Consider the following 72,089-nt stretch of genomic DNA (forward strand, 5'->3'; position numbering starts at 1 on the left):
GGGAAGCTCAGGCCAAAATCGAAAATGGGCTCTAATCAAATGGGATAGAGCTTGTCTTCCTAAGAAAGCCGGAGGTATAGGACTACAAGATCCCGAGAATAGTAATAAAGCAATGGGTGCAAAAATTTGGTGGAGATGGCTGACCCAGCCTAATACTCCATGGGCCTCCCTGTGGACAACCAAATATGCAAGCAACTGCCCCATGGAAGAAAGAATACGGATGACAAAGATCAGCATAGGCTCGACAATCTGGAACTCGGCAATACAACATAGAAGTCTCATACAAGAACATAGCTTTTGGGAAATTAAAAGTGGAGCAACGGCCAGATTTTGGGAGGACTCATGGCAGCAGCTACCAAAAATAAAAGACATTCTCCAAAACCACCAAATTGCTGAGCAGGAGATAAATCATTCTGCCAAAGTTAATCAATTTTGGAACTCAGCTACAGCTCAAGTTCACAGACAATGGAAAAATGAAAATCAGATTATACCAAATAGCTCTGAACAAACTCAGCAACTTCTCAACACAGAATTACAAAAGAGGCAAATCATAGTCTCAGAAGCTATGGATAGTTTACGATGGGGATATGAAGAGAAAGGAATCTTCACCACAAAAGAAGCATACAATCTAATAATCCAAGAGCAGCTAAACAAAGACATTATATGGGAAAGAATTTGGTACACTTCTAATTGGCCGAAGGTCTCTACATTTCTATGGCTTCTAGGTCATAATAGAATCCTAACATGGGATAATCGAAGGAAGAGAAGTTTCTCAGGCCCATCTATATGCTACATGTGCAGGCAAGAAGAGGAAACAACCGTTCATCTTATGCAAAATTGTCAAACTGGGAGGAAACTTTGGGAGAAAGTTGATTTTCGTTGTCAAAAAGAAGGCAGAGTACAAGGAGATCTCAGAGCCACCATACGCAATTGGAGTCAAAATCCATTCCAAAGTAATCTCCTGAACACCTTATGGCATCTTATACCTGGATTATTGATGTGGAACATATGGAAAGAGCGAAACAGAAGGATATTCAAAAATCAAACTATGTCTCTAGAACAAATTTGGAATAAATTGCATCAGAATATCCTGGAGACGTTATCAATCAGAGAATGGTATTCCGAGGATCTTCCCACTTTACCTCAGGAGAAAACAGTTTGGGACAATTGGGGGCTTCAGCTAAACCAAAAATCACTCAACAAAAGGAACCCCAAAATACAGAGCCAGGCATCAAGCAACTGGACTCCGCCGCCCAAAGACATGCTCCAGCTCAACTTTGATGGGGCATCTAAAGGAAATCCAGGGAAAGCAGGATATGGGGGAGCATTCAGAGATCATAATGGCACTCCTAAATGCGTCTTCATGGGCTCGATAGGGTGGGATACCAACAACTCAGCCGAACTGGAGGGATTATGGAGAGGTCTCAAATTAGCTCATGAAAGGGATTTGTTTCCTCTCATCATAGAAGGTGATTCACAAATCATAATCATAATGATCATAAAGCTTCAGAATGGTTCACCCATTCACAAAGTAAGCACTAGCTGGAGGATGGCACAGAGGCTTGAGCTAATCAATCACTGGCTCTCTCAGCACCATGCAATCACTTTTAAACACACCAGAAGGGAAGGAAATAAGCTCGCCGATCTTCTAGCCAACATTGGAGTGGAAACTAATGATGGTTACTTAGAAGGAGATATCACCAATTTAGTCCCCGGGGACCAAATAGCCAAAGTCCAGGAAATTGTTGCTCAGGACAGATCTCATAGGAAGGATATGCACCCGGATGCGGGTGATCACAACCGCATATAATGTTAAGCCTCACCAAGCAGACACCTGGCCTGTCGGAGGGCAGGTGGATAATCTACCAGGTACGAGGTGCAGGTGGGTATTTCAGGCTCACGGCAAACGAATTAAGGTATGTTCAGTCTCGAGACGCGGAGGAATTCAATGCGAGTATGGCTATTAGGTTCACAGTCCGGATCATTAATGGGGACGGGTTCAACTCCGATGCAACAGTTAATGCCTCAGATCTTTATGAAGCGATGCCGCCTCAAGGCTCTTGTTCATTCTATCTCGTCTGCTCAATTGCTCGGCTCTGGAATAGGCAGAATTCCATTAACGCTCCCACCAGCTCAGGTTCACTCTGTTTCCCTTGTGCTCTCAGGTCTCTTGCTGCCGTTTCAATGCCTCGCAGTCGTGGCATTCCGCGTCGCGGAGGTAGGTCGGGAATTAGAGGCCGCTCCCCACCTGCTCCTCAGCAGGTTGCACCTATTGCTTCTGCCCCTCCCTCTTCTCCGCCTTCAGTGCAAGAAAGGATTCTCCCTGATAACGCCTACCAGACCTCCAGGTTCATTTTCCGGAGTCAGCTCAATAGGCCGGTGTTAACAGTGAATTTCACAGTCTATGTTACAGAGGAGGAAAACTACCAGTTCAGTTCAACCCCTCCTGCTTCATCACCTTCTCAGGATGATAGCATTCTTCTTGGAGATATGACTGGACTGGTTTTTCATGCTGACTGCATGCAGGAGGACGCCGCCGCCGCAGCCGCGCCTCAGCAACCGGTCCCTGCTCCGGAAAATGCCAATGTTGGAGAGCCATCACAAAAAATTCCTGGTCTGTTACATCTAGTCACCGATTCTGACGGAATGCCAGTTCTGGACGCTGAAGGATTCGTAACCTGGGCTGCTTCACCAAGTCCGGAAAAGAAGACTCCATCTGCTTCTTCAAGCCATGAGGATTAATCTCTACTTCGGTCTGTCGGTTCGCCTTCTGGCTCACAAGATTTACAATTTTGGTTCTGTGCTTTTGTTTTTGAAGTTAAAGGCTATTGTCTGTTACTATCTCATGCTTCATTCAGCAACTTCAGACAATCCAGTTCTCAATTTTTGTATTAAAAACAGCCATGCTAGTTGTTACAGTATTTTTGAGGTCACTGAATGTCATGTTAATGGTAGTCCTACTAGTCTTTATCAATCTGTCGAGGACCGAAATCAAATCTCTGAGCTCTGTAATGTTCTTCTAATGGACAGTCTGAAATGTAAGGTCCCTGAATTTTTGATTGAGGATTGGCCTCGGCCTCCTCTGAGGTTTTAACCTCGTTGTACATATTTTTCCCCTTTTCTTAATAGAATTAGTATTTACCGAGAAAAAAAAACAATTGAATTTAATACTGATTCACCCCAAGTATTTCAACAATTGGAAATAATATAAAACATGTTTAATATCTTGCGATTACATGGGCACATGACACAAAGACATGACTTGTTAACGCTACACAAACTGTCCACATTGCCACATAAAATAATGGTTAGCGACTATTTGCAAAATTACTTTACTATACTGGATTTAATTATGATGATGGGGCTAAAGTGAAACTAAAATAATGGATATATCTTGGGATCATGAAGAACATAGCTTAAATGTTAGATTTGGATTTTCCTTGGTCATGTATTTATGAGGATCTATATTTTTATAATGAACACATATTAATGATGTAATCTCTTACTAACAAGAGTAACACTAATGCACATTTATATCTTTCACAAAGTTTAAGAGACATCAAATTTATCTAAAATAAAGAAAACTAGTGCATGCGACACATGGTTCAACACTTTGATGCAGTGTTGGAAGATGGATGTGCATGTCACACTCTTTGATGCAGTGTTGGAAGATGGATGTGCATGTCACACTCATTGTAAATATCGTAATGAATTGGCATAATGGTTGATACAACCAGAAAAATCACGTCGATATTTGATGATCAAACACTGCCATGTATAAATAAATAAAATGTGTTGGTAGAAGTGTTTAAAAAACTTAGAGGAGCAAATTTTAATACTCAAATGGATTATTTTTCCGCTGTGTCTCTTTCTCCTTTTCTCGCTAACAATCCACATGTTGATGATGAAAATGTATAAGGAGCAAATATATTTCAATGACATTACTTTCTCAAAATGTAGAGATAGGATTCTTTTAAGAGGTTGTTTGTGTTGCCTTGAGGCGTTGAGGTTAGAAAGTGATTAGTCAAAAGCTCTTTTTTCGCTCTTTTGTGGTTATTATATACAAAAATAACACGAAATATTTAAAAATATTAAAATAATAATAATAAATATATATCTACTACGGTTATATATGGAATTCATTTTTATTTTTTCCTTAAATTTATTATTTTTGTGAGTTGAAAAAGTTTTTTTTTTTCTTTCTAAAATTAAACATGAATTTAATAAATTATATGCAAAATTCCAAAAACATGAATTTAATAAATTATATGCAAAATTCCATTAAAATTTTTATTTCAAATTTTATTGAATTTGTAATTTTCTAAATATATTATTTTAATTGAAAACGTCTTTTTCAAAATAAAAATCTTAATAGATGTATGATTTTATGTAAAATTGTATCAACCTAAATTTTATAGTATAATTTTAATAGATATTTGGGGATTGTGATCTATTTAAAATCTTATTCTTCCCAAGTTTAGTAAAGAATTATTGTGAAATTCAAGTCCAAGCTACAATACTGGGGAGCGATTTGGTTGAATTTAGTTGGGCATCAAGTTTTTATTAAAGCAATATTATTAGTTTTTCCTCTTTACCAGTTCACAACTTTCCTAGTGCCAACTAGGACTCTTTGCAAACTAGCTAAAATTATGAGGAAATTTTGACAGGAGGGTGGTAAGCAGGGCCATAAAAATTTTCATCTCATCAAATGGGTTATGGTAAAATCTCAAAAGTCTCATGGTTTCCCGGGGAATCGAGATACCTCCCTTATGAATATTTCATTAAGTGCCAAGTTTGTTTGGAGATACATTTCAAATCATTGTGCTCATTGGAAAGAAGTTTTGTGGTGTAGATACTTTCAACAAAGTTAAGGTTTTAACCTCAAGGCTCCCTTAGCTCCAAAAGGAGGCTTGTCCATCTGGAAGCTCTTTTATTAATCTACGAATTTGATTAAAGAGCATCTTTCTATATATCAAGGGGATGCAAACTCAATAAATCCATGGTTGTACTGAATCCTTAATAAGTAGACTTTGGAAAGTCATGTGGATCTAATCCCCTCAAGAGATTGGTTGTCTCTGAAAGAAAATTCACAATATTAGATAGTTCAAAATGGGATAGCTATGGTTTGTGGATTTGCTAGGACCTGGGTAGTGGGATGTCTTCTACACCAACTCTCAACTCGTGTTAGACTCTTGATGTCGTTGTTGGTTGGATGCACCCCTAGGAATCAGTCCTCTGCTGATCATTGGGTATGGCTACTCTTTTTTATTGTTTCAAGCAAGACTTCCTCTAAAGTCGTACATTTGATCACGAGTTTAGATTCCCAACTGTCCACCGAAACTCTACTCCTTTTGCTAGTTATTAACACATGGTAAAATATTGACATTGAAGAATATTAAGAAAAGAGTAATGGTTGGCCTCTCATGTTGTCCTTTATGCCTAAGATAAGAACAAATGGTTTGTTATCTATTTCTAAGTCATTCCTTTGTTTCTGAAGTATGGGAGTTCATTATTGCTCTTCTCTTCTCTATAATTCAACCGCCTGACTAACTTGCCTCCCTCTTCTCTTCCTAGGAAGGTTTATACCATGGAAAATTCAAAGGGAAGAGGTATTTGAAGAAAATATGGTTGGTCTTTCAAAAATATGTATGTCCAAAGTTTTGGATAGCTCAAAATGACAACATTTTTTATGAGAATAGTTAGAAAATCATAAAAGGCAAGAATATTTTCTTATATTGATAATTATTTGTGATATTCTTGAACTCTTATTAACTTTTATTTATGTTCTTCTTTTATATTATTTTAATCAAATAATCTTAAAATAAAACATGAATATCATTGACACTAGGTATAGGCACTCAACTAGGGCTAAAATCCCTCTCTAGGGGAAAACCTAGTCAAACTTTTCCACTAATCAAATTGAGACAAACCAAGACCTTAGACTTGACCAAAAGACCTCCCTCCACCTAATCAACCTTCCAAGAAGATTTTGCAAACTTTAGTAGTCTTCTCTTGCCTCCCAGCTTCAATATAGAAACAACATAGAATGTCGGCCCTCAACGTCCATAATTTCGTCCCTACTGCAGATCTAAAATCTTGGACTCCCTAGTAGCTTCAAAATTTCACACGTGTGAGTCAAAGAGAGAGAAAAACAACTTCTTCTTGCTTTAAAAATGTCTCATTCTCCTTCTTCTTGGGATTTTTTCTCTTCTTTTCTGCCTCCAGCTATTGTAGATCGAACTTCTTGATTGATGCTCCTAACGAGGTTGAATAACTACCAATATATAGTGCATATGTGAGGTCAAATTCCCTTGATGAGGCCAACTTGGTGGAGGAGGCCTAAATGACCTAATTTACATCAAAATAAATTTCTTTCTAGATAGATAAAGCCCGCGAAGGGTCTTTTACATAATGACAAAGACAAGGAATCTTGACATAAACCCTAGAAGCTTACAATGGAGGCTTTGACCTAAAAATCATTGTCCCAAGCATGAAACCCATGCTTTAATAAGTTAATTTATTTTACAATAAAATATATTTTTCTTTCTTTTGTCAAATACATTACATTATGACTCAAATACAATTATGAAGACCGACACTAGTTGCATTCTTCAACAAGAATTGATATCACCCTCACTCTGTAACGTTAAGAGCTCGATTGCTATGTGTTGAATATTGGAAGAATTATTTCCTCCCTGCTGATATGGGCAATGTGGATTCCCAAGAAAAGGAATGGCTCCTGAAAGTCCTTCTTGGTTTTCCAAGGAGAAATGAAACTCACTCAAGACCTACATAATGGTGGAAGTTGAAGCTAAGTCAAGATGAAATGAAGAAATGGAGGAAATCTCAAACATCCTTTATTTTTTTTTAGTTTTGATGGTGCTTCAAAGCATATTTCAAGGGTGATAGGATTGGGAGGGGTTATTCTCAACCCTAATGGAAAAATTGAAATTTAGTATAGTTGGGTGTTAGGTAGTTGTGCAAATAATGCGACAAAGGCATATGGATTACTGCAATGGCTGCTTCTATCCAAAGAAGAAAAAATCAAATATTTGATGGTGTTGGGAGATTCACACCTACTTATCCATAACCTTGTTCATGGATAGTTTCCTAAGGATTGCAAGTTGCGAAGTAGTATTGATCGTATCATAAATTTGAAAGTAGCCTTCTCTACTATTATCTTCTTTCATATGTTGAGAATGAATAATTCTACTGTAGATGATCTTGCCAATAAAGGTGTAAACTTTGACCCAAGAGCCCTAAAGAGAAATGGTATTCCTTCCATTGCAACTATTCTTAAATAATGGGTCTGATATGTGGTGTAAATTTTGTCTACATCTATAGGTCTTTTGGAGAATCACCACCTCTAAAGACCATGTGTCTTTTAGGATATTAAAACAATTAATAGATATTAAGAATAAAGATTGTCATATGGTTATAGGTATAGCTAGCCTCAAAGGATTTTAATTGTACTCACCTATTGTACAATCTACAATTTAGGAACAAATTTTGATTTAATACATTATTCTCATCACGGTTAAATAAATAAATAAATAAAATTGGTGTGTTTTACTAGTTATTCTCTGCAAATTTGTACAAAATAGTGGACAAGTTTACCTTAATTATTTGCAAATAAATAACTCTAGAACTTTCCTCTAAGTTGAATAGTGGTGTAATAAATTTTATGTTTAAGTTGCAATTAATTAATTTAAATATAAATAGATTTGATATTTGATATCTCCAATGTGTTTTTGTTAAATTAAAATATTATATTTTTACAAACTTAGTTATTATGGTATTATTCTTTGGCAATTATATATTATAAAAGGTGATCAAAATCCAAGGAAAAAAACCCATAAACACATATACCCTTAGCCGTGGACTATTCTAATCTATGTATGTGGTTGTGCTTTGTAGTCCATTTGTTGCAATCATACCTTTCAAGATCATGGGCAATTGTTTTGTATGTTTGCACTTTATAGGTAGATAGATGGAAAAGCTGTCATCTAATATAAACACCCATTAGATGGTTGGGGAGGCCATGCAATACTTGAGGATTATTATTATTAAAATATTAAAAAAAGTCCATTCTCAAATGTCAAATTGCCTCTAGAAGGTCAATGTTGTATCATGACTAGATGGTCTTTCAACCTTATAACCAATGATTTTGTTATCATTACTTCCTTCTCTTTTTACATTCATATGAGCTAGACATGATGTTTGTCATCCATTACTAAGTTACAGGTAACCAAATTTTGGGAAGGAAAAACCCTAGTGTTGTGTTCCTAGGTTGGCTTTCATTGTCCCACATGAGTGAGGTGGTTTGAATTTAATGGAGTTTCATAAGCAATTGCATCAATCATACTCTAGTCAACCTGCCCTTGATTGTTGTCCATATTATCTATCAATTTTTTCATTTGGAAATCTATTATTATCAAGATGGGTCATGGAGACAAACTTATAGAAGCTTTGACATTGACAACTAGTTACATGCCAAATGTTGAAAATAAGAGATTTAATGCCATTAAAAGAATTAACATAGATATAAGGAAACATATCAAAACACTTATATCAAGTATATCACATTTTCAAGTTTTGGAATAGGGATGATTTTGACACTTGAAAAATAAAAAATTATGTACTACACTTCATTGACCATATAATTGAAATAAAAATAATAACACATAAAGGTGAATTATGATAAGAGAAAAAAATAAAATAAAAAACAAATTATTTATATATCAAGCTCTTTAGAGGACAAAAAACAACATAGATAATATGATTTTCATATAGCCAAGTGGTTTAAATATTTTTATTTTTTAATTAAAATGGTTAATTGATATTGAGTAAAAAGTGCCAACTAATCCTATAATGTGAATAACACAAACATTGGACAAATTTTGATAGTCAACAAGATACTTTAGTAGTTAATTGTGTTGCTTAATAGTGTTACTTATGTTTTTGCATAAAAAATCTATCATTATATTATCTAATACACTGTCTTAAAGGAATAAACATGGTAAACCATTAATTACAATTTAAATTATTTTTATCACTTGTCCCGAGCACTAGCTACAAATTCCATTTCAATTGTAGACTCTAAAAGCTTTGTTCTTTCTAGTGGAGGTTGAATGATTTTATAAGAGCGAGGAACTAATAGTTTATTTGGGAGATTGACCAATGTTGATAGATGCACTCATTATGGAAATTTTGAGGCCCAAAATGGGCATTTTAAGGGAAACAATAAATTAATAGTTAATAATAAAATAACAGTTATGAATTTTTAAAGAAAAATAAAACTATTTTTTTTAATTGTATACTCACTTATCTCCCTATAGATTTACTCAAATGTCAATTGTAGACATCTATTGGATGCATAATTTATTCCCGCATCCAACAAGTACTCACTTTGTATACTTTGAGTAGACCCATACCAAAATAATTGAAAATACATGGGGTAACAAAAAATGTGCTTAAAGAAACACGTTTTTTTTTAAGTTACTTAAAAAGTATGCAAAGTGGGTACTTGTTAAATGTGGGATTAAATTCCACATCTAATGGGTACCGACAATTGACATTTGAGTAAACCTATGAGGAGATAAACCAAAAATACAATTAAAAAAAAAGTTTTCTTCTTTTCCCTCATAAACTATTTACACCTAGGGATGACATCATTATCTTGATTCTTATTGGTTATTTTAAAGATGATTTTCTTAGTATATTTTTGTTTTGAGGCTCATTTTTAACCTCAAAATTCCCTTAATGACTAGTTGTTCTTGTGCATTTATAACAACATCCAGTTCTTCCTATTTTACTTTATGCTTGAGAATTGAGAATTTAATCTCTAATATTTGTTCCTTTAAATGTTGTATGGCGGCTTGAGTTATTTGGAATTTAGTTGTAAGGGTTCATTGTTTTCACACTAGGTGTGAACGAGTGACATGATCATCCAATATCATTTGCATTACTTAGGCTACCAAGGAGAAGGCCACCTCAATAAAAAATTGATAAATGAATTTCCCCAAGTTCTCCTTCCATCCCACATTTGTAACATTGTGGGTCCACTCTAATAGGAAACAACCCCACACACTAGCCTTGGAGGATAGGCCCATTGGAACTAGAGGACACTTTTCTAAGCAAGAGGCAACAAGAAGAATCCTACAAGTGTAGATGGATATCTTGTCAAGCTAGGGAAGATTTATGGATTTGCATGTTTGGAATAAACCCATCCCTATCATACATATTACATCTCTACCCCTGAAAATATTTGGTGTTTGACATTGGCCTTTGAAAGAGTTAAGCAAATAATTGGGAGGGAAAACACCTTGTTACATGTTGGTAGAGGGGAGAATGAAGGTGCTTATATTGATGCGAGTGATAAAGATGCCACATGCCTTTTCTTGTTTGAAGATGGTGGTGGGATGGAGGAGTCTTAAATGCCCCTCTAATTTCATTAGTGATTCGACAAACAATGGTTGAGGGAGCTAGTGAAATTTGACTCCTTAATTTCTCTAAAACTTGACTTTCTCAACTCCAAGTAATCGCATGAGATGATTCTGTTATCACTCTATAATTTTCTTGGTTGTAGGAGAAAATTACCAATGTAAATTCAAAATAGTATCTAGGATGGGAAGTTGGCCCTTCTAATCTAGAGAGGGATCTCCCTTTGACTCTGCTACTCAAGTTCACTACAACAATAGGTCATTCATGTTCTCAGCGTTGAGAAGTGCAATAAGAAAGTCTCAATTTGACTTTGCCTTGGTCAAATTGAGAAAATTCGAATTTCCACTCCAACAGACAACTTGGAGGCAATTAACTGAGGTGACATGGCTCTTGTCACTCAGTTAACTTAGTAAATTCGAGCTAGAGGGCTTGGAGTTTAGTTAATCATGTGCGGTTGCTAATTTGTAGTAATCTAGTTCAGTTATTTCCAGTTTTATTCAGTTAAACTAGTTCTAACTGTTGATAGAACTAGTTGGAGGTCAGTTGTGCAGTGGGACAACATTATAACTCAGTGATCAGCCAGTTAACTGATCAATCAACCAAAAATATATAATGCATGCAGAGAATTCAATTTCCCCAGTTGCGGTGGAGATTCTAAGGCAGTGTAACATAAATTGTAGACTAGTCTTGAGTGTACAAGTGTTGCATGCAATTAGAGGATCAACCTTAGGAATTGTGGAATCAATTGGAGGAAAATTCCTAAAAAATAGGGGACTAATTCCTCAGGACTTGTGCAAGGAAATAGGGGCTCAAGAAAAGGAAAAAGTTGACTAAGTCCATGTCAAATATTTTGATTGAGCGGAGAGATAGGTTATTCACTTGCAGGTTGAGCTCAGAGCAAGCAAGCAATTATAATACATTCTCTATTCATCTGATTAATCCAAGCAAGTATAAGGGACTTTTGATGAATGTTATGATCCATACAAGCTGGTATACACTGCAGAGATGCACAAGAGTTAGAGAATGAACATTGAAGAAATAATAATAATAATTTAAATTGAATGTTAAAGAATTAAAGATAGGATTGCTAAGTTTAATAAAATATTGTTAACTAGAGAAGAGGTTTAATAAAATATTATTTAATGAAAAATTGCTAATATTGCTAATAACGAAAGTCTTCCCCTAACATTTAATATCTAATTAATAAAAACATTATTATTTCTTTAACTTTTCTTATTATTATTAGAAGCCATTTCCAAAGAATGATTAATAAAAAACAACACCAATTATTTTAATATTATTATAATCAAGATAACAATATATATAAAAATACAACCAAATAAATAACTTAACATAAGAAAAAAAAGTGAATAAAAATAAAAATAAAATGAAACTAAATAAAGGACTCAAAAATCAAATAAACAATAATATCTACCACTAATTAATAAAAAGAGAGAAAATATATAAAATAAATGAATATATAAAAAAAAGGAGGGTAAGAGATTACAAAACAAAAAGGAAAAGGTGAAGGAGAAGGAACAATTCTATCATCAAAATTCTACACTCAGTGGCTAGTTCAAATGTAAATGGAAACAAATTTAGTTTGAGAATGGGAAAATGTACCATTGGGCATGGAGTCATAAGGTTGATCTCAATGAGAGTTTCCAAGAGATGGTGATAAGAAAGACAAATATCAAATGCATAATTACAATATTCATTTAGACTTCAAATATCCAACTCGTAAGTTGGAAGAGAAAACGATCCATTACACAAGGCATACAAGTGAATTTTGTGCAACTTTAGAGGAAAAAGGTCAAATATTAAAAATTGAAAATTGCGGAGCATCTGAGTCAGGATGAATTCTGTTGTTTTATAAACTTCATTCAAACATGAGGAACCAACCGTCATGAAATTTACAAAGGAAAAGAACAACACCAAGAAACTGATTGTAAGCACTGTAAAAGAATATTAGATATTCAAGTCTAGAAACTTCTGTCCGAGAAATTTCATTAATATCAAAATTAGATATACACAATAGAGTAACTTTTCTCTCAAGAACCATCCCTTGGTTTATCTTCATTAATTGTTTCATAGAATATCTTTACAAAACTGAAACCATAACTTTAGGGAAGTCTTTAATTACAAAATATCTAAAATAAAACATATCTAAAATAAGATATATGAAATCTTTATTTAGAAGATAACGTTGCTGCATTGTGTTGCACTAAAAATTGTCACCTTGACATTCTGCTATTAATGTGAGTTCATTACCACTCATACTTTCCTTCTCTGCAAGTCTAAAACATCAGTTCCTCATATCAAGCCTGGAAAATAAGAGAAAAGCCCTCAAAAGTCCTTAAAACTCTGGTTCTGCACTTTCTCCTTGTCTTACCTGCAGTATCGCACCTAATGGTCATGTCTCCTGTGCACCTGACCGCACTGTCTTTGTGTTAAAGGTGTGGACCCCTGTAAAAGTTAAAAAGGCGCGAGTACATTCTGAAAAACTCACTTTTAGTCATTTCTAGAAGCTTCTGGAAGGAATCTTGAGGTGGCAAGTTCGTTGTTTTAAGGTTCATGTATCCCATACCTTAAGGAGCTAACCCCTTGATGTGAGGAGCTTATCCCTTTGAAGGATGATTCTATCCTTTCATAGGTGGACCTGTAACCTCCTCTTCTGCACTATAAAAAGAAGCATTGGGCTGGTTACTTAGGAGTTAGAAGCTTAATATTTTTTGAGGTGAAATGCCACTAGAACTTAGTCTTCTTTAGTTGAGTCTTTATGAGGAGAGATTACATACCTCTAAGATCTCATTTGGAAGAGTGCAAGGCTTGTCAAAGTAAAGGAAATTCCTGTTTCGGACCCCAGGAAGAGCTTGTTCAACATCAAGGCTGAAAGGTTGTAAGGTTCTTCTACTATTCAAAGTTAATACATATATATTTGTTTTTCTCAATAAGCTGTTAATTCATGGTTTATTTTATGGATTCCTTGATCACCATAATAGACATGATTTATGATATTTGCTATGTAGGTGCTATTTAATGTCTGCTTGTTTGTGATTGCAGGTCCTTAAAGGTAACTATTTCGAACGACCAGGGGATGACTACTACGAATATGCATTGGATCTAAGGTGGGATCTTAACACCTTTGTAGTATTTACTGATAAATCACATATGTCTAGAGAAAGATAGGTTTGTTTGTCCGTTTGTTGCTAGAATATCTTCTGATACTAGGGAGATCAAACTTGTCTGCAAGATCGATTTATATGGCCAACAAATTGGCGACTTTGCTAGGGAATGAGCTTTTGATTTTTGGTTTTCCTTTGTTTTGAATTGAGAAAATTGTTTTGTTTTCTGGGTTTTGATTGATGTATACTGGCTTGGGTAGTTTTTAAAATCTGGAAGTATTTTTGTTTGTTTGTTTTTTTTTTTTTAAGTTTTCGGGGGACCGCACTTTCTCTTTACAGACAGTGCGGGCATCTCCGCACTTTTCCTTTAGTAAACAGAGCAGAACCGCACCTGTTACTTCTGGAGCCTGCGGACCCTGTTAATTTTTTTTGAAAAACCTAAAATATCTTCTTCCAGTTAAGTTTAGGTTTCATTTAGGATTTTTAGTGTCTACCCAGATCTGTATTTTTCCTGTCAAAAATCTCTTGTGAGTGAGTTCCAATAGTATTTTTGTTTTGGATGATTTTCTAGAAGTTTTGCATGCTTGGAGTGGTTTTCACTTTGTCTCTGTAGTGACTCAAAGATCAGAAGCTTGAGAAACCTTAGATCACCCTGGTGTCTTTTCGTCTTCTTGATGAGTCTGACTTGGTTGTGAAATCTATCCTTTGTGAGAAATAGATTTAGTTTTCTCATTGCAAATCTTTGAACAAACTTTGTTATAAGTTCTGAATTTCATTTTTACAAAAGAAAACATATCTGGATGTTTTTTGATTGGTTTGTTATTCTGTGCAAATGAATCCTTAGTTTACGGAACAACTAAGCAAAATTTCCTAAAAAAGAATTGAATCTTTTATTCAATTAGATTTTTAAAGTTTTTAGATCTCAAAATTAGTTTTTGTAGTTTTGAGTGTTTTTCTATAACTTGTAGATATCTTTTGAAGCAACTTGTTTTTTTTGCAGTTTCGAGTTTTGAAAAGGGAAAGGGATTTATTGTGAGAATTAATTATTTGTCTCATTTTAAGTTCTTATTGAAAAGACAAAAAGATTTTCTTTCCATTTCCATGTTGAAAGAAAGAATTGTTTCTTAAAGAATTGCATTCTCAAACTCTTTCTTTTAGCTAGAATTCCATTGAAAGAAAAACGAATTGCTTATCATTTTAGGTGCATTTTTTTAGTGTATTTGGAGTCGAGTCTTCACACCATCAAAGTTTCATTTCCATACCTATCGACTTAAAGAACAACCCATAAAATAGACGCTTAATTAAAATTGATCTAGTAAGCGTTTCTATTTCTAGGGCTCTTAACACCAATATAGCTTAGGCTAGTATCTTGGAGTAGGGAGTAATTAACTCTCCAAGATAGTTAAAACAAATAAGTAGGTACATCTTGCAGTAGGAAATAAATCCAATTGTAATTGATACATTCTGGGAAGCTTCTCTTAAAGGAATCAATCATGAGATCATGTCTGAACCTTTGAGACAATCAATTCTGTTTCATTGGGAAAGATAGAAGATTTGCGCGTATTATAAATGGTAAACCTGGGATCAACCATTGTCGAGGAGGCTGGGGTCATTTGTTGGTAAACCTTGGATTGACCATGTTGAGGAGCCTTCAAGGGGATTGAGCTTTGTTACTCTGCCCTTGCACGTAGATCGGATCGTAGACTGTTCCCCCAGTTGTATTTTTTTTACTGTTGGTAACCTTAGTGTCCATAAACTTAAGATTATTTCCTAAGGTGATGGTGAAGGAAAGATCTCACTATACCTGGAGCAGACATCGACTAGACTCACTTGGACTCTCTGGGGGGTTCTCTTCACTCAAGATGGTTTTGTGAAGAAACTTGTGCCAGTCTATTTCATTAAGCAGGTTGTCGGGGTAACTATTTCAACCGCCCTTTTTGTATTAAACTTCTACTAAGTTGGATTTCATCACCAACTAGTATTTTTAGTACGAGAACTTACTGTTTGTGTGTGGTTTGAACTCTTAGATTTTTTTAGGCATGTGATTCAACTGTTTGTTTCTTTAGAGACTTTAGGTGTTTTTATTGAAATTTTCTTTGTTTGCGTGTGATTAATTAATATTTAATCGTGGCCGAATTACTGAGACAATCTTGTAGACTTCAGAGGACCTGAGTATACACCAAGCCACTTGAAGGGGTACGAGCTCTTGTATCTCCTAGTGACAGTAGAGATGGATCACCAGAAGCCAGAGAGTCATCTTTAATTGTTCATCTAGATTATCAAATACAAACAATAGAGTATATTCAAGAGCCAATTTCATTTTCCGAAGTTATTGGTAGCATTTCTCCTTCCAGTGAATTAGCTGAAGAACTCGAAATTTCTGAGCCTGACACTGAACCTGTTGTTACTCCAACTTCAGGATTTGCTTCTCTAACTTCTAGTGGTCCTGGTTCAACTAGGGTAAGAAATTTCATTACTCAAAATCTTCCTTCTGGCCTCATTTCTATTGAAGAACTTGTTAGTCCAGACGAAGATGTAACTCTTCCCTAAAACCAACAGATTTTAAATCTTAGGGAGAGTGAATCAATATTCTACAGTCCTTTTAGGAGTGACACTTGGTATTTATCATTGTCAATTTTTTTAAAAAACCTGGGTCTTAGGTTTTCACCACCTCGAATTCCTTTTCATCCTACACAAAGAGGTTATTGTCCTTCGTTGATCATGTCAAGACAATCATCTATGTTTTCACAATCACTGGAAACATTTTTATCCGATAGTCCTTCTATTCCTTCGGGGTACCAGTCACTCTCTGGTACTTTTTCAAGAACTCCTTGATCGATTGAACAAGAGTTATCATCTGGTATTAATGGAACTCAAACGTTGAACACAGAGCAAATCCTTATGATGTCTGGTAGTATTCCAAATCCTCAACCTCAAGGTAGTCAGTTACTGCCTGGGGGGCAACCTCAAGGTAGTCAGTTACCACCTGGGGGGCAACCCCAAGGTAGTCAGTTACCGCCTGGGGGGCAACCCCAAGGTAGTCAGTTACCGCCTGGAGGGCTACCTCAAGGTTTTCAACCTTCAGGATAGTACATACCCCAAGGTCAACCTCAGACTCATTACATACCCCAAGGTCAATCCCAGATTCAGTACATACCTTAAGGTCAACCCCAGATTTAGTACGTGCCTCAACGTTATCAACCTCAAGGTCAGTACCCAACTCAAGGTTTTCAACCGCCTTTTGGTCAATCATTTTTACAAGGAGTTGGAAATGTACCGCTTAATTATCAGCCCTACGTTCAACCAGGTTATGGTCCTCCATATGCACAACCTTTTATGGGTCCATACTTCGGAATGAATATGGGGTGGGATCCATCTCAAACTCAAAAGACGTTGTAACCTAATGTGCAGTTACCTAATCAACCTGGACAACCTTTGGTTTATGGTTCAACCCAACAACTTGTCCAACCTACTATTCAAATCCCTGCACTTGGTTTAGTTCAACAACCTGGGCTTAGCTCACATCGTACTTCGCCTCAAACTGCTGCAACTACTGCAACTTCTGTTCAACCTACAACACCCGTTTCTGGAGTATCTGTAGCTCCAATTTCTACTATCCCTGCATCAGTGCAAATTCCTCAAGTCTCTGTGCCACAGTCAGGACCTATAGTTTAGAATTCGGTCTAGATGCCTGCAGGACAAGCTGGCACAAGTACGATTGCTACAATTTCCACAAGTCAACCACAATTTACATATCAATCGTACTAGGGATAGTATCAATTCGGTCCTGCTATACAAAACCTAGTTTATCAGTATCAATCGTATCCTGGCTATACTTATCAACAAATTTAACAACCCCATTTTGGTCCGGTTAATCTTGGTTTTCCAGGAGTTTATAACATTCCTAATGCAAATCCGATTCCAGGTTATCCTGGATATCCGCCTCCTGGAACTGGTCTCATTACTTAAGGTTTTTGCGACCCTAACCATCAATTACCATTTATTGCAACTTTGGATTTACCTGATTTGTCGCGCCTTACGAACGATCTGATTTACTATCTTCTGTATTGGCCGCCAATGCCTAGTAAGTTGCCTAGTGATATCCCGAAATTCGAGGGTAAGTCAGGAGAGGATCCGTCAAATCACGTTATGACTTATCACCTTTGGTGTGCATCTAATTCAATCATTGATGATTCAATTCGATTGCGTCTTTTTCAACGAACTCTTATTGGTCTTGCCGCCAAATGGTACATTGAGTTACCACGAGCCTCTTTTAATAATTTCAATCAGTTAGCCACTGCTTTCTTAACTCATTTTCAGTTTCCTATCAGATACGACAATGGCACGGAATTGTTAACTTCACTGAAACAATCCACGTCCACATATATTTCTGATCATATTCATGAATGACAACGTAGAAGGCGTTTAGTGAAAGTTTTCATTCCGGATCAAATTTTAGCGGAATGGTTCATTAAATCATTGTTACCCAAAATCACTGAAGATGTAGCTAAGGGAGGAGTTGTTACTAAAGAGCAAGTCATTGCTCAGGATCAGTACCTTGACCTCGTCTATACACAATCAGGGACTTTACATGAAAAAATCCCTGATCTTCCAAAACATGGTCAAATAACTGCAACTCCTACAGGGTCTCATGCCGCTGATGGTATGATTGGTTCAGTTAGTACTAAAAGTAAGAAGAAATCTTCAAAGAATTCTTCTCCTATAATAACTTTACCTGATTCCCCGATAGGAGAGTCTTTCGCTGAAATTTCTGCTGACATCCATGTCGTAAAATCATCTACGACCAAATCAAAACCTGGTAGTAAAAAGAAAGGGAAGAAGAAAAACAAGCAAAATTCAAAAGATAAAATGGATAAAAATGAATCTACTGATGAAAAACGGAAACCTCACTATCCTTGTTTCATTTGCGACAAGGATCATTTTACCAAAGAATGCCCACATCGAGCAGAGGTTTCAAAATTCATTAAAGGTTCTCAAACGCCTGCTGTCTTTTGAAGGATCCTTTTCATACTCAAGATAGTAAGATGATTGGTTCTTCCTCGAATGCCACAGAAGAACCCATTATGATGATGTATCATGTCAGGATTGCGACGCGATCGCAAGATTATGGTAGTAAAACTCCTATTGGTGGTAAAGAAGCAAAATCTTCTAATTGAAACACATCAACTACACCTCCTCCTGGTTCTGGTCATTACAGATCGAGAAACCCAACCCTGACATAGTAATCAAACCGCCTGCTAAAGGTGTACTTCGGAAATCAGCTTTCAATCCACATGCAAGAGCTGCTCAGAATTACAACATTGTTGAAGACTTAGCTATTTCCACTTTAGCAATGTCAGCTTTGGAAGTGCTGTAATCATGCCCAACACAACGTAAATTACTATTGTCTGCTATAGGAGCTGTTGATATTCAGGATTCGAACCTAATAATCTTCGATTCAGAGAATAGTACACCTCACCTACCTCATCAAATGGCTTTCCAGATTCCAGTTTTAGTAAAAAATAGACCTTGCTTTCAGACTGTGATTGATGAAGCGACTTCTACGTGTATTATGTCGATCCAGTGTTGGAAATCGCTTGGTTCTCCCACACTCAATCAGTCTCTGACAATTCTAAAAGCTTTTGATGGCCGAGGGTTCCATCCTTTTGGTATTTTGCAGGATTTAGCTATAGGGGTCGAAGGTAAAACTGTAAATCTAGATGTGGAAGTGGTTGATGCCCCTCTAGATTACAACCTTCTCCTGGGTCGCAGTTGGTCTTATGCTATGACTGCTATTGTTTCATCGGTTTTTTGGCTGATCAAGTTTCCTCATAACAGAAAGATCGTTACAATAGAACAACTGACTTATTTCTCATCCAACCCAGCCTCTACAGATAGTATTTAGCACATCGGTAAAACGACTATCCCTTACAAGGATGTAGGTTTGATTAAAGATTCTGGTTTACTGGGAACTTTTTCCTTCCCTCCTCCTAATGTATCGCCTTCTATTGCAACTATTCATATGATTTCATTGAATACTGTTACTTTTGATGATCCTTGGATCGTACCTTCCGATTCTAAGGTGGATTCATTTGGTGGCGCGATGCCTTTGAGTCCCTTTGAAATTGCATATCAGGCTGTACAGTCGTTTTCTGATTCCTATTCAACTGAAACTGATCCAATGAATGTGGTCCATGAGGAATCACTTTCAATATCAACCTCAGCTTCATCAACACTTTCTGATCCTGTTCATTCTGATGAGCAGATTCGTGAACTATTGTCTGTTGATGATTTACCATGGGAAGATCTACATCACCGATATTTGTTTTTACCTGAGATTTATCATTTTGAAAATGATTTTTCTTCTATTTTTACTACTGACTATGTCAAAGAACCACAGAATCCATTGCAACATTCTGATTCTGAGTTAAATTTGGGAAATATCTCTCGAACGGTTCCTATTGACATTTCAGTTAAGCTTGGAATTATTGAAAACATTCATATAGGTGCTTCTTGTACGGATGATGAAATCCAAACTTATAAAGCCCTATTTCAAGAATTCCGTGAAGTTTTTGCCTGGTCATATGAAGAAATGTTGGGAATCGATCCATCAATTGCTGTCCATGAAATTAAAACATACCCAAATGCTAAACCTGTCCGACAACGGTTATGTCAGATACATCCGAGAAAAGTTGCTGCTATCAAAGCCGAAATTGAGAAATTACTTCGCGTAGGTTTCATTTATCCAATTCCTTTAATTGATTGGGTATCAAATATTGTTCCTGTCAACAAAACCAAGGAATGATAAGAGTATGTATCAACTATAGGGATATTAATCAAGCTTGTCCTAAAGACAATTATCCAGCCCCCTATATTGATCAAATTATTGATGATTGTGCCGGTAGTGAAATGTTTTCCTTTATGGATGGCTTTTTTGGTTACAATCAAATCAACATACTCCCTGTTGATCAAGCTAAAACAACTTTCATTTGCAAATTACCCTTTGTATTGAAGAACTTTGGAGAAACTTTTCAAAGGGCTATGTCTTACGCATTTCATGACATCAAGCACATTGTGCAGCCTTATCTCGATGATTTACCTACCCACTCATTGCGTAGAGCTGATCATCTCACTCATTTATGAGCTATCTTTATGAGATGTAAGAATTATTGAATTCGGCAGAATCCACACAAATTTGTATTCTATGTAGAAACGGGTCGCTTATAGGGATATGTCATATCAAAGGCAGGCATTCGTGTCAACCCCTCAAAGGTTGAAGCTATCGTCAATCTACCTCCTCCTTCGACTCTTCGCCAACTCCAAAGTTTGCAAGGGAAAGCAAATTTTTTACGTCGTTTCATTCCTAACTACGCCAAGATAACGAAAGGTTTTACAGGTTGTTAAAACAGAATATTCCATTCTTTTGGGATGAGATCGCTGATCGATCTTTTGATGCACTCAAACACGCGTTGACCCATGCACCGTTACTGCATCCTCCCAATTACAACCAAGATTACTTTTTGTACCTCACTGCTTCTCATTCCACCATTGGGATGGTTTTAGTTTAGGAAGATGAATTCAACAATGAACATGTGATTTACTATCTTAGTTGAACTCTGCATCCGACTGAGCTTAAATATTTCCATGTGGAGAAATTGGCCTTGGCAGCTGTCCAAATATTTCGTCACTACATCTTATTATGCAAAACCACGGTAATTTATTATTGTAACCCTATGATGTATATCCTGACTAAACATTTTCTAGGGGGAAAGTATTCCAAATAGATAGTTATCTTGCAGGAATTTGACTTGGAATTTGAAAAATCCAAGGCAAAGAAATCTTTGGTTTTTGCCAAACTGATGTGTGATTTCCCGCGTACTGATACTGAAACTGTGGCAGAAGAGCCCATTACGAATGAATCCTTGTTTCTTATTAGCACTCTTGATCCTTGGTATGGAGATATTATTGTTTATTTCCAAACCCAATCCTTTCGGCCTAAAATCTCACGATCTCAGCGACGGAAAATACGTTTCCAATCCCAACAATACATGGAGCGGATTTTGTTTTACGACGTTGTTTAACTCATGAAGAAGCTGAAAAAGTTCTGAATGACTGCCATTCTGGAGCATGTGGTGGTCATATGTTTGGGTATGCCATAGCCCAAAAGATATTGCGCGCTGGTTATTTCTGGCCATCCTTATTCAAAGATTGTATCTATGCAGTCCGGAAATGCCACAATTGTCAAATCTTTGATTGTAAAATGCGTGCTCCACCCGCTCCTCTTCACCCTATAATTGTTGTCGGTCCTTTCGCAAAGTGGGGTATTGACTTTATTACATGTAACCCACAATTGGCCGGGGGGCATGCGTATATCATCCTAGCGGTAGATTATTTTACTAAGTGGGCCGAGGCAATGCCTACATTTTTGGCAGATGGCAAGACTGTTGCAACTTTTGTATTCAATCATATAATTTCTAGATTCGGTGTTCATCAAGCTATCATTACTGATCATGGAAGTCACTTTCGAAACATCATGATGACTGAACTGACAGATCAACTTGGCCTGCACCATGATAGTTCCACTCCGTATTACCCGCAGGTTAATGGTCTGGTTGAAGCTAACAATAAAGTTTTAGTCACTATGATCAAACGAATCATTGGTATTCATAAGTAAAATTTGCACACCATGTTATTTTCAGCACTTTGGGCATATCGGACCTCAGTGAAAACATCAACTGGTTTCACTCCTTTTCAACTGGTCTACAGTTTGGAAGCATTGTTATCTATTGAATGCGAAATTCCGTCATTACAATTAGCCATAGAATTACTCCCAGCTACTTCTGAAGAAGAGAAACATTTTTTGTACTTAACTCAACTAGATGAGAATCGACGCACTGCTGCAATAGTAAATGAGACTCATGCGAAACGAATAAAAGCTCAGTACGATAGAAATGTTACACCTCGCAATTTTTCAGAAGGAGACCTAGTTTTACTATATGATCAAGCGAACAATAAGCTAGGGGCTGGAAAATTTGTACCTGTGTGGCATGGTCCTTACATTGTTAAGCAAAAGCTGGGAAAAGGGGCTTATGAATTGATAGATTTTGACGGTGTCTCTTTGGGTAAACCTAGAAATGGACTTTATCTGAAGAGATATTATGCTTAAATTCTATGTGGATATTTTTTGTTAGATTAGTTTCATTAAATCTGGTGTGTTTTAGATTAGAAAAATGTGCCTAGTTTAGAGAGTGCTCTTATCATTATTCCTGCTTATCTTGATTTTACTCTTGATATTGCAGATGTCGACATCTCTTCAAACATACATTGGTTTGGCTGATGGTGCTTGTCATAGTACACGAAACATTTCTTCTGCAGCTTGGGTTATATATTCACCCTCTGATGAGTTAGTGTTTATGCATGGGGTAAGCCTCGGTCAAACAATGAATAACATTGCAGAGTATAGTGCAGTGATTGAGTTATTATCTGAATCCATCTCATTTGGAATTCAGAGTTTGATTGTTAGGTTGGATTCTGAACTTGTTGTATTACAGCTTAACAGGGTTTATGCCATTATAAATCCAGTGTTATTAAGGTTATTTTTGAGAGTTCGTCTCTTGGAACGTGAATTTGATTACATTGAATATCAGCATATTCCAAGACATTTAAATACATTAGCAAATGCAGTTGCTTCTAGTATGATAAATAGATATTTGCAATAATCAAAACAATAAATTTAGTAACATTCGATAACATGTTACACGAGATAGCCGGTAATAATGATATATCATAGCATAGAAGTGTGTCTCAAAATATACATCGTCTTCGATCATAGGTTGAAAAACACCTTATGATCGGCAAAAATGATAATACAAAAAGACAAAAATGTCGTGAGTCTACAAAATCGATCATCCTATCCCTGGCGATGATCACGATAAGAAACCACTGCTCGGGCCACCTTACATAGGAACCTCCTGAAAGGTCCTTGGACCCCAATCACATATCTTTGTAACCTAAGTGGAATATCATCTATATCAATCTCTGGAATATCTAGTGTCAAGCGCTCTAAATGATGCTCCAAGTCAGTTAGGATCTCTGCTGATTGGTCCTGTGGGGCTGGTGTTGCTGCAGCTGGGTGTCTCCTCTCGTAAGGCTGGAGAGTGACTAGTCGTCATGGACCCGCATCGGCATTTAAACTTTTGATTATTAATTTTGGACGATTTAAAATAAAAAAATTAAAACTTAGAAAGTGTTGAAAATGGTTTTTACCTGAATCATCCCATTGTTCTCCTAGTGGAAGAATCATGTCTGGGTCGCCACGGTAATCCATCCTGGCATATGGAAAATCCTGAATCACAAAAAGTTGGTTGTTCAACCAACAAAAATATTCAGGTGGAAATCGAACAACCTCTGTGCCCTCCTCAGGGTGACGGGCCATCAAAGCAACCCAGCGAACCATCCTAGGCTCTCGAGGAAGACCAACATCAATAGGAATATGCTGCGGGGCTAACATGGGGATCCTCTCTAGAGCAAAGCTGACTACGATAAATCCATATCCAAAGTTCTTCAGCTGTCCATTCTTTGCTCTGGTTAGTTGGCCTTTCACATTTGCCAACATAGCCTCGCACCAGTTGAATATGGTGCCTCGAAAACAGTCTACAACCATCTACATCTGGGATCTAGTAGCCACATGCAATGATACACTCCCGCATAGCCTGGTAACAGAGAATGCAATAACTTTAAGCTTAGGACGACTGATAGTTTTAATATCAATATGTTTGTCCTTTGCTTGATCATCACAAAACTCCAATTGGAGACTAGTGACAGACTGGCCACCTGCCTAGTCCCGAAAAGAGATAATTGTTCGCCCCTCTTGGACAAACCAGTAAAAAAGTATATGTCCTCCAGGTTGATTTTGAGCCGGTGGCCACTAATCACGAAGCACTGGTCCTGTGTGTTCCATCTGTCTACCAGCCATTGCAAGAGGTCTACCTGGGCCCTCATGCCTTGTATGCCCCAGAACTTATACAATCCGCATGCTCTCAATGCCTGCAATGTGGACATATGATTTATTGCGGCAAAATCTACATCCTCGTGCTCGCATTCTCGCCTAATAAGCATTTTGAATGTCCTACAATACATAAAAAGACATATTAGAATAACCTTGTTCGAAAATTTTTGGGCAAAAGTGGAGAAATTTAAATTTTAAAATTCATTGCGTGGGGTCTGCACCCACTGCTTACAAACAATGCGTAGGTCCGCACGAGTTGTGAGAATAGGTGCGGACCAATGACTTTTTTCTTTATAGAAAAAATTCGGGGTCTGCAGGGGCCGCATGTTGCACTTGCGGACCCCCACGAGCGACTTTCTAAACCTATTTTTCCTTAAAAAATCAAATTTAAAGCCTAAAAACAAAATGTAAACGGATGAAATGCAAGTTAAGGAGGACGTGGATTACCTGGCACTGACGGTTTTTGATTTCGATGGACGGATTTTCCAGAATCTTCACAGGAACTTTTTCACCCAAAAGCTCTCACTTCTTACTCTGAACTCAAATGGTAAAAATGAAGTTAGAAAAGCCCTTTTTATAAGTTTTTTCGAATAAACGAATTTTTAATTTATTTATTTTTCACTTTAAAAAGGTAAATTTTTAAAACATTTTTATTTATCTTAAAGGTATGTGTAATGTTTAGAGTTTTTGTGCAGAATATTGGATTTTTCAGGGAAACTGATCATTTTTCAACAAAGAGCATACTTTTATCACTTTTTCGGACTCTTTCAAAAATTTACCAAAAAGTGAAACATTGGAGTCCTCTTTAAGCTCTTTTCAGACTCTCGGAAATTGAAAAGATTGTCGAGCGCTTGACTGTTCAAAATCATTAAAATAAATGAATAATCATCCCTTCAGTATAAGTTTATCCATTTTACGGACTGAAATGGACTATTTACGAAAAATGTATACGTTGACTAATTACGGTCAATAGGGTCCTCTTTAAACCCTTTTCAGACTCGTTAAATATGAAAATATTGTTGAGCGCTTGTCTTTTCCAGCTTGTTAAAGTATTGGAAATGTCATCCCTCCTGTATTATTTTATCCTTTTTCGGACCTGAGGGATTATCTTGCAAAAAAGTACCCCCATGGAGTTTTCTTAAGTTTTTCTTTTGACTCCCTAAAATTAAAAAACACCGAGTTTTTCCTATACTAGACTCGTTAAAATTTAACAGTAAAGGACCTGTTCAATTTTAAACAGGAACGAACCACTCCTTCTTAGGGTTCAAATTTAAACTAAGTTGGACTCATCCGAAGGATGAGCTTATAAACAAGCAAATGTTATCCTCCTCAAGCTTGTCAAAAGTAAAGAGGTACTTGCCAGAAATGGTGGGGGAAAAGAGAGAAAAATGAACCTGTTTGTTACACTTTGTTTTTTAAAAAGCAGTCAACCACTCTTGAACACGACACTTTTTGTTCACCTGGGTTGGGAAAATCCTTTGCCTAACAATTATTCAAACCACATTGAAAGTCTTAAGCTGGTTTCTGGGTATTAGCTTTGGGTCAATTGTCACCAAGCATCTGCAGTGTCGTTATGTGTTCAAGAGAACAGTTCAAACAAACCATTCATCTGTGAGTTATTTGTCATCGATTTTGATCATCCCTGAGTCAGTCCTTGCCAATATATTTCTTCAAAACTTGATCTATGATTTCGTGTTGTGGGCTTGCCTACAACGGATCAATTTCTATCGAATTTAGCTCATTTCCCAGGAATTTGATCTAGAAATCGTCAATACCTTGAAAACTGCATGCCCTAATGGCAGTTTTCTCGCCTTCGACGATAAGTTGCATCATTGACCTTCAATCGAATGATTCTATGACATGTTCGACTTCAAATAATTTATTCACATTTCATGGATTGCACTGGGTACTTTGAGAGCCATTGACATTACTGTTGGTTTCTCTCACACTTGTTAACAGTTCACATCATTGACTGGTAATCAAGTGGTTTCTACCATGTTTGAATTCGACACATTCATTCACATGGATAGAATCGTACTAGTTCGGGAAGCGGAAATCAAGACCCTAGATCTAGTTTCTACCATCCAGGCTGCAAGGAATTTTGTTATTCATTATACAATGGACTATTCATAAACAGATGGCTGCGTCCATACTGTGTCTACAAATGTCTATACTCTTGATGTATTACAAAATCATTCTTGCATCAGAACAGTTTAGTCAGTTTTGATCTGAGTATGGGAATGCCTACCTCAGCGATGATATGTCTACATATATATATATATATATATATATATATATATATATATATTTTTCATTGAATGTTTTTACAGGTTCCGACTGGGGTGTCCACAAGATGATCCTTGAAATGATAAAGTACTTCACTCTTCATATATAACAGACTCTATCTTCATCTACTACAGACTTCACACTTTAGGGGGAAATCTACTGCACTAAAAATTTTCACCTTGACATTCGACTATCGGTTTGAGTTCATTACCACTCATACTTGACTCCTCTGTAAGTCTAAAACATCAGTTCCTCATATCAAGCTTGGAAAATAAGAAAAAAGCTCTCAAAAGTCTTTAAAACTCTGGTTTTGCACTTTCTCTTTGTCTTACTTGCGGTCCCGCACCTAATGGTCATGTCCCCTGTGCACCTGATCGCACTGTCTCTGTGTTAAAGGTGCAGACCCCTGTAAAAGTTAAAAAGGCGCTAGTACATTCTGAAAAACTCACTTTCAGTCATTTCTAGAAGCTTCTGGAAGGAATCTTGAGGTGGCAAGTTTGCTCTTTTAAGGGTCATGTATCCCATACCTTAAGGAGCTAACCCCTTGATGTGAGGAGCTTATCCCTTTGAAGGAGGATTCTATCCCTTCATAGGTGGACCTGTAACCTTGTCCTGTGCACTATAAAAAGAAGCATTGGGCTAGTTACTTAGGAGTTAGAAGCTTAATATTTTTTGAGGTGAAATGCTGTTGGAACTTAGTCTTCTTTAGTTGAGTTTTTATGAGGAGAGATTACATACCTCTAAGATCTCATTTGGAAGAGTGCAAGGCTTGTCAAAGTAAAGGAAATTCCTATTTCAGACCCCAGGAAGAGCTTGTTCAACATCAAGGCTGAAAAGCTTGTAAGGTTCTTCTACTATTCAAAGTTAATACAAATATATTTGTTTTTCTCAATAAGCTGTTAATTCATGGTTTATTTTATGGATTCCTTGATCACCATAATAGACATGATTTATGATATTTGCTATGCAGGTGCTAATTAATGTTTGCTTGTTTTGCAGGTCCTCAAAGGTAACTCTTTCGAATGTCCAAGGGATGACTACTATGAACAAGCATTGGATCTAAGGTAGGATCTTAACAACTTTGTAGTATTTACTTATAAATCGCATATGTCTAGAGAAAGACAGGTTTGTTTTTCCGTTTGTTGCTAGACTATCTTTTGATACTATGGAGATCGGCCTTGTCTGCAAGATCGATTTATCTGGCCAACACATTGTCTTTGAATCATGATGCATGGTCAACTGTTGTAATAAAAAGTGGAGTTTTAGTTGAAAGAACTGTTGCTGAAGTGGATTGAAACAAATCACTATCAAATTTGAAATAAAATATGGAAATCCCCCATTTCACGCCTTAAAATCCTGCTTTGATTTTTTTTTTTAATCCATATGCTCAAGATATTAAGTTTCCTTATATCTCTAACATGATCATCAAAATAATGCTAACTATGCAAAAATAATCTCCAGTAAACTCTATCATAGCTAATGTCCTTATCACTGCCAAAAATGTGCATATTATCTGGGCGCTGAAAAATTAGCTAAGCATACACTATCGATATTGAAATGGTGGAAGTGCTACCAAAATATCTGGAAATGCTTTGCCAAAACATAACAACTTCGCTGGTGCTAAAATATCTGATAGCACTTTGCAGAGCAGACCAAAATGGGCACTGACAGATTAACTAGTAGCGCTGTCCTAAAATACTTAATTAAGTGACTTTGCTGCCTCTAGCAACAGGTACATATTGGTTTCTTGAGTTGGTTTTCCTAGCCTTGGGGCTTTGGTCTCCTCCTTTAACTTGTTTATGGACATTCTTTTTCTTAGAACTAGATGTGTTCTCTTTGTTAATCAACATATCCCTCAATGGTGTGTCATCCAGATTGATCACTTGATCTTTTAAAGCAGGGCTCTACTGCAACTTGTAATTAAGCTCGACCTTATTGTTGGGTCTAGTATGGGGCTTTCTATTTCCATACATTTCAACCATGGTGGCTTCTCTTCAACTCTTTCTTTGTACCATTTTAGGTGATTTAGTTTAGCCCTCCCCTGTTTGACTAGCTATACTCTTTGAATCTTGATCATGTTTATCAATGTTGGCTTTACTGTGGGATATTTTTATAGACATGGAAGCTGCTATTGAGGGGAGGACAAGGTGTTTTTCTCCAAAACCCTTTTACTTATTCATATGTAAACCTTCTCTAGCTCAAGAACTAAAACATGGGTTTATGTTTTCTTATTTAGAGAGGTTTTCTTTTGGCTTTTGGTTTGGACAAAGGGAGTTCCTTTTTTTTGGGATCTCAAATGTTGGGACAGGCCCCTTTCACTATCTCTTTCTCTTATTGTTTTTAGACTTGGAAGAGATCAACTCTATGAATCCCCCCCAAAGCAGGAAGTGTTCCCATGTTCGATTATTTTTCTTCAAATGATTGATGATTAACATTTTAAGCAAACTTTTATGAAACAAACAATGAGGAGTTGAGGTGGGTTTGGCTTGAATCGTTGCAGACATTTTCCTGAGACTCATCAACAAGAAATAAGGCATATTCATACGAACCTGCCCAACAAGGTGTGCGAGAACTTTGAAATGATACATCCCCATCCTGTCGTAGCAACCTTCACTGGTGAAAAACTACTAAATGATCCTTAAGGTTTCATTCCATGTTGGCTTAAGCCATGAAATCTACACCCCCTATCGTTAGTCTTTATCTTTGTGTTCATCCTTCAATAAGGAGGGAATATTGATACCCACCAGGGTTCGATTCCTGAACCAACTATCTCCATCCACTGGAAGGTCGATAACTTCAACAATAAGCTCCTCTGTGAATTGGAAGGACGGGTCAACAATGGTGATGTTCTCTCCATCAAAATCCTCTGCAAATGCTCAAGTAACCCCATCATAGAAACCTTCACACCTGAAACAAAATTACTCCTAGCCTACTTGAAAAAATAGTTCACGAATATCTGGGATGACTTCTAAAATCTCAGGGCCTTCGGGCTTTTTCCTACATAATCTTCTGCTCTTTCCCATATCAAATAACTGATTTGCATTAGGAAATGTGGAGGGACATCGAGGATTTTCCTATGCTGATGTTCGAAACTAACATATACACTTATCGCAAATGGAAACAGGGGAACAAGGGAACCATTATATGATAAATGATCAATCAAATCCCTTCACATAAAATATCAGGCTCTAAACTAATAGGAGGAAACATAACTGGCACGCTGACAGTCATTTCTCATCATGGTTCAATCATGCCCATTATCTTTGTTGATGATTATCATACCTAGCGGATTTAACTCAATAAAATCATAAAAATGATATATCATGACAATTGATTTGTCAGTGCCACCTATCGAATGACGAGAGGCTACACTGTCAACTGATATGGTAAGACATTCCTTTCCAACAAATAAACCATTCGATGCCAATTAAATTGACAACGCCTTCCTTTTTAATCATTTAAACCATCGTTGCCAAATTAAATGGCAATGCACTTGAAAATTTTATAAAATTTCAACACTCGGTCCAGTCAAGTTGCCCTTGAAACTTTAACTGTGATAACGATCGACTTCAATGGGGATGTTTTCACCTAGGGAGGCAACAAACGACCCCCATAGACTAGATGCCTAGTCCATCAAGATGAAAACTTTGGATTGTGAAATGGTTCAAACCGAATACAACGATTTACTTGAAACATAAAATGATTCTAACTTATGGAAATTTGTTTCTTTCCAAACTTATTTATGTACATACTCGATTGGACTTTGTAAAAACCAAACTCAAATCTTCCTAGATTTATTTATATACAAACTTTGGAAATTGAAATAATTTCAAACTATTCAAACTATGATAATCACTTATTAGAATCTCAGGGCCTTCACTTCCGCTTCAAATTCTTCAAAGTGTCATCCACACCTACAGATTTTTCAAAGGAAAATGGATATATACAATGAAATAATGGAACTGCATTTCAAGAGAGATAGTGTTTAAGAAAATTCCCATTCACTAGACCTATAGACAAAAATTATCCTTTCAAGTCTTCCAAAATGAAAGTATTCTTGCCATGGTATGTAACAATCTGATAAAGGCCCTTCCAAATATGATCAAATTTACCGTGTTTTCCTTTATCTTCAATTTTGGCCTCCCACTTGAGTAGTGAATCATGAATCTTGAAGTCATCTTCCTTTGTCTTTCTGTCAAAAAAAAAATTCATCCTTTCTTGGAGCTTGATTATACACTTTCTTCCTCAATTCTTGAACTTCAATGAACTAATTTATTCTTCTCTGAAAATGATTGGGAACTTCTTCTTGTTCCTGCAAAAACTTCATCACTGGTATGCCTAAAGAAATAGGAAAAGTAGCCTCTGTGCCATACACTAGTTGGAAAGGTGAGGTGCCAATTCACCTCTTAGTGTTGATTCTATCATCCCATAATGAAAATTTCAACTTAGTATTCCAAGCATTTTTGTTATCCTCCAACAGTTTCCTAATGATAATTAACAAAATTTTATTAGATAGTTTTTCCAGTCCATTAACTTGAGGGTAATAGGTTGCAGAATGGCTAAGAGCTATATTATAATCATTACAAAACTGAACCATGTTCTTAAATTTAAAAGCCTAGGCGTTATCTGTTATAATCCTTCTTGGAGAACCAAATATAGACATGATACTTTTTAAGAACTGGATGATAACATTGTCCATAGCCTGCTTAGCTGATACAACCTCAATCCATTTTGTAAAATAATTAGTTGTTGTCAGTATCCAATAGTGTTATCCTCAAGATGACAGATGTGTTTCTCCAATGAAATCAAGGTCCCACTGCTAGAAAGGTACCTCTACTGAAATAGATTTTAAGGGTAGTGACAACAACTTTGCTTTTCCCTCAAAAATCTGACATTTATAATAGTTTGCCACTTCTTTCTAAACGTCTAAAAAAATGGTGGGCCAATAGAATTATAAAATAAGGATTTTATTCACAGTAGCTTTACAGTAATGGTGCTCCCCACATACTCCTTTACGAAACTCCTTTAAGTAAGCAATTTAGTATAATTACTTTTAGATCTTTCCAAAATAAATAACCATCTAAAATACAAAACTTGAATACTTTAAGCTTTAAAAATATGGTATGGGTTTTACTTATTCCTGGTGGAGCTTGTAACCTCTGCAAAACATAAATAATATCATTATATCATGGTGAAGAGTGTTGGCTGTGTGTTATATTCTTTGCACGACTAGCCCCATGCGCTGGTTGGGGGTCAGAGGGGGGGTGATAGACCCCCTTGTTCATTGCGCCGGGCACAACGGGGGGGCGCAACCCCCCCCACCTGTCGGGGGGTTTGAGGGGGGCAGTAACCCCTCTAAGGGGTCCGAGGTAGTGCCTCGGGGAATTTTTTTTGGACCCTATTTTAGGTGGGCAGACCTACCTATGGTTTTGTGTGTGGTTTTTCGCACATGGTTTTAGGCATGATGGTTTTTTGCCCATGGTGTTTTGTAGATCCGGTCAAGGGAACTATGGTTATGTTCTAATCCAAGGTTAATGGATTGGGGTTTGTGGATGCTTCGACATGTATATATATATATATATATATATATATATACATTGTAATTTTAGGAATATAATGAAAAAATCAATCTGGTAGTCCCAGTTTTGGGATCCAGGGGAAATTTGTCTATATTTGTTTTTATGTTTTATGTTCTCGCCATTGTTTATTTTCTATTTTTAGAATTTGTATGCAGGTAATTTCTGTACGGCGTTAAAACCTACATTTGGTATGAGAGTTGTTTTGGCTTCAAAGGGACGCCTTTGCTACTGATGGGTTTTGCTCGGCCCCGTGGTAGACTTTGTTCAGTGGGAGATCTCTGGGATCGATTCTTGTGGTGAAAGAAGATGGAGAGCAATGGAAAGATAGAGATCGAGAAATTTAATGGTCAGAGTTTTTAGTTGTGGAAACTTAAGATGCAAGATTTGCTACTAGATAAAGATCAGTGGATCGTGGTAGATTCAGGTACTAAACCAACAAAAATGTCAGTTGAAGACTGGGAAAAGTTGGATCGAAAGGTAGAGAGAACAATACGGTTGTGTATCTCAGATTTAGTATTGTTGAATGTATCAGGGGAAGCTTCGACGAAGGCTTTGTGGGACAAGTTAGGGACTTATTACCAATCTAAGTCTCTGGTGAATACACTATTCCTATGGAAAAAGTTGTATAACCTGAGGATGAAGGATGGAGACTCAGTGGCAGAGAACTTGAATGCATTTAATACTGTGGTAAGCCAGTTGTTATCTGTTGATATAAAAATTTCAAATGAAGATAAGTGCATCAGTTTGTTGTGTTCTCTACCAGATTTGTGGGATAGTCTGGTTGTTGTAATATGTAGCAATGTGACTGCCTTGTAGTTTGATGAAATAGTCTCATCCTTGATGTTGGAGGAGATGAGATGAAAAAATACAGAGGGAAAGAATGGTGATGCATTGTCTGTACGAGGATAGTCCCAAAATAGAAACAAAAATAAATCCTTGAGTGGGAGATCTAAATATCCAGGAAAATCTGTAAAGGTGTGCTGGAAATGCGAAAAGGAAGGGAACTTCAAAAAGGACTGTAGATCTAAATCTCCTGAGAAAGGAAAGAGATCTGATGATGCTCCTTTTGTAGAGGCGAAAACCACCTCAAATGAAGTTGGGGATGTGTACTTGACTTCTTCTTCAAGTATACATGTAGATCATGAGGCATGGTTGATTGAATCAGGTGCATCCTTTCACTTCACTCCCCATAGGGGGTGGTTCTGCGAGTACGATAAATATGATGGTGGTGATGTCTTCTTCGAGGATGACAGGAAGGCTAGAATCATTGGTCGTAGAAAAGTCAAGTTGAAGTTGCAAGGTGGAAGGATTAGAACACTTCCGAGTGTTTTGCATATTCCTTCATTGGCCATAAATATGATTTCTGTAAGCAAGTTGGATGATGCAAGTGTAAAAACAATATTCGAGAAAGATACTGGTAAGATGGTTCATGGAGCACTGGTATTGATGTGGGGAGTTCGGATTAGAACTTTGTATAAGCTTCAGGGTAGCATTGTTATTGATGGTAATGGTATGGTAGAAGGTATGTCTAATTTCTCTTTGAATTTTGATTTCTATGAAAATTGTGTATTTGGGATGCAAAATCGGGTGAGTTTCCCCTCTAGTGCTAAGAGGGCGAAACAAATATTAGAGCTTGTGCATAGTGATGTGTTTGGACCTATGTCGGTTCCATCACTGGGTAATTATTTGTACTATGTATCATTTATAGATGAAATATCAAGGAATACTTGGATATATTTTATCAAGAATAAATCTGAAGTTTGACCAGTTTAAAGAATTTAAGGCTCTGGTGGAAAACCAGGCAGAGAAGAAGATAAAGGTGTTGAGGAAAAATAATGATGGATAGTTTTGCAAGAAGGAATTTGAAGAGTTTTGTAAGAAGTGTGGTATAGCACGATAGAAGACTACTCCATACACACCTCAACAAAATGGAGTTGTGGAAAGAATGAACAAGACATTGATGGAAAAGGCAAGAAGCATGCTCAGTGGTGTCGGGTTAGGATAGGAATTCTAGGTAGAGCGGTGGAGATTACATGTTACCTAGTAAATAGATCACCTTCATCAACGTTGGAGGATAAGACTCCATAAGAGCTATGGACTGGTAAGAAATCCTCTCTTTCACATTTGAGGATATTTGGATGTGATGCATATGTACATGTTCCAAAGGAGAAAAGAACCAAGTTGGATAGTAAATATAAAAGGTGCATCTTTATAAGCTTTGGAACCCAAAAAAAAGAAAGGTTGTGCACAACCACGATGTGGTGTTTAGAGAGTTGAAATATGTTATTAAACATGAAGTCCTACCAAAGGAACATGAGAATATAGAGTTTGAGCTAAAGGAGGAGGAATCATACTCTACAACAGAAGAGGAAGCAAAATATGAAGATCCACAAACTCCAATTGTGAGAAGATCAGTTCGAGAAAGAAGGTAGCTAGAAAGGTATAGTCCAATTGCTTTCTGTTCAAATTTTTCTTTATCTATTACTGATGATGATCCCAGAACTATCAGGGAAGTAGTAGATTCAGATGATGGCAACCTCCAGAAAGAGGCAATGGTTGATGAAATGGAATTTGTGCACAAAAATGAGGCTTGGGATTTGGTGGAGTTGTTGGCTAAAAGGAAAACCATTGGCAGCAAATGGGTGTTTAAGAAGAAGATGAATGCAGAAGGTGAGGTGGAGAAATACAAAGCTCGGTTGGTAGCAAAAGGTTATTCCCAGGTGCCAGGAATTGATTTTGGTGATATTTTTTTCTCCTGTTTCCAAGGTAGCTTCTATTAGATTACTTTTATATGTTTCTAATGCTTTTGATTTTGAGGTAGAACAAATGGATGTGAAGACAACATTTCTTCACGGGGATCTGGAAGAAGAGATCTACATGAAGCAACCTGAAGGTTTGCAGTGAATGGTAAGAAAGAACTGGTATGTAGGTTAAAAAAGTCTCTATATGGGTTAAAACAATCACCAAGGATGTGGTATCAAAAATTTGATAGGTATATATGGGGACTTGGCTTCAACAAAAGCAAAGTAGATAAGTGTGTGCATTTTAAAAAAATTGGTGACCGTGTTATTTATTTGATCTTGTATGTGGATGATAAGTTGTTGATTGGATATAACAAATAAATTATCCAAGAATTGAAGACCCAATTGTCCTCCAAATTCGACATGAAAGATCTTGGTGCTGCAAACTATATTTTGGGCATGGAAATTAAATGAGATTGGGTAAAAAGGAAGCTCTGGTTAAACCAAAGGAAGTATGTCGTGACAATATTGTAGAGGTTTAATATGCAGGATAGTAAACCAGTGAAGGTTCCTATTCCTGTCGGTGTAAAGTTATCTGCTAGACAATGTCCCAAGACACAAGAAGAGGAAGAGGACATGTCACATGTTCCATAGCAAGTGCTGTCAGTAGCTTGATGTACGCAATGGTCTATACTAGACCAGGCATTGCACATGCAGTGGGAGTATTGAGAAGGTTTATGTCAAAACCAGGGAAGGGGCATTGGATAGCAGTGAAGTAGGTTTTTAGGTATTTGTATGGCACTAGTGATTATGATATGTGCTACCAAGGAAGACCAGGATTGGATAAAGTTCTAGACATCTATGGATTTGTTGATGCAGACCGGGCTGGAGATCTGGATCAAAGATGATATACAAGTGGGTATGTATTTAACCTATTTGGAGGTGCAGTTAGTTGGATGAGCAATAGACAGTCTGTAGTGTCACTTTCAACTATAGAGGAAAAATACATGGTAGCCACTCATGCAAGCAAGGAAGTAGTTTGGTTGCAGAGATTGTGTTCATGTATGGGGTTGGTACAATGAGCTATAAGGATAGACAGTGACAACCAAAGTGCAATTTTCTTGGCAAAGGCCTCTGCTTATCATTCAAAGACAAAGCACATTGATGTTTAGTATCACTTTTTGAGGGATATGGTTGAGGAAAAAAAGGTGTTACTGGTAAAGGTGGACACTTTGAAGAATCCTGCAGATGCATTGACGAAGACTGTGAGCATTGAGAAGTTTTCTTCGTGTAGAGAAACAATGGGCATTGCAGGGTTGGACCAATGACTAAGCTCTCATGTGGCCTCCCGTGGAAAGAACACAATAAGTGGGAGAATGTGGATATGTGTTATATCCTTTCCATGACTAGCCCCACACGTGGGGGGGCGATAGCCACCCCTGTTCATTACGTCAGGCGCAGCAAGGGGGTGATAGTGTGCCAGGGAATTTTTTTTTGGACACTATATTAGGTGGGCGGACCTGCCTATGGTTTTGTGTGTGGTTTTTTGCACATGGTTTTGAGCATGATGGTTTTCTGCCCATGGTATTTTGTAGATCCGATCAAGGGAACTAAGGTTATGTTCTAATCCAGGGTTAATGGACTAGGGTTTATGGATGCTTCGACATGTATATATATATATATATATATATATATATATATATATATATATATATATATAATGTAACAATGAAAGGAATATAATGAAAAAGATCAATCTAGTAGTTCCAGTTTTGGGATCCAGGGGAAAATCTTTGTGTATATCTGTTTTATGTTTTATGCTCTCGTCATTGTTTATTTTCTGTTTTTAGAATTTGTATGCAGGTAATTTCTGTACAGGGAAAAAACCTACAAAGAGGTAAATTATTTAGAGGTCGGTAATGCTGATCCTTAATCTGCATCATTAGAGAATTGTGAAATAAAATTGATTCCCAAACAATCACAATTTGTCTCAGTTATTAATTTCGCCAAACCCTAGCCTTTGATAAAATTGTTTGGTTTGATTCAAATCATATTCCAACAATTTTGCTATCCACTTCCCCCTTCTACCATCACCATCTGGCTGGCTTAAAATATCCTTCACCACGATATTAGGAACAAAACCAACAACATGGGAATGCAATACATAAACCTTGAAATCTTTTAATACCTTCACCAATGCATACACCTGTTTTTCTATGATATTATATTTCAACTTTGAATCTTTCAATGATTTACTAAAAAATGATATAGGTTGCTCCAAATTATTTTCATTCTTCTGTAACAAAATTCTTGAAATTGTGTGTTCTGGGGCAAAGGAAAAAACCAAAAAATCCTTTGAAAAAAATGGGCTAACTAGGACCGGAGCCTAGGTTAATGATTTTTTTATCCCATCAAATGACTCTTTTGCTAGAGCTATCCATTTAATATCACTGTCTTTCTTCATCATATTAGTAACAACTTTCAAAATTTCATCAAAATTGGGAATGAATCTTCTAAAAAAAACTCTACCAAGGAAAGATTGTACCTCTTTTTTACTTTCGGGAAGCGTAAGATTTTGTATGGGGTTGATTCTATTGGGGTCAATTGTAATACCATCCTTTGACACAATGTGACCAAATAGATTTCCTTCTTGCAAGGTAAAATTTGACTTCATTGGGTTCAATGAGATGAAAAATTTTATGCACTTTAAGAATACTTGCCTGAGATGTTTCAAACGATCAGGATCATACATTGAATTGGCTATAATGTCATCTAAGTAAATCACCACAAATTTATCCTTTTCATTTGAAAATGCTATATCCATTTCCCTCTGAAACGTAGCTCCAACATTCATTAACCCAAAAGGCATCTTGGAATACATAAAGTTTCCCAAGGAGTAGTAAAAGTGGTCTTCTCTTGATATTTTAGATGCACCAGTATCTGATTGTAGCTTGAAAGTACATCCCACATGGAAATTCTTTCAACCCCAACTACACTCCGCAATATGTGAAATTTTTTAGGCAATGGGTAATTGTCTTTTGAGGAAACTTTGTTTAAATTCCCAAAATCCATGCACAATCTGATTCTCCACTCTTCTTCCTAACTGGAACTAAATTAGCAATCCACTTAGAAAACCTCAATGGAAAAATAATCTTGGCATCAAGTAATTTCTTACCTTCTTTTTGGTCGAAGGTAATAACATAGGGTTTATTCTTCTGAGCTTTTTCCTGAAAGGTTTTCCATCTTCCTTAAGCGGAATGATGCGTTGAATGATACTCTTATCATATACTCTCAAGTCCTCATATCTCCAAGTGAAAACATTTGCAAATTATTTTATAAATTTAGCATATTTGCATTTCTGTTATGCATCCAAAGAATTGGAGAGTTCGACAATTCTAGGCTCTTCTTTAGTCCGTACATTGCATTCCTGTAACGCACTCTCATTAGGAAAAATTCTAGTCTTAACTACAACATTGTTATTTTCAAACAACCTTTTCAGAGGAACCAAACCTTTAGGAATAAAATTATTGTTGACTTGAATTATCTTTTGATCACCTATAGTATTCAGAAAATCATTGGAATATGTACTCAAATTTGTCCCTATATCTTCATCTTCATTAACAAGGGTAATTACAAATTCATTAGTCATTTCCAAAAATCTTTTGATCTGCTAGTCATCCTAAAAAGCCTGCTAGTGCTTGGTATTATTTGGAATGGATGGCCTATGTCTGACATTTATCTCATACTTCCTATTTGGATGTATAGGTTTTTTAAAGACATTTGTAGAAGTAGTTAAAGAATTAGCTATGCCATTCACTTATCTAGATATGACTGAAATTTTATGTTCTAAGAAAAGATTATTGAACATGTTCCATACTTCATTCCTATAGGCTCTCATTCTTGGATGTTTAGTTTGATATGTACCATTTACCTAATTTATGACTAACTCAGAATCTCTGAAGACATAAACTCTTTTTCTTTTTGTTCTTTAAGTAGATTCAGTCCAATAATCAGGGCTTCATACTCTGCAACATTATTGGTATATTCAAAATACAATTTGTAAGAAAGTAATTGACTACTACAATCTTGTGGAATAATCCAAATACACACCCTTGATCCCTCCTTACAAGTATACCCATCAAAATTCCTATTCCACATACCATTCTCATCAGTTGGCTTCTCCTTTTCTTCCTGAATTTGGTCTTCAACTTGTTGTTGTTGTTATTCTTTCAAATGGAAATCATTATACAAAATTGCAGATCCAAGATCTATGTCTACAACGTATATGGGATGATTATCAGGTTGATTTTGAATACTAACCACATATGACATCCAAACTTCTATGTGAAATCTTCTTCTTTCGCCTAACACAGTATTAGAGGCGTAGGACATATCCATCTAAAGAGTACCTCCCTAATTTGTTGCCCAAGACCATGAGAGTAACATTCCAAACCTAGGGGGAATGTCTGCCACCACCACATCCATGAAAATGCTCTTAGCAGGAATATGAGTCAATGTTACCACAAGATCCTTGATCAACCCTGATCACCTCCCTTTCCTTGAATCAAAGGAGAATATGTCTTTGTATGGCTTGGTTATATCAAGACCAAAATTTCCATCACAAATTTTGGCATTAAATTATGTGATGCCCCTAGATCAAGCAGGTCATTATGTAATATGATATCATGAATATTAAAAATGACATAAAATGGAGGAACATCTTTGTTAACATCTATTACATGAGGACCAAATAGGAAAGTAGGGGAGTCATCCTGAATGTTGAGAGAGTCCTAAGTATTGAAAGCAAATATATGATTTTTCTCTGACCCCTTCACCATATTATGTTAGGTCCCTATAATACTAGTGTATCCCTCATTGTTATTGTCAGTGTAGCTCCCTTATTTTTATTGTTGTTCCCATGTTGTCACCATATCGTTATTAGTGTGCCCCATAGAATCCCAATATTGTTATTGTTGTGCCTTTACATTATTATTGTTATGTTGGCTTTGATTATATTGTGACCCCTTAGATTTGTATATATAGAAAAGATGTTTTGTCATTTGAATCATCCAAGAATTTTTCATTTATGTAATGTAAAGGAGATTTTCCCCTCGAATAGGATAATTTTGAATTCTTTGATCCATCTATTTGTTCACTAGTTGCATAACAATTGGTATCAGAGCTTTGGATTCTAGGGTTTCGTTGCTTCAAATAGGACATCATGGAATTTTCGTTATAACTATTTTTGGACGAAGCTTTAGAAGCTAGAATTGATGGAGCCAAAATATTGATGAACCTTGTGTATGAATTTTAGATCTTGTCTCGCTATATTTTCAGAGATATGATCTGAGGAATTTAGGGTTTTTGCAGGCTCCAAAATTCCATATCAAACAGGCGATTTTGGGAAAGTTGTCATAACCTTCTCTCTGTGCATTGGATTTAAATTTAGTAAAAAGTGACAGAAAGAGAACATGCTGTAGTTTGTTGGGTATCATTTTTATGGCCTAAGGTGAAAACAATAACACGCGGTACTCTGTACAAGTTTTCTTTATTGAACCAATCTATAATCAAGTCATCATGGGAGATTGGGCATAACTATTTATTGAAGAATCCAATATTGATCAGACTTGTGGAGTTGGAAAGAGGACTCAGAGGGATACCACATGATGAAATTTCAGACCTTGGATATCCAAAATTATAAATATACAATAGATTCAATTTCGAGCTCCTACAAAGTGAAAACAGTGAAGCATATATATCATTGTTTGATTTCAAAATGACTCGAAGCAAGAAAATGGAAACACCTAGTAAGAAAATAGAAAGATGTACTTTGACACATGAAGAAGAAGAACAAATGCAACATGATATATCAAAATTATGATACCAAGTGCAACAAATTTCGCTCTCGCAAAGAGTAACAAAAAATGAAATGGAAGCTAAGATGGATGGTTTAAAGAATAACTTAAAATCAGATATGTAAAGTTTGAAGGATGGCATGAAAGCTAATATGGATTGCATGAAAGCCAATATGAATGGTATAGAAGAAAAAGTGAAAGGCAACACGGAAGATTTGAAGAATGGTTTAAAAGCAGAGATGGAAGGTTTGAAGGAAGGTTTGACAAAGTTGCTACAAGAAATGCTTCCTAATAGCTAAAAGGTATTATATGAAACTCATGATGAGAACAAAATAAATGTTAATAATGATTTCATAGACTCTAATATTGGATTGAAGAGCCACCATATTCCAAAGATCGATATGAGAAAGTTTGATGGCAAGGATCCAGTAACATGGATACTACAAATGAAGCAATATTTTGATCTTCATAATGTGCAACACACGCAAAAGGTACGCAATGAAACTTTATATTTAGAACCCAATAAGTTTTAATGGTATCGATGGCTTTTTCCTCATAAACCACTTGTCACTTGGTCAATTTTTACGTAGGAAATAATAGCACATTATGAGGATACAAAGAGAAACACCTTCTTTAGCCAATTGATAAATCTCAAACAAAAGGGTTTAATGGCAAAGCATGTAGAAACTTTTTCTACAAATCATCTCGCTCTGATACCATGTAGAAATTTTGAATAATTTAACACATATTCAACAGAGATTATCCTGATCATGTACTAATGCGGAAAACATACACAATACATAAGCTCCTCTACGTTGATCAAGAATATAGCAGCATCAATAACAATAAAACATCAAGAGCATTCACACATTAACACAGTATGTATCACGGGGAAAGCATCTCGCTAAAAACCCCACACTATCTGTATATTAATGATTGAGTCATGTAACATTACATAGCATAATACTTCTCACAAGTATCTCCACCTCTGTTACACACAATACAGCTCAGATCTGATCTCCAAATCTCTTCCACTGCTTGCCTGCCTCCCCTGCTCAATACCTGCTCAAGAACTGATGAGAATTGCTTCCCAAACTCGATTTTCACCTGCAAAATAGTCACTCACTCTTTGTTGGACGTGAGCAAAGGCTAAAATGCGGGCCAAATACGTGAGCAATCTCATTGGCATACTCAATCCTTTGATTGTGCAAGATCTGGTGCACAACTATAGTCACAACTGATAGCAATCTGATTCTCTACCACCTGTCCCTGTTGAACTGAACATGCACTGACATGCAACTGAGTTAACTGATGTATTCTTTAGTTGTATTATGAGTTAATAATTAGTTTAACAACTCATCATTAGTCTATCTGCAGTTAGACTAACTACAACCAGTTTAACTAAGTTAAACTGAACACAACTCCATCAACTGTACCTCCAGTCCACTAAACTCAACTCACTTGAGTTCTAATTGAAGTCATGCATGCAACAACTCAACTGACTCATAATAAAAACAAATTTCCTTCTGACAGCTGCATGTGCCACTTCCGTAGCTCAAACTGAAGTGCTCCAAGAGAATAAGATTAAGTTTATAGTCCAAATATTATTGTGAGATAATAATATTTGACTTTTCTATTTTTGACAGCCAGTCTAAAAATAGACTTGATCACTCACACTGTGATCACTCACACTTTCATCAAAAATAGAAGTCCATCTATTTTTTCCAACTTGATCAATCATCCATAAACATAGACATGATCCATATGTCTAAAAATAGACATAGTCTAAAAATAGACTTGCGCCAAAAATAGCCTGCGGGCCCACTTAGTGAAGGCGACTCTTTTCACTAAGCTCCATCATCTTGTTGCAATCTCAACAAAGCACATTGAGGACTTCCAAAATTTGAATATAATGGTAAATGATATTCTAGAGGAGCATAGGATTGATGTGTTCATAGGGACATTAAAGGATATCATGGAACATGAGGTTCACCTTTGGGAACTTGATTCATTGGAGAAGGAATTCAAGTTGTCAAGAAAAATTGAAAGCAAAATTATGGAAACAAGGAAGCCTACCACTCACGACTATAAATATGGAAATGTTGCTACCCCTATCCTTCCACAACCTACAAGGTTGACACCGCAATAATTGGAAGAGAAAAGAGAAAAATGGTTTTGTTACAGTTGTGATAGAAAATACACTAAAGTTAATAAGTGTGCCGAGAATAAATTATTTTGCATAGATTATGAAGAGGAGGAATAAAAGGAACAAGAAACATCAAAAGAAGAGGATATACACCAAGAACCAAACCCGGAGAAAGAAGAAATGAATATGACCATATCTTGTAATGCATTGGCAGGAATTACCACTCCTCAAACTCTCAAGATAGAATGACATATTAAGAAGAAAAAGGTAATAATGTTGATTGATTCGGGTAATACCCATAATTTCATTCATTGTAAGATAGCCAAGGAATAATTGCTTCCTATATCCATGGGAGAATATGTATTGAATAGTTCAATGCTTTCCATTCTAATGGGTGGTGCTGATGTGCACTAAGAGTCCAATGGTTACAATCTTTGGGTACGATAGCTTTTAATTTTCAGGAACTTTTCTTGAATTTTTTTGGGAAGGAAAGGAAGTTGAATTAAGGGGTATTGCAGGGAAACTAGGAAAGATAATCAACTCTAATGACATGATGAATCTTCTAAAAAAGAAAAACAAAGTGTAATTGCACAATTATGTTTTCTAGATCTCCAAAAAGTCTTGGACAATCATTCCAAGGTATTTAAGACTCCCAAAGGCCTCCCACCTATTTGTGATCATGATCATGCTATTCATTTGATTCCAGGAATTATTCCTCCAAACATTAGGCCTTACATATATCCCTATGCCCAAAAGAGTGAAATTGAATGTATGGTTGCAAAAATGCTAGAGGCTGGTATAATTCAACCTAGTCAAAATTATTTCTTTGCTCCAGTAATATTGGTGCACAATAAGGATGGATCATGGTGCATGTGTCCACATTATAGGGAGGTCAACAAGCTCACGATTAAATATAAATGTCTCATTCATGGCATTGATGAATTATTGGATGAGTTACACGGAGCAATTTACTTCACCAAGTTGGATCTTCATTCAGGATATCATCAAATCATAATGAAGATTGAAGACATTCCGAAAACAACATTTGGAACTCATGAGGGTCATTATGAATTTTTGGTCATGCCTTTTGGCCTTACCAATGCACCTTTTACATTTCAAGGTTTGATGAATTCCATTTTCAAACATTTCCTTAGAAAATTTGTGTTAGTATTTTTGATGATATACTAATCTACAACAAGTCTTGGAAGGATCATGTTCAACATGTTGACAAAGTGCTCAAACTATTAGAGGAGAAACAGTTATATGCAAAAACCTCCAAATGTTTCTTTGGAGTACATGAGGTGGAATATCTGGGTCATATTGTATCTCATGAAGGTGTTAAGGTAGACCCTAGAAAAATTTAATCCATTAAGGAATGGAAAATACCCACATCCATAAAGCATTTGCGAGCATTTCTCTGGTTGACAGGGTATTATCACAAGTTTGTTAAGAATTATGGGAGAATAGCAACACCTCTAACAACATTACTGAAGAAAGATGCATTTTATTGGACTCCAGAAGCAAGTAAGGCCTTTGAACATCTTAAAGAGGCAATGTGCCAAGCACCGGTCTTAGCTATGCTAGACTTCACGAAAACCTTTATTGTGGAATGTGATGCCTCAGGAAATGGAATTGGTGTTGTTTTGTTTTAATGCAAGAAGGAAGACCCATTTCTTTTGAAAGTCATCTAATCAAACGAAAGTATTTACATAAAGCTATTTATGAGAAGAAAATGTTGGAAATACTACATGCACTTAAGAAATGACGACCTTAACTAATGGGAAGACATTTCGAGGTAAAAACGGATCATGATAGTCTTAAATACTTTTTAAAACAAAGATTATCTTCAGAAGAGCAACAAAAATGGGTCACAAAGATGTTGGGTTATGACTTTTAAATCATCTACAAAAAGGGAAGAAAAATGTTGTTGCAAATGCACTCTCAAGAAAGGATGATGATGTGGAAGCATTGCTTTCTGCCATTTATATTATCCAACCAAATTGGATAACTGAAGCAAGGGATGAATGGAAGAATGACGAAGAAGTGTGGGCACTCATTAAAAAGTTGTAGCAAGATCCTAGTACATATGATACATTTAGCTGGAAAAATGATTCATTATGGTACAAAGATCGCTTATACATTTGTAAGAATTCCTAACTCAAACAAAATATTCTTCTGGAATTGCACACCTCTCCCTTAGGAGGGCACTCAAGATTTTTAAAAACTTACCACAGGGTTAAGAAGGATTCTTTTTGGGATGGCCTTAAATATGATATTCAAAATTTTGTGGCGGAATGTTTGGTTTTCCAACAAAATCAAGTTGAGAAAATTAAGACCCTGGGTCTCTTACACCTTTATCAATTCCAAGTCAACGTTGGGAGGAGGTTTCAATGGATTTTATCACAGGTTTACCCAAGTCCGAAGGAAAGAGTGTCATCATGGTGGTAATTGATAGAATTATCAAGTATGCACACTTTTGTGCATTATATCATCCATTTAAAGCCAGTTTAGTTGCTACTACATTTATGGAAACAATTCAAAAGCTACATGGAAACCCAAAGATTATTGTAAGCGACATAGATCCCATTTTCACTAGAATTGTTGGGATGGAATTATTTTCTTGTTTGGGTACTCAATTAGCTCATAGCTCAACTTATCATCCTCAATCTGATGGGCAAACGAAGATAGTGAACAAATGTTTGGAAGCATGGAAAATTTTAGGGCCGAATGTTCGCCCTTAGGCGAAATTAATGGGTTTTAAATTTTTAGTGGGCGAATATTTTGTATCATAGTATATTTTTACAAATCACCTCAAATAGCCCACCTTATTTTAAGGGCGAGGGTAAAAAAAGTAAATTTATCCCTTGAAATTAGGAGTTACAGCCTTCCATTCGCCATAATTTTCAAGAATAGGTTTTATTTAAGTGAATCCTATGGGCCAAATACCATATTTATAAAAGAGGTATGGTAAATTAATAAAAATATAAATAAATGAGAGGTATGGTAAAAAAATAAAACATTTTTTATATTTACTCCATAAGTCACCTTATATACATGCAAGGGTGTAAACAAATAAAAATATAAATAAAGTGGAGGTATGGTAAATAAATAAAACCTCTTTTTATACTTAGTCAAAAGGTATGGTAAATAAATAAAAATATAAATAAAGTAGACATGGTAAATAAATAAAGCCTCTTTTTATATTTAGTCCATAACCCTCTTTCTATTTATGAAGGCTCAAAAAAGATGTTTTATTTAAGTGCATCCTATGGGCCAAATACCATATTTGTAAAAGAGGTATGGTAAATTAATAAAAATATAAATAAACGAGAGGTATGGTAAACAAATAAAACATTTTTTTATATTTACTCCATAAGTCACCTTATATTTAGGAACACTAAAAAGTGCGTTATATTTAGGTGAAAACTACGGGCAAAATACTATGAGCCAAATACCATGGGCTAGATTATTATTATTTTTTTAACAAGGTCGTTTACTGATATATTATAAAACTTCAAGGAGCAAGTCCTGTTACATAAGATGAGAAGAACAATGAGGGGAGGATCCAAAATGGGTACGCAGACCCTTGATCCTTGTCAGAGGACTTGTAGATTGAGATTTGAAAAAGATAACGGCTATATTGCCGTACAAACAGGCCTACTAGAAAGCAAAATTTACAAGACATAGAACAAGTTACAGTTGCTGGTTTACAGAATCATCGGGCTGAGGCTCCTTTTTCTCACTGATCTTTGTCGAGGCCTCTGCGTGCATGCTTTGAGTCATTGCTTTTATGTGAGCAATTGCTTCTTCCAGGTGGTTGCATTTTTCTTTGAGACCTTCAATCTCCGCTCTCTGTTTCTCCAGCTTTTTCCTTTTTGATTTACTATCAGCTTGAAATTCTTCCTTGAGGTCGTTAAAGTGTTTTACGAATCGGGCGATCATGAAACAGTGGGCTTTGCACAGTGTGCAGCTGCTGTTGGTGATTACTCGCTCCAAGGGGTTCTCTGCCGGTTCACGCTCCACTGGATTCTCTGCCATTTCGATTCCTCTCTTGGAGAAAGCTTGAGGAAGTTGGAGCAGAGGGATATACTGGGGGAAGCAGAAGGGAGTGGAGAGATGGAGGAGGGAAGAAGGGGAGATCTGGCAGATAGCGCGGGCCTGAAAAAGAGACACTGAGGGGAGGCCGCCGTTGACAGAGAGAAAAATGATATGGAGGGGATAGAACAGGGGGGAGGAAGAGACCAGGGAGGAAGAGAGCGCAGAGGAGGGAGGGCGCTGTTTCAAACAACCAGAGAGACTGTTAGCGAGAAAGCAAAAAGAAACACAAAAGACACAACGATTACCACTGAGATCGGAGGGAGACAACTTTCTTCCGAAGCTGGTCGCAGAGCCCAATCTAGAACTGAGGAACACCTGGGGCTTTCTGAAGAGAATCGGGCCTTTACTCTTTTGGTCTTGAAGAACTGATGCTCTAAGCTGAATGGAGAGTGAGGTTCCGTGATGAATATAAAGAAGGTCGAGAGACTGGGCATCCAAATCTGATGCATGAGGCACAGGGATTTTGCCGATCGTGTGATCATGACTTGGATTTTTTATTCAGTCGATATAGATTTTGATGAGACTGGCGCCTAACCTCTGCTTGGAATTGTCACGAGAACTCTAACTGAGCTTGATCCCGTACCTGTTTGTTTTGTCAGTGGAGATTTCCTTTGCAGCATTCAGGATGAGGAGGATGCCAATGTCAGAAGGGGTGGAGTCTGCGGACTGCTTGTCGATTTTGGGAGAAAGGGCGGACGGGATAATGAGATGGCTGATATGACCGAAGTTCAGAGAAGTTGCTGAAGGATGGATCGAGTTACGGGATTGGCTTGTCATAAATATTATCATTCTCTCGGACCTGTCCAGTGATTCTATTAACTGCCCTGTTGGCAAATGAGTCCGCTTCTGTGTTATTATTCCTCAGTACATGTTTGAAACTGGTATCTCCCAGATGACTTATATTATTCATGATCCTTAGTTTGATGTTGCTGAGAGCCTTTTTTTTGAATTCTCCCCCTGTAGCCAGTGCAACGATCACAATTGCTGAGTCACTCAGAATGATCGGGTTCTGAACTTGCATCTGCTTCATAATGCTTCTGTCTAAAAGGAGGTTGTAAGCCTCTGCCATGTTGTTTGACATTTGACCCAGGCCCCATTCATAGGTTATGAGAATTTTTCCATACTGATCTTTTATAATCCCCCCTGCCCCTGCTTTCCTCGGATTGTTTTTTGAAGCTCCATAAAACTGGAGAGTGGTTCTCTTTTGCTCATGTATCCATTGGTTTATGTCTTCCTTGGTGCCCCTAAGTTTCCAATTGTTCCCCCTCTTGCCAGCTGTGGAAGGGGGTTGCTTATTTTTGTCATAACTTCTTCCTCATCTTTCTGCCAGCTGGATCGATCCGGTTGAGAGACAGAGTTGGCGCTTATTATCTCGGAGACAAGGCCCATAGTTTTTTCCAAGGTGCGAGCTGGGTTTGGCTTCTGGTTGTTGAAGATGCAATTATTCCTGGTGAGCCAAATTTGCCAGCTGAGCGTTGAGGGTATACATTTCCACAAGCGGGTGATGATGGCCTTGCTTTTCCTAGAATGAGGGTAACATTTCTCCCAGTTTTTGTGTAGAGTAGAAAGCTGGTCGAAGGTCTCTCTTATTTTCAATGGACTGATAAGTTGATTCCAGTAGCTTTGGGCATAAGGACAATCTAAAAAGAGGTGTTGGCTACTTTCCTCCTCAGCACGGCAGAGACAGCAGATTGAGGGACCATGAATACCTCTTTTTTTGAGATTCTCGGCCGTAAGGATCTTGCCTTTGAGAAGAGTCCAGTTGAAGAATTTGACCTTTGGAAGGCATTCTGATTTCCACACCGCTGTACAAAGATTCCAGTTACCTAGAGCAGAGCTTGCCTGAAGAAGTTTGTACCCATCTTTTACAGTGAAGTTTCCTCCGCTAGGGTCCCATATGAACCTGTCGCAAGCCTCTTTGTTTATGGGAGCTGATCTCGAAAGGGAGATCTTAAGGTCTGCCCATTGATCCCTGAGGTTATTTGGGAGAGGTAGATCCTTCCAAGCAAGCCAACTATTTTGATCCCATAGGGAGATGTCATATAGAGAGTTCAGGTTTTTTGCTTCCATCCAAGTTTTCAAGGTGCTGAACTGCTGAAGAAGATTTCTTGGCTTTGCTCCCATAATTTTGTCCGTCCATATATTTATTTCTTTTCCATTGCCCAATGATTTTGAGATGTGATTTCTGAATTAAGGGAGGATTTTTTTGATGAGTTTCCAGACTGGAGTGCAAGGTATTTCTACGATTACTTCAGAGAGGACATTAGAGTTTAGCCCATTGAGGTATTTCCTCTTCATAGCCTCCACCCACCAGGAGCCTTTTCCTATGAGCATTCTCCAGATCAGTTTAAATCCCATTGCTTTGTTAGAGAGACTTGGAATTTTGATGGCTAGGCCCCCTTTTTCGAAGGGGAGGGTAACTTGATCCCATCTGACTAGGCTGAATTTTTTTGAGTCTTGCTTCCCTCCCTGCCAGAGGAAACTTCTCATAATTAACTCCATGTGCTTATGGGCGCTAGCAGGAGCCAAAGTTACTGCATATTGATATATGGGGAGAGCGGAGAGGAGAGCCTTAATGAGAGTATTTCTACCATCCAAATTTAGCCAGGAAAGCCCCCAGCTTTGGAGTAGTCCTCTCATTTTTTCTATATGCTTAACCCAAATTTCAGACTTGACTATTTCTTTTGCTAAGGGCAGACCTAGATAGGAGAAGTGACTCCAATTCCTTTGAACTGGGATGTCCATGATCAAGGAGATTCTTTGCATGATTTTAAGAGGGACATTCCAGGTGTATATTTTACATTTTTTGTTGTTTAGCATTCCCCCTGATGCTGTCAGGAAGGAGTCTAGAGTTTTCTTGAATCTTTTTTCTATTAATCTTGAGGCTCCTCCTATTAAAAGGGTGTCATCCGCAAGGAGCGAATGATTAATTTCTTTTATCCCTCTCTCTATGTTGATCCCTGTGATCTCCTTTTGCTTGTGGAGTTTTTCCAGATGAATGCTCAAGGTTTCAGCCATAATGATATATAAGAAGGGAGAGAGGGGGCAGCCTTGCCTCAGTCCCCTAGTGCTTCTAAAGTAGCTGCTGGGTCTACCATTTATGAGGGGGGCAGTCCAAGGGTTTGAGATGCACTCCATGGTGATGCTTATGAATTTGCTGGAGATCCCGAATTTCCTGAGGACATCTGCCAGGAAGTGATGGTTGACCCTGTCAAAGGCGTTTGCCATGTCCAATTTTATAATCATACCTCTTTCTTTTCTGTTGATGCTACTGTGAATTGCTTCTTGGATCAATATGACGTTGTCCGTTATTTGTCTATGGGGGACAAATCCGCCTTGATTCTCTGATATAAGGTAGGGAAGAAGATTTTTTAGCCTGTTAGCCAGAATTTTAGTAACTATCTTGTATGAAACGTTGCAAAGAGAAATAGGTCTGAAACGGTCAAAGGAGAGGGGATTGAGGTCCTTGGGGATGAGAGCAAGGTGGGAGGATTTAGTGTTTTCCCCCATCTTGAATTTTTTAAAGACATTTTTTACCATCCTGACATAATATTTTTTTATTGTGTCCCAGTGATTCCTGTAGAAGGCGACAGTGAAACCGTCGGGTCCCGGAGCCTTATCTGGTTGCATGCTGAAGGTCGCCAACCTTATCTCCTCCTCTGAAACATCCTGATCCAGGTATCTATTTTGCAGTTCATAAATTTTGTTCTCGACTGGTCTAAGAAAATCCGTGCTGTTCGAAGTCTGAGGGACTGCTGATAATAGGGATTTGAAGTGGCTGTGCGCTGCCTCTTTAATTTCCTCTTGTTCGCTGATTTCTTTCCCCTCTGCCATGATTTTATCGATTTGATTTCCAGCTCGTCTGATCTTTATGTTGTTGTGAAAGAAGGAGGTGTTTTTGTCTCCAGCTCTGAGCCAAAGACACCTCGATTTCTGTCTTTGTTCTTCTTCCTCCACTCTATTTTGCCTGTAGAGTTCCCTGAACATTTCGTTTTCCTGGGCTTGGTCTTCCTTTGTGAGTTGGTAATCCTCTTTCTCTTGATTCCACTATTCCATTTTCCTGTGTAGTTCTGCTCTTTTTTTATTTTCCATTGCTGTGTTCGCTTTGGCCCACTGTTTTATTACTGCTCTTAAGGATTTTAATTTTGTTTCCCAAATGTAGTGGGGCGAACCAATGACTTCCTTCGCCCAATGATCTTTGATGAGTTTTTGAAAGTCATCCTTAGAGTCCCAAGATTTATTATATTTGAAGGGAAGGGGCCCAAGATTTCTTCCCTTGTCGAGGATCAGGACCACGGGATTATGGTCTGAGGCTGAGGCGTGGACAATTTTGCTTTTGACTGAGGAGAAGCCTGAAACAATTCTTTCATGAGTTAAAATTCTATCCAATCTCTCTTTGATATTGTGAATACCAACTCTCTTGTTGCTCCACGTGAATTTGCTGTTATAAGTGGGAATATGAATGAGGTTATGGTTTTGTATTATCGCTTCTAGTGAGTCTCTTGAGGGGTCAGCGAGGAAGTTCCCACCTATTTTTCCTCAATGTTCCTTATTAGGTTCAGATCTCCACCCATAAAAATGTTCCTATCTTGAGAGGACTGCAATTCTGAGTTTATAGATTCCCAGCAGAGAGCTTTATCCCTGTAGTGATTCGGGGTGTAGATGTTATAGATGGTGTATTCTTCTTTTGAGACTCTATTTTTAAGATCTGTTCTTACCCACCAGTTGCAAGATTTTTGGTTGGTGAGGCCCCAATTGCTCTTGTTCCAAAGAGTTCCTATTCCTCCTGAGGCACCTACTACATCTATACCTGTACCTGTGAAATTTTTGTATCTTTTGGTGAGGTTCTGAAAGTCTTGCTCAGATATTTTGGTCTCCTAGATGAGAAAGAGATCTGGCTGCTCTTGGTTGATTAAATCCCGGACTGCATTTGATATTAGGGAGGAGCCCAACCCCCTGCAATTCCAAGAGACCAATATCATTATTTATTGATTTTTGGATGAGCCCCGCTCCTCTCCTTTGTCTTTTCCCCAATTCCTTTTTGTTTGTCTAGGAATGAGTCCATCGGCTGTTGAGTTGCAGTGGCCATTTCTTTTGCTGCTGTTTCATCTCTAATTTCTTTGTTTGACTTCTTACCTGCTTTTCTCGGAGGATCAGAAGTGAGACTTTCTTCTTTCATTTTGTTTCTAGTGAGGATACGTTCTATAGTTGGAGGGGGAGAGGACGGAGGCAGCGAGGGCGAGGGGATGACTGCGAGGGCAGTGGCTCGGGGAGAGGGAGGGGGTGATAGGGGTTCTTCAACTGACAGGGATTCAAAAGGGTTGGAGGATGAGGGGAAGGGCTGGGTTGAGCTAGAAGGGGGAGGAGGAGGGGCAGCTTGGGGTTCCGGAGGAGGCTTGGAACTTGGACCTTGCAGGGGGTTTGATTTCTTCTTTTTTACTTGCTCCCATGAGCCTTCAGAGGTTTCAACATTTTCATTAGACTCATTTATTTTTAACTTACTACATCTATTTGCAAAATGTCCATATTCGTGACATATCTTGCATTTGAAAGGTAGTTGCTCGTAGTCTAGCTGTTGGATGTGTGTCCATTGATCTACTTTGATCTTGATGGCTTCCGGTAGGCCTTTCCCTAGGTCAACTTCAACGCAGATCCTCGCATAGGCGTGCATATTCTCCTTTGGTTCGCATCTATCAATGTATTTTCCAACCACATTCCCAATGGCCTTTACTGATTCATCTCCCCAACAGTGGAGAGGGAGGTGAGGCAGACGGACCCAAACCGGGACTGCATTTGGGATGTCCATTTCCGGATCAAAATCGGGAGACCATCTGTTCAGGTAGAGGCCTCTTGAATCCATGAAGTAGGGGCCATTTCTAAAAATGAGGTTCCGGTCCTCTTTTGTTTCGAAAAGAAAAGTATAGAAGCCCCTTCCACAGAATCTGATAGCTATTTTCCCTTGTATTATCGCGTTCCAGTTACGTTCCACCCATTTTTGGACTGCTCTGGGCGAAGGCCAGAGGCCAGTAAACTGGCCAACGAGACCCCTCTCAGCTAAAGCGATTGCAGCCTTCCTCGGGAGACTGGGAGGAAGAGATACTTCAGGGATTTCATCTAGTTTCTTGACAAACTTGGATGCAGATGGGCGGATTCTTGAGGAGGCGTTCTCAGGGATAAGAGATGCAAAAAGTTTTTCGTTGTCTTCAAAGCCTGGGGACGAGGGATTAGTCCGAGTCATGGTGGCGGAGGAGAGCCAACGCGAAGTCGACAGAGGAAAAAAATGGAGGCGAAGAAGGAAGGGGCCCCAGAGCTGGGGCCGTGCAGGAGGCCCGAGAGAGACCGCGAAGCAGTGGAAAGGAGCCCAGGAGGGCCTGCAGGGGCAGAGACAGACCCAGCAGCAGAGCTGCCAGGCGGGGCCTGGAGGAGGCAAAGAACCAGTCAAGGGGCGGCCGCGCGGGAGCTCTGATTTGAAATCGCCATCAAAATCAAAAGTCATGGGCTAGATTATTATTAATACCATGCAAAAAACATTATTAAACCTAATATTAGTATTAATAAAAATAAAAATGGCACATGGTATTGAACCATGGTATTCATGTGGAATGTAGCCTATTTAAATGGGCGAATTGAACCAGCATAGATCCATCTTTACTCTGGATCTACTAAGCCCCGAGAGGGATCAAATATCGTGATATGCAAACTAGCATAGAGTGAAAAAATATTTGATCCCTCTCGAGGCTTGGTGGATCAAGAGTAAAAATGGATGTTGTAATTTAATGTATGTTAAACATTTTAACTTGGTTAAAATTAAAAATAAAATAAAAATCAGTTTTTAATTTTATTAATGTTTATAAATTACTAATGGTAATTTTTAAGCTCCAGGTTTATGATAACCCATGGTATTGACCCATGGTAATACCATGGTATTCATGTAAGCATCAACTATTTAAAGGGGAAATTCTATCATCTTAGATCCTTCTTAATTCTGGGTCTACCAAGTGCTCAGAGGGATAAATAGATTTCATCCCCCTAAGAGTGGTAGATGTGGAGTTAAGATGGATATAGGTTGGTTTTTATGATAATGAAGATATTAAATAGACTTAGGAAATTATATTGTAAAAACATCTTAAGGTGAATGGTTAAAGCTACATTTAGTCACTTCACAAAATTTAGTAAAAACTACCAATATCTCCATTAATATTGGTTTTTAACTTTTTCTAATTTAACAAAAAAAATTGAAAACAATGAAACCTTATCACTCTTTCCGCATCACTCTCGCAGAAGATTTCTCACCATTTTTCAAACATTATCAATATGATATCTTCATGAAAAAGTTTAGGTACTGATGTTGGATTAGTTCTTTGAAAAATAAGCTGGTTTGTAAACCTTTCATCTTATGTGCTATTCTTATATTGTCCTAATGATCTGTAGGGGTTGGAGCCACTGCACCATATTTTCCTAAAAGGTGGAGATTGTTCACCAAAAAGGAAATTAATCTACATGTTACAACGCTGTTAAAAAATGTGAGACCTATGAGGGTAGTGAATTATGCTAATAAGCAATTTAGATTGGGAGAGACGTAATTAAATTTTATTATTTTGTTGAAGATTTCTAATTAAAATAATAAATCTACATTTATATATTCATATATTGATTGGAAGGATTCTCACAATGGTCACTTCTTTCAATTAGATCCCCTACAAGCCATTGGGATACCTAATACTTTCTTATATAATATAGTTGGGGCTTGCTACTTGTTGGCATGTTGGGGTAAACAAACTTGATGTGTGTGTGTGTGTGTTTTTTTTTTTATCTCGCAGTTGGAGTCTATGGAATAAGAAAGAAATTTGATAACTTGAAAAAAGTGGTATCTTGATAAAAGTTGTAGAGAAAAGATTAATCTCTCCTACCTTGACAGAACTCGTTGTCAATATCAACACCTACAAGAACTTTGTTGTGGAATATTATCAAAACTAATAGAAGGATATGAAAGAGTGTATTGTAAGAACCTTGACAAACACGACCACAAAAACTTGGAACATTGTTTGTCGGAAGAGAAAATTATGTTTCTTTTTTCCAAACATCTATGTTAGTATATTACAGTTTAATGAATATGTTTTCTTATTATCATATATGGTTTCATACTTTAACAAAACATTCGCCAAGACTTCACAATGTTTTATTATTCAGTAAAAGATTTGCCAAGATCTTACAAGATTTTATAATTCAGTGAAAGATTCCCCATCACTGTACAAGATAATATAATCTGGTGAGAGATTCACCAAAAAAATTATATATACATATTATATTATTGATAAAATCGCCTCCCATTTTTCCTATGTATCATGGGGATTAGCCCATTTATTATACATATAAATTTAGGGTGGTTCTTAAAATTTTCCCTGTTTGGAAGGATATCTTCGTTTCTTTGTATCTGATAAACATACACAATGGGTTAAGTGGTTACCTCTGGCTGAATGGTGGTATAACACTTCCTTCCATACTGCAGCAAAAATGACCCCATTTATGGCACTTTATGGATATCATCCACCATCCATCACATCATCTTTAAGAGAAAAATCTAAGGTTCAAGCAGTGGAAGATCACATTGAGCATCAACAACAAGTTATCCAAATCTTAAAGGATAACCTCACTTAGGTGCAGAATAGAATGAAACAATAGGCATATCAACATCGTAGTGAAATAAGTTTTGATGTAGGTGACTAGGTATTTCTACTGCTATAACCATACAAACAAATGTCCCTCAAACAAGCTAAGAAGGTTAATAAATTATCACCAAAGTATTATGGTCCGTACAAGGTGTTGAAAAAGATTGGTACTATGGCATACAGATTGGAGCTTCTTGCATCTTCCTGAGTGCACCTAGTTTTCCATGTTTCATGCTTAAAGAAGGTTATAGGTGACAAGCTCCCAGTTCAAACAATATTTCCAGAACTTGACGGGGAAGGAAAAGTCATATTGGAACTCGTGTTTGTCATGGAAACAATAACTTTACAACAACGAAATTGATCAATTTTAGAGTATCTCATCAAGTGGAAGAACTTACCCGTTGAAGATTCAACATGGGAGGATGAGAATATTATACAGAAGCATCAAGAACTACTCAAGCGTTGAGGACAACACTTTTTTGAAGGAGAGGGGCTTGTTAGGTCTCTATAATACTAATGTATTCCCTCATTGTTATTGTCAGTGTAGCCCCCTTATTGTTATTGTTGTGCCCATGTTGTCTCCATATTGTTATTAGTGTGCCCTATAGAAGCCCACTATTGTTATTGTTGTGCCCTTACATTATTATTGTTATGTTGACTTTGATTATATTGTGACCCCTTAGAATCTTATATATAGAAAGGAGGTTTTGTCATTTGAATCATCCAAGAATTATTCATTTATGTAATGTAAAGGACGTTTCAACCTCGAAGAAGATAATTTTTAAGTTATTGATCTCTCTATTTGTGAGTTGGTTTCATAATATATTAAGAATATTCTCTTTGTACTATGAATTTTTCAACAATTAAAAAAATGGAATAGGTATTTTCATCTTACCAATATCATTCTCCAGATTAAACAAAGGTTGATCTTTTTCTAACTCCTTGACATCCACATCCTTCTTGACCTCGTCTCCCTTATTAGGATTATCTTTCTTTGGATATGTTTTTTGTTTCTTAGCAAAAAGGTTTCGAGGTAGAATATTTAACTATGACATTCCTACCCCTGAGAATGTACTATTTCTGGAAATTAACCACTGCATTCTGATAACCTTATTGGTACAATTCTGAATCCACCATCAATTGGGTGGTGTCTCTTTCTGGTGAAATCTGAGTAGATCTATCATGCTCCTCCTTGGTCAGATATACTTGAGTTTCATGCTTATCAAGGAAATTAACTTGTTCCTCAGACTCCTCCACATTCTCCTCACCAACAAAATTCTTTGGAAAAGGAGGTCTAACTTCTTGTTGATTTTCAGGATTTCTTTGATCTCTTTGGCGAATATGGGAGTTAGAGGCCTTCTAAAATTTGGGTTTCTGATTTGTGGTTGAGGTTCAACCCTAGGAGGAGTCAATTTTTCAACCATCTTCTCCATCATTTTCAACATGACATCAAACTTAGCATTCGTGGACTGGGAAGAAGAGAACTTGTCCTTAACTCCCTTCCTTTCATCTTTCAACTTCATATTTTTTGCCATCAAATACTTTTATACTCCTATGGCATCATTATGCATATCGTCTAATGTAGCAAACTTTCTCTCCCACAAATGCAAACCGAAAAATACATCAAAAGCATAAGGATAATGGAGCAAAGCCAATCCAGGAGAGGGTTTAATGTCAGATGGGATTACATTGTAAACTTTATTGAATCTCGCAAAAAATTCTTGCACTGGTTCACCCAAATTCCTTTTCAAATTATCATACTCGGTTAAGATCTGTAAAGGATTTTCCTGTCTTCCCATCTTCTAAGGAAAACTTTCTCAAACTGCTGGAAATTGGAAATACTCCCTGCTGGAAGACCTCTGAACCCCTTTTTTACTTCACCAGAAAAGCTTTGTGCAAATAGCCTCATTTTGATAACCTCGTCATCCACTTCCTCCAAATATATTAAGTCATTAAATTTATCTAGGTGTTGCTGAGCTGTAATACCTCCTTGTCTGTCAAATAAGACAATGCATTGAGCGTAGTTTTTAGGAAGGTCATGTAATTGACCTGGAAGTGCAGGGGAGACAATTTGGCAGTGATAACTACTTAAGATGAGGCTGAAGTAACTATAATACTAAGAATGTGAATAACAGATGAAGATGGATCGGAAACTACTATAGTAGGGATTTTAACAAAAAAAGGTGGAGGAAAAATAGGTGGGGTGTGAAAAGGGAAAGTCACAGAATGAGACAAGGCCAATTAGAGTTCTTGAATTAGGTGCTCCAATCTGCGCTCTTTTAGAAATTCAATTGGGTTAGTATGAGTAAGAGTACTTATATACCCCAAATACTCTTTAAGCCTAGAGATCAAGCTACTCCAAAAAATATCTCTTTCTTATTGTGATAATCTTGGTTCTTGAGAAGAACACTTTGGAATGTAAGACTTAAATCTCCTTTCATCAAATATTGTTTCTGATAAATCAGATTATGACTTTGATCTAAATAAAGTATGCTCAAACTTAATATCAAAACAAATATCTTCTATGGACTTTACTTCTTTAGGTAATGAAATAGATCTTTCTAATGGGAAAATAAATGATTCTTTTTTAAATCTTCTCTTCTTGAAAATATTTTCTAGACTTGAAAGGACCTCTGGTGGATTAGGATCTGGATATCTCCTTATGTATATACTTCTATGAACCAGAACTTCCTAGTGGAGTCACCTTGAACTTCAAACAAGTGGATTCACCATGGAAAATTTAACAGCCAACTTCATGTCTCAATTCCTGTTTACCCTCAATAATTATACTTAATGATGATAATCGATTAAGGGAAAAATGAGTCCTTTGTTCCCCGATAATTACACCAAGATGTTATCACTGTGTAATTTTCTTGGCTGTAGGAGAAAATTACCAATGCAACTTCAAACCAGTCTTTGATATTGGAAGTTGGCCCTTCCAATCTAGAGAGGGATCTCTCTTTGAATCTGCTACTCAAGGTCATTACAAAAACAGGTCATTCATGTGCTCAATGGCCAATTCAAATGTAAATGGAAACAAGTTTGGTTGGAGAATGGGAAAATGTATAATTGGGCACAGAGTCATAAGGTTGATCTCAATGAGAGTTCCCAAGAGATGGTGATAAGATAGATAGGGATCAAAGGCATACATAAAATGTTCAATTAGAATTCAAAATATCCAGCTCGTAAGTTTAAAGAGAAAATAATCCATTACACAAGGCATACAAGTGAATTTTGTGCAACTTTAGAGGAAAAGGGTCAAATATTTGAGACTGAAAATAACAGAGCATCTAAGTGCAGATGAATTCTACTGTTTTATAAACTTCATTCAAACATGAAGAACCAACAATCATGAAATTTACAAAGGAAAAGAACAACACCAAGAAACTGACTCGTAAACGTTGTTAAAGAATCTCAGATATGCATGTCTAGAAACTTTTGTCATGGAAATTTCATTAATATCAAAATCAGATATACGAAATAAAGTCACTTTTCTCTCAAGAACCAAACCTTGGTTTATCTTCATCAACAATATTATTGAATATCTTTACAAAACTGAAACCATAACTTTAGGGAAGTCTTTAATTACAAAATATCTCAGATAAAACATATCTAAAATCACATATCTGAAATATTTATCTACAAAATAACATTGGTGTGTTGTCTTTGAATCATGATGCATGATCAACTATTGTAACAAAAAGTGGAGTTGTAGCTGAAAGAACTGCTACTGAAGTGGATCGAAAGAACTCACTGACAAATATGCAATAAAATATGGAAATCCTCTGTTTCATTCCTTAAAATCCTGCTTTAATTTTTAATCCATAAGTTCAAGATAATATGTTTCCTTATATCTCTGACATGATCATCAAAATAATGTCGATTGTGCAAAAATAATCTCCAATAAATTTTATCATAGCCAATATCCTTATCGCTGCAAAAAATGTGCATACCATCTGGATGCTGACAAATTATCTGGGCATACACTATCGATACTGAAACAGTGGAACAATTGCCAAAATATATTACAGTGCTTTTCCAAAACAAAACAACTTTCAGTGCTGCCAAAATATTTGGTAGTAGTGCTTTGCAAAACATGCCAAAATGAGCGTTGATAAATTAACCAGCAATGTTGTCCTAGAATCCTTAATTGAGTGTCTTTGTTGCCTCTAGCAATAGGTTCATATCGGTTTCTTGAGTTTTTTTAGTTTGTTGGTTTTCCTGGCCTTGGGGCTTTGCTATCCTCCTTTACCTTGTTTTTGGACCTTCTTTTTCCTAGAATTGGAAGCCTCCTCTTTGTTAATCAACATTTACCTCAATGGCGTGTCATCCAGATTGATCACTTGATCTTTTAAAGCAGGGTTCTGCTGCAACTTGTTATTACGCCCGAGCTTATTGGTGGGTTTGGTATGGAACTTTTGTTTCCATACATTTCTTCCAGGGTGGATTCTCTTTTACTCTTTCTCTGTATCGTTTTAAGTGATTTATTTTGACTCTCCCCTGTTTCACTAACTATACTCTCTGAACCTTGATCATGTTTATCAATGGTGGATTTACCAATGGGATCTTTTGGCAGCTCTAAGAGATTATTTTTAGGAGAGAAAGGGGTTTTTTTCTCCAAAACCCTTTTACTTCTTCTTATGTAAACCTTCTCTAGCTTAGGAATTAAAACATGGGTTTACGTTTTCTTGTTTTGGGAGGTTTTCTTTTTTGCTTTTGGTTTGGAAGGAGGAAGTTCCTTGTTCTAGGTCTCAAATGTTTGGATAGGCCCCTTTCATTGTCTCTTTCTTTTACTGGTTTTAGACTTGGAAGAGACCGATTCTATGAACCCCCCACAAAATAGGAAATGTTCCCATGTTCAATTAATTTTCTCCAAATGATTTATAATTAAAATTTTAATCAAACTTTTATGAAATAAACAATGAGGAGTTGAGGTGGGTTTGGGTTGAACCCTTGTAGACATTTTCCTGAGACTCATCAACAAGAAATAAGGCATATTCATATGAACCTACCCAGCGAGGCATGCAAGAAATTTGAAATAATACATCTCCATCCCGTCGTAGCGACCTTCACAGCTGAAAAACCACTGAATGATCCTTAAGGTTTTTCCTATGTTGGCTTAATCCATGACCTCTGCACCCCCTTCTATTAGTCTTTATCTTTGTGTTCATCCTTCAAGAAGGAGGGAATATTGATACCCACTAGGGTTTGATTCTTGAACCAGTAGTCTCCATCCACTGGAAGGCGATAGCTTTAGCAATAAGCTCCTCTGTGACTGGGGAAGGAAAGGTCAACAATGCTGATGTTCTCACCATCAAAACCCTCTACAAATGATCGAGCAACCACACCATGGAAACCTTTACACCTGAAACAAAAATCCTCCTGTTGTTTCCCTTTATCACTTATGTAGAGAGGGTTAAGAGATCAAATTCAATACTTCTAGCTAAAAAATCAATTAAATTAGTGACAGGGGGCAATTATCTAGCCCTAGTGCCATGACAGAAGATCTAAGGTTAAAACTTGCACTCATGGAGCCCATACACAGTAGGCTAAAGGAGGAGTATTTGAACAAGCATGCCTTTTTAATTAAGGTCAAAGCAGGTTAAGGGTGGATCACGTCCATCTCCGCCCGACCAACCCCCAGAAGCATTTCAGGGGGTAACCTGCGTGGGTGATAGGATGACGCCACCCCCCCAGAGTTTAAAAGTTCACCTGGAGGGCCCGCCAATCCAACAGCCCAGATTGATTCCGGGGGTAATCGATGGATCCAACCTCCTTCTCTCCTACTCGTTGGAGGATGGTGGGGACCACCCGCCATGATGGCTAATGCATTGGTGCCAATTCAAGTGAGTGAGGAATTCAAAAATTAAATAATAACATCTCTACCCTCCTCTCTCTCCCATCCACTTGTTGTCTGTCACCACCCAATCCTCTTCTGCCATGCGTCCCCCCATGACGTCATCCCACATTAGGTGTCTGTTGTCCTCCCTTTTCCTGTAAAAATCCTCCCCGCCTCAACTTTTTGAACGTTTTGCATTTCTTCCCAGTGCAAAAGCCTGCCTTTCATCTATTTTGTAAACGTCGTCTGATCATTGAAATAGTCCATAACCTCCCTCCAACGTTGTTTTTAGCTATTTCTAGGACAACCAAGTAATCGATCGGTCCCTTTCACCTGAAAATTATTTGAATATTCATTGGAACATGAAGAAAGCAACCTTAAGCCCTATAAAGCTCGTGAGGTTAAACCCTCCTCCAGTGTCGAGCATCTCATGGACACGAAGGCGCAAATCGCTGACCCCTCTAGTGCCTACCACCTCACGGACCTTCAACTCAACTTATATGGTAACCATGTTAGAGGAGAAGACCCATTTCTGGTGGTCGACTCAGGCTTATACTACCAAATTACACCCTTAGTATGTTATTTCCCAGAGTTCATCTCCCGATTAAAAACTGCTTACATAGACGAGAAGAATTGTTTTGTCTCCTTAACCAGGGTCAAAATCCTTGAGGTGACCCCAAAGCTAATTCAAAAATCCTTAATTTACCCAAGCTCCTCTAAACCCCAGCAGTTTACAAAAAATACATTTTTCTACCATTACACTACCCTTCCAACTGATGAGAAACAATCCTTTCTACAAATGGTCATGACCCTTAGCCTACAGTCTCTGCCTGTTGCTGACAGTTTCCTTATAACCCTCTTTGCAGAGCCTATTCAGCCCATCCTGTCCGTGATTTATCATCTATTTGGGGATGATGATGCCAATATAACTATTAAAACCTATCTAGGGTTTATAAGGAAAATGATGTAGCCTGACCATTTGTTCGACATCCCTGCTTATTAGACCAAGGCGATAAGATTATAGCTGCACCATTTCTCCACCACCTCCTATTTTAGATATTATTCTTGGTTGTTCTTCTTGTTTTTGTACACTCATATGGATGAGTTCGAGTGTCTAAGTCTCAGTTTGGTGGTTTCAAACAAACAAAGGAAGTTTTTTTTCCACTGGGACGTTGCTGTTAGGAAGAGACATGATGCTGAGGGCTAATTTGTAGTATACCTAGGGGGGATAGTATGGGGTATAGAGAGAGGTACCCAAGGGAGTAATGTAATAATGGTATGGGCCATAGTTAATAAATAAAGTGGTTAACCCGCATCATATAAGGGACCACAAGTAGTTAGCAATAATGTGATAAGCCCATGGTATTAAATAGATGGTATTGAGGGAATCATGGTAATGACCCATGGTATTGCATGTATGAGGCATATATAGAGGCTAGAGACTCCCCATTGAGAGATGTCAAGGATTATTGTATTGGCAAACATATGGCTTGTGGAGTGTTCTCCTTCTTTAAGGAGTGATTGTATGGTGTTACCCTACCTTAAGGGTTTGATCAATAAAGAAGCATTTCTATATTTTGTGTTTGTTTATAGTTATTGGGTATATTGGCATCATTTCATATATTTCTGGGACATATATATTGCAAGTGGTATCAGAGCACTTGCTTGGGCAAGCGGATATATATATATATATATATATATATATATATAGATACATACATACATACATACATACATACATACATACATATATATATATATATATATCTATACATACATACATACATACATACATACATATGTATGTATGTATGTATGTATGTATGTATGTATATATATATATATATACATATACATATACATATACATATACATATACATATACATATACATATACATATACATATACATATATATATATATATATATATATATATATATATATATATACATACATACATACATACATACATACATACATACATACATACATATATATATATATATATTTGCAGGAAATTTTTGGGGCAACGAGTTTGCATATCAAATATGTAACTTTTGGTGCAAAATTTGAAGAAACAAATTGAAGATCTGGATTCTTTGCGAAAAAATACCCAATTTAAAAAAAAATAAAATCAGTCGATCGGAGTCCGGACGAAGGAGATATCATTGATTTAAAAATCAGCTATGTTGCATAAAAAGTTTGACAAAAATTCGTGGACAATGGATCTCCAGTTAATTTTTGTCATTTTTTGAGGGGAATTTTGAGAAACTAATTACAGATCTGAGATCCTCTGGAAAAGTTACCCAATTTCAAAACAAAAAATTGGTCTAATCGGAGCCCGGATGAGGGAGATATCGCTGATTTAAAATCATCTCTTTTTTAGAAATTTTTTATGACGGTGGGACAGTTGTAGCACAAATATGAAATTCCAGTGCCTAGATCAGGATTTACATCACATGATAAGATGCAGAATGGTCGTTCCATTTTCGAAAATAGGTCATAATAAGGATTCTGAGCAATATTGACCGAAGTGGGCCACTTTAAATTTTCGCCAAGTAAGTGATTTTTTTCAAAACCCTCTTCGTGGCTTCTAGCAAGATGTTTTTTTTAGCCAAAGATGCTGGCCCTACTATTGAAGAATTCATAAGCAGTGAAAAGGAATTATATGGGAAAAAGTGGAAAAATTTAGTATGGCTTGGTTTGGAGGATGAGGCTGCCAAATGGTTTAGATCACTTGCCAGCGAGAAGTTGTACAAACTTTCAGATGAAGAGTTTGAAAAAGTCTTTTTAGACAAATGGTCTCATGCTAGAAAACAGGAGAATGAGACATGTAAGGGGTTATTTTCTACTGGTATCTCCTCATTACAGGTTCATGGATGTATTCAGAAGGAGAAGATCATTGTGTCTATTAATCCTAGTTGCAAGTATAATTTTATTAATGTTCATTTGGCTAAAAGATTGCAAGTACCAGCCAAACAGATGGAGCACACACATGTTAATAATTAGGAGGTGCAAGTTTATAAAGATTTGAAGATTTCTATGGACAAGTATGTATTCATTCTGATTTTTATGCTTTAGATATGGCTAATGTGGATGTTGTTTTGGGATACCCTTGGATGGAATCTATTGGTACTATCAATATTAATGTGCAGAAGAAATTCCTAAAGCTTTGGTATAAAAAGAAGAAAATTACATTACAGGATATTTCCATCAATAAATAGGTAGAGTCCAAGGAGGATGAAGTAGAGGCTATGGAGGCAGAAGCACAAAGCTCTAATGACACTGACACATCAGATGATGAGCCTTTGATGGTCGACAACCAAACAAAAACATCAAATCAGGTATTAGAAAAAGCACCAGACACCACTCATGCACCAATAGTAGAGGAATTTAAGAAATATATTCCATCAGTTAAAGCTTCAACATATCACCACCCACATCACCCAATGAGACAACAACCTACAAGATGGCAACGAATAAGCAATAAGGACAATAAACCCCGCATGATAGATAGAGAGGGGCGACGATCCATCCACAACACACCAACACAGAAGAGCCGCCAGGGTCAACTTCCATCTCAAGTGTGCGAGGCACCAACTAGATCGAGGGTTCACCTTTCTCTTGGATGGCTAGGTGCACGTGCATGGTACCAGCGGACTACTCTTTTGAGTAGATCTTATTATTTGTGTTCTTCTTATGTTTTAGGGACAAAACATGTTTAAGGGGGGTGGAATGTATTATACCTAGGGGGGATAGTATGGAGTATAGAGGGAGGTACCCAAGGGAATAATGTAATAATGGGATGGGCCATAGTTAATAAATAAAGTGGTTAACCCGCATCATGTAACGGACCACAAGTAGTTAGCAATAATGTGATAAGCCCATGGTATTAGATAGATGGTATTGAGGGAACCATGGGAATGACCCATGGTATTGTATGTATGAGGCCTATATAGAGGCTAGAGACTCCCCATTGAGAGATGTCAATGATTATTGTATTGGAAAGCATATGGCTTGTGGAGTGTTCTCCTTCCTTAAGGAGTGATTGTATGGTGTTACCCTACCTTAAGGGTTTGATCAATAAAGAATAATTTCTATATTTTGTGTTTGTTTACAGTTATTGGGTATATTGGCATCATTTCATATATTTCTGGGTCAGATGTATTACCACTTGTAATATATCTGGTCTGCAAATATAATAAAAATAGAACAATGCCCAAGAAATAACACAATATAAGATAAAAACTTCAGATCTTTATCAATATCAAAACCCTTCAGGTAGGGCAACACCATACATTCACTCCTTAAGGAAGGAGAACACTCCACAAGCCATGTGCTTGCCAATAAAATAATCCTTGACATCTCTCAATGGGGAGTCTCTAGCCTCTATATAGGCCTCATACATACAATACCATGGGTCATTACCAGGGTTCCCTCAATACCATCTATCTAATACCATGTGCTTATCACATTATTGTTAACTACTTGTGGTCCCTTACATGACGCGGGTTAACCACTTTATTTATTAACTATGTCCCATCATATTATTACATTATTCCCTTGGGTACCTCCCTCTGTACCCCATACTATCCCCCCTAGGTCGACAGTGACATTTCTGTTAGGAAGAGACAAGATGCTGAGGGCTATTCCCAGTTTATATCCTCATATATGGCCTTTGCCTATAAAATTATTCATGGTGTTTCCCCTCCTAAATTTCACCCTCAACAAAAATCAATCCTCCAACTTAGCAATGATACCAAGGTGGGGGACTGGTATCTGTTTGAGGATTTCATAGAAATTTGGGTTTATGGGTGTGAGCTTCCTCCTTACCACTTGCCTGTGTTTATGTCCATGAGGATTTTTGCTTTGGAATTCATCAGACATAGCCTTAATGTAGACCAAGTTCACTTTGTCCCTATTAAGAAGGGATATATGTTTAAGTTGGGAAAGCCCGTGGGACCTTTTATTGTCAATTCCAGGCAGGTCCACAAGGTAGCTAAGGAATTACTCAAATAGATGAATTTTAATCTAGGGGATGTCTGGCATTATGATCCTCATGGTGTCATTTCCAAGAGAAGAGAGAGCATAAAGGCTTCAACTTATGAGCATGAGGATAGGCTTGAGATCGAATGGAAAGCTAACTTTGATTTGTGGCCTATTAACACAGAGATGGAGATCGAGACTCCAACATTGAAGGACAAGGCACAGAAAAGGACCATTGACCAAGCTAAATATGTCAAGATGGAGGATGTACACCCTAGTAAAAAGGAAAAGACCCAAGAGATAGAGGAAGAATAAATTGAGACCAGGTTAGTAGAGACAAGACCAGATCAACTAGGCTTCTAGGTGACTTTGGAAGACCCATTACAAACTGTTGCCTCATCCTCTTTAGAGGTAGCCATTTTAAGTTAAAAAAGAAGTGCAATTGCTAGTAAGCCAAGCTAGCCTATTGGAAATTCCATTGGATAAAGAAACAAGAAGGCAAGGGAAGAGATGCAGCAACAAATAACATCTCATTCAATACCGTATCAGACCAGACTTCTGGTTGCTATGGACTTAGAGAGAAATCAAATGAAGTTCTCGCTGCAACACCCACTAGCACAGTCATTACCTTTGGGCTCTCAATTCAAGGCCCTGGACGTTTCATTAGACTTGAAAAGTGTCCCTCTGCCGGACAAGATCAACTTCCACATGCAAGTGGGGGAAATGTTGTATAGTGAGCTCAACATAAATGTAATTACCATCAACAAGGATGAAAAGCTCCTAGAGGCTACAACAAGGTTAAAATAAGAGATAGATAACTCGAAAGCTCTACACATGCAAAATGAGATCTTCATGAGATGATTGTGAAGTTAGGGGTAAATCTAGAAGACAAAGCTGCATTCAAAGCCCTACTCCAAAGTTCACAAGCATAAGTGTAGGAGCTAAGGCACAAACTGAAGATGTCAGGTAGTGAGCATGTGCAATCTAAGGAACTTGCACAGGTGGAAGGAGAGAAAGAAATCCTGGCCAAAGAACTGACATAAAGAAATAATGAGATAGTATCCCTCAAGCAACAGGAAGTGGAACTTCAGTTGAGGATAGACACATACATTTGTGTAGCTCTTGTGCCTGAAAACCCTCAAAATCCCATAGAACAACTCACAAAGACCCTCACCGAACTCCAACTTTCGCAAGGGGAGATTAAGAAGGTGCAAAAGGATTTGGAAATTTCCCAGAGAAGCCTAGCACTGAAAGAAAAATAGCTTGAGATAACGAGGACGAACATAAACCTAATTAGTAAGAAATTACAGGCGGAAAACTAGGAAATTTCTGAGATAAAAGGCAAGCTCAAAGGAAACATGTCTCTCTTATAGGCCAAGCAACTTGCCTGGGATGAAATCATAGCATAATTGAAAAGCAACTGGGAGTACATAACTCTGATGGATGAACAAAATATTGTAATCAAAGATTATGCATTTTTCATCCTAGTTGCCAAAGAAGATGGTGAAAGTAACTCCTAGATTTCCAAGAAGTTCATTCAATTTGTAAATGAAAGGCCACTTAGTGAGTTGAGACCAATATATGTAGTGGATATAATGTCTGCTTCATGGAGATTATTGGGGAAATTATATGTGTTATAGTTTCCAACATTAAATTATCAATCCGGGGTCGTAAGACTTATAGGCAGAAGTGCAGGTATAGCCTAACTTAATATCAAATTCCTATTTCAAAATTAAGTACAGAATGAAAAGGCTTTTAAACTAACGCTATCTCAAGCAATCAAATTATAAAACTCAAAGAAATTGAAACAAATGACATGTAAAGAAATGGAACTCTACTGTCAAAAGTAACCAATCTTGCAATGGAATGAAACTTAATCTAGTACAGAAAAGTAACCACACATGCACTGAAGTAACCTTAATCTAATGCTAGAAAACACGCTTAATCTAATGCAAGAAAGTAATCTTAATCTAATGTGGGAAAGTAATCACACTTGCAGTTGAAATAAACTCTATTCTAATGTAGAAAATAACCACAATTCAAATAAAATTGTAACTAATCTAATTCCCAGGATCACACAAATCAATAAGCATTGAAATTTATCTCTTAATCCTATTTGGTTCACACCCTCAATTCTCCAAAGCTTCACAATGACAATTTCAAATTAATATTTCTATGCTGCCTAAATAAACACACTCAAATTAAAAGACTCAATGATCAAAGCTTATTCTAATTTAAAACTACTACAATAACCATTCTGAAACGAAATCAACTACTATGTTCTTATACTACTGCAATTTCAGGACAAAATTACCCAAATCAAGTCGTGTTGCAAATGATTTAATCAAATTGCATTACAATAACGAAATCAATTTAATTTAAATACTACATCAATGCAATGTATTTCTAATTGAAATCAAACGCCGCCCTTATCGAAACGAAACCATTCCAATTATTCTTAAAACGCCTTACTACAAAACTCAGGTATGAAACAATTGCTCAGGCTTCAAATTTGCATGAGAAACACTCCACTCAGAGGTTAATCTACAGGACACAACACATGCATATTCAGAAATCGTTTTAACTTTAAATTCATTCCATAATAGTGACACTCTTAACTGCGTAATCTCAAAGCATTCATGATCACTTGTCTATGGAGATAACAAAGTATGGTTCTCAAATGATTATGTGAGAGTGGATTTAATGATGGTGAAATATAGTACCACAATTTGCGAAAAAAATCTCTTTGATCAGTCAACCTTCGACACAAATGATTACTAAACACCTACAAATCAAACAAAAGTTGAATTACAAGATTACACACTCTGCAAAATTTAAATCGATGGAAACTAACTCTTCAAAATCACACAATTCCTAATCTATACTAGATATTGGGCTCAGTTTTAGGAGTGGTGGGCCCTCCCACACCTGGAGCGAGCTAGTTTACTGCAGTGAAATGAAATCCAAAACGAAATCATAAATAACTCACAGTAGAACGAGTGCTGGAACTTGTATTAAATCAAAATGATGGCATACAAAGTCTGGAATAACATAAGTTCTTAATCAACAATTCTGGAGCCTTACAACAATTACAACAGTATCATTACTCCCTTACTCCGTCCTTGAGCTTTGATATATACACAAAAGGTAATTTAAACTGAATTCCAAACGAATTTGCAATTTTGGAAGAGATCCCAAAAATTTGGGTTTGCTGTGATTTTACACAAATTAGTGGTGAAGAGTTGGCTTGATCTCTTCAACCGTAATGTATTTTGGTAAACTCTTCATATGGAACCTAATTGGCCATATTGTTGACAAATCCCATGTCTTGAAATATTCTGATTCAAATCCATCTCCTCAGAAAGCGTGCCCAAAGTTGGATGTTTGGATATTTTACAAATCTGAGTTTTACCTAATTTTTATACAAATCTGCCTCAAATACCTCTTTGTATATCCCAACAGTAAGGTATTTTATAAATTTTTTCAGGGTTAGTAAATTGGTTATACTGGGACCAAAACCCATGTGCCAAATTTTCTTCATTCGCCTTCACCTGCATGAAAATCGAGGCGGAAGTTGGAAGTTTGAAACTTATTGCAGATTTGGGAAAATTTGTGAATTTCCTTCTAGAGACCCACATGAGTGACCTAGGTGAAATATAGGTTATGAAAAGGTATTAAAACATTATTTTTGATAATAACCTCTCTCGGTTTCTCCGAAATCATGTCGAAAGTGTCAAAGCCCCAAATTGGTCATTTTTGTACTCTACTGGTTTGTAAAGAAACTCGGCGATGGAACCCTGTGAAAAGATGAGATTAGCGAAACCGTCATTAGTAAATCATGGCAAATTCATATTTAATCATAGAAAAGCTAATAAAACTAATGATAATCAACCACGAGGCATATGATGTGATTTGGTGATAAATGATGGAATTATGACGTGAAATGAGTATACTGGTGTCGAAATTTAGGTTATAAATGGTGGTTTTGTATGATGGAAAAATGGGCAAATTTGAGGCCCAACATCCCCCCATGCCTAAGGGTTTTCATGTCCTCTTGCAAACAAATCTCTTGCTCTTTGATACATTCTTGTGGGATGACATTACTTGGATATTTGAAGGCGATGGTTCTTGTGGAGTATCACTTACTTGAATGTTTGGAGGTGTTGGTTCTTGTAGTGCAACACTCATCATACTTAATAGGTCACACTAATTTACTGAGAAATACAAATTGAGGATAAGAAAGGGATGAGTGAAGGAGAGATGAGTGATGGACATGGTGAATGGGCGATTGATACTCTGTCTTCGTAAGACCAATGTCTATAGGTGGTTTCCTTTATCATTTCATGGTAGTAATGACTTCATCCTAATGTTTTTCATCATGGAAGGAGAAGACATCATAGAGGTTTCTTTATCAATGCACCATAAGGTTTTTGCTTTTAACATGGTCTTGTAATCAGAGTATATGCAGAGTGAATGGAAGGATAATAAAAGGATGATGGTTTATGAAAGATGAAATGCATGGAATGAGAAGTGGTGAATCATTAAGTTTCTTTAACCTTCTAATGAATTAGAGAATCATAAGCCAAATTTACCTCAAGTTTTACCTTTATCATTGATGTGCTTGGTGCTGCAAGATGAAGTGGAGGATGGAATGGCTAGAGTTGATGTGACCGTTGATCTAATCTGCTGAAGAAGAGCTAGAGTTGCAATGGAGGCTGATTTGGATCTGCTGAAGGAAGCTGAAGACCTGAAGGATGAACTGAAGGTCCCCTTCTCCCCCATGCCTGAGGAGTTGTATGTCCCCAAACAATTGAGGAAAGGTGACTGCTGCTGCAAATGATAATGGAAATGCTGATACAAAAATCCAAACTGCTGCAAATCTATGTCGAGATCTCAAAACCATATAGTCTTCAACTGCTACACACCGTGTGCAATCCTGCTTATGTGAATAAATGGTGTTGATGTCGAACATAAGCAAGAATCATTGGATTACCAACCATTGAGGAAGTCATTAACCAATACGAGATATCCCACCTTTGATGTTAATGGGAATCAAGGCACTAGGCACATTCTGTTATAGACATTTTTGTGCCTAACAGCATGAAGCATGAAATGTCAATAATCTGAGGGATCCAAAGTCCCTAAACATGTTGTTCTTACCCCTAGAGGAACAAGGTCAACAAACCACAGCACTGAAAATCAGTTCTCCACCTGAAAACACTAAAAAACAAGCAGTTTCTGGATCATGTCAGCTGCTCCACTGAGCATCTGCGTTGAATGTCAACTGCTCCACTCTGTACCTGCGCTGAATGT

The sequence above is a fragment of the Pinus tabuliformis genome, chromosome X (genome assembly GCF_031772625.1).
Source record: "Pinus tabuliformis cultivar Carrire ecotype Pingquan chromosome X, CPIR1, whole genome shotgun sequence".
Classification (NCBI taxonomy): Eukaryota; Viridiplantae; Streptophyta; class Pinopsida; order Pinales; family Pinaceae; genus Pinus; species Pinus tabuliformis.